This window comes from Bufo gargarizans, chromosome 9, assembly GCF_014858855.1.
Source record: "Bufo gargarizans isolate SCDJY-AF-19 chromosome 9, ASM1485885v1, whole genome shotgun sequence".
Taxonomy (NCBI): Eukaryota; Metazoa; Chordata; class Amphibia; order Anura; family Bufonidae; genus Bufo; species Bufo gargarizans.
Window position 1 is genome coordinate 7,591,471 of NC_058088.1, and position 70,899 is coordinate 7,662,369.

Consider the following 70,899-nt stretch of genomic DNA (forward strand, 5'->3'; position numbering starts at 1 on the left):
TTTTGCGGACCGCAAAACATTGAATGGTCATGTAAATGCGCCCTAACTCTAACAACAATTCTGAAAGGCATTTCCCCACAGAATTTACAGGAATTGGAGGGGGAGCAGAGACACAAGTATACAGACTAGAGCAATGGAGGAAGACAAAAAACACCCGTTGAGATCTGAACGCTGAAATTAAAACCGCAAAGGAAAAAACACATTAGGGCTGTTTCACACGAGCGGATGCCGTGCGTGACATCCGCTGCGTGAATGACAGCCAAGGCCCGATGCGGACAGCAGAAGCACGGAGCATTAACATGATTGATAATGCTTCGCGCCTCTCTGTGATCTCTTTACTACAAAATCACGGTGACAACTTTATCTCACTTTGATTTTGTAGTAAAGAGATCATAGAGAGGCGCGGAGCGTTATCAATCATGCTAATGCTCCGTGCTTCTTCTGTCCGCAGCGGGTCTTGGCTCTCATTCACGCAGCGGATGTCACGCACGGCATCCACTCGTGTGAAACAGCCCTTACAGTTTAGATGTGGTTGCAATTTTTTACAGGTGAAATCTATTAAATGTGCTCAACGGCACAGAAAACCACCACAGCTACCGGTGAACACACCCTGCGGCTGTGAACACACAAGATGCAGCTGTGATGCTGTATTTGCCGCTGGTTTTCTACAATTGCACCAAAACCACAGCAATGATTATGCTTTTTAGGCCTGGATTCCTGCCGACAGCAGAAGCGCACGGCGTCATTGGTTGCTATGACGCCGTGCGCTTCATGCCGCCGCTGCACTACAGTAATACACTCGTATGATCTATACGAGTGTATTACTGTAGTGCAGCGGCGGCATGAAGCGCACAACGTCATAGCAACCAATGACGCTGTGCGCTCCTGCTGTCAGCAGGAATCCAGGCCGGCATACCAAGGACCGCTCACGGCCTTCAGCGCACATCGTGTAAACCCAGCCTATGGCAATGGCACTTGGGAAGATGATTTTTAGGCTTGGGATACTGGGCTGTCAATGATACACAGGGGCAGATGATGATCACCATTTATTTATAGCACACAATACAAGGAAACGTCAAAGAAAAATAGGAATGTAACGATTTGCAGAAAAACAACCAAAAAAACGTCCCCTTTCATTTTACCCGGGATGATTTACAGAAAAGAAAAGAACGATAATTAAACTAAACCAAAGTCCAGCTCATGATCAGTGAAGCTCCCACTGAAATCGAACCCAAGAGTCTCCGTCCGGCCCCTGCACTGTTGAGGCTCTGAATCTATCCACACAGAGCTTCCGGGGCCACACGCCATGACCGTATGTGTTCAGCTGAGAATACAGCAGAGTCTTGGCACGTTGGTACTGGTCTGAGGAAACCTGGCACCCGGGGAGAGAATCTACAGGTTATTCTATAGATCACTGCACAAATAAAAACTATTTCTAACTTTTGTGAATAACTCTTAAAGGGGTTGTCTAGCTGTTTAATACGGATGACCTATCCCTAGAATCGTGGGGGCCTGACACCCGCCGATCAGCTGTTTGAAGAGACCTTGGCGCTCTAGTGAGAGGTCCTGCCTCCTTGCAGTTTACTAAGCGCAGTGCCAATCTTGGATAGCCCCATTCACTTGTGACCGATGAAAGCGACATCACTGGCCGCTGAAGAGATAGGAGCACTGCAATCTCTTCAAACAGCTGATCGGCCGGGGTGCCAGAGGTCAGACCCCTTCCGATCTGACACTGATAACCTATCCTGAGGATAGATCATCAGTATTAAACTCCGAGAAAACCCCTTCTGTGCAATTCAATAACTGGCCACTAGATGGCAGCATCACACTGGAATCTTCAAGTAGTGTGGAAGAATATCCGCCACTGTATTCCCCGAAAACTTCTAGGATGGAAAGTAAGAGACACTGCAGCAGCACAATTCTATGATCTCTGTGCAGAGCCCGAACAAGCAGGGGTTGTACAGGATATAGAAACCTTTTATCACTTAACTGCACCTTTATTCCACCCTCCTCTTCTAAATTTCACAGTGCATGAAGCAGATTGCAAGGAGGTCCCATTGAAAATGACAGCCAGCAAGTGCAATGCACCAAAAAGGCTCCTTGGCTATAGGCCTACCTACCTTAGCGTGGTAATAGGAGTCTTGAATCTGCTGTTTCCCTAGGGAGTTCTGCACATCCATGTAGTACATCAGCATGGCGGCTTTGCAAAGTCGACTGGCGGTAGAAGGAGGCAGACTGAACGGTCTGGGAATGTAAAGGTAAAAAATAATTGTGGCGGCTGTATACTGGTCAACATTGGGTCAAAATGTCTATTTCCAGTGATGACCGTGGCTGCGTCTCCAGCTAGAAGCTTAACCGGTTCAGGCTCAGGACCAGACACAGGCCGTGAATTTAACAGCTAGCGATGTGATTTTTAATACGTTTATTTTCCTTTGAATGTAGGTATGTGTGTGTTTTATTTTCACCCTCTGTCCCTCAAAGGTCAGAGAATATCGCAGGGGGCATTCACACGACGAAGTATTTTGTAGTCCACAAAACGCGGATCCGCAAAATACAGGTGACGTCTGTGTTGCATCCGTTTTCTTTGCGGACCAATTGACTTGGGTTTTCTAAGATTTTCTTTCCTGATGACCTATCCTCCCCACCAATCTGCTTTTTTGAGCAGACAGCAGCACTCCTGTGAGCGCCGCTGCCTTCTCTCAACTCACTAAGCGCAGCGCACACTCTACAGCGGCCGTGCTTGGTGTTGCAGCTCAGCCCCATTCACTTGAATGAGACTGAGCTGCTCCTAGGTCATGTGACCGCTGAACGTGTCACTCGGCCTAGGAAAAGCAGAGAGAAGGCCAAAGTTCTCACAGGAACGGCAGGGGTCCCGGGTGTCAGACCCCCACCGATCTGATACTGTTGACCCATCCAGAGGACAGGTCGACAGTTAACAAATCTCAGAAAACCCCATTAATGGGTCAGTAGTCCGCATTTTGCAGAACAAACATACGGTAACGCACGGTGTGCTGTCCGCATTTTTTGCAGCCCCTGTTGAAATTAATGGGTCCGCATCCGTAATGTGGACAAAAAAAATACGGTTGTGTGAATAGGGCCTTACACTACATTTTCCACTGCTACTATGGCTGAAATGGCCAAAACCTATAAATAACAGAGTCTCCATATATTGTCTTTATTTATATAAATAATTAAAAATATCACAAATAATTTAAGACCAAGATCTGGGCGAAGGTACACCGAAACGCACGTCGGGGTGGGCGCCAGCAAACTGCAGCCATGGGTAATGCCTTTTACTTTATTAGGGGTAGGAGCACATGTGGAGGGAGGGGGGCATTTATCCCTTTAGGCTACTTTCACATCAGCGCTTTCCTTCCTGGTATTGAGATCCGTCAAAACCGGAGGAAAACGCTGCAGTTTTGTCCCCATTCATTGTCAATGCGGGCTATAACCTTTTACATTTCCTTTGTCAGTGTATTAGCTCTGTCAGAATCCTATTAGGCCCTGGGATGACAGAGCAAACCACTTAGATGAGCGAGGTAATGGGAGTATAATACGGCTCCTGAGCCCGTGCCAGCCCTCCGATGTACTATCATGCTAACGCTACGGCCCAGGATGGAGTTAAGTTGACCAATGTAAGTGTATGAGGCCACAAAGCTAGCGGCATGAGGACAACCCACGTCCACCCCTCTCAGCCTGGCCTGGCTGCGTGCCATCGGGTCGCATCCTTAGATTAACCAAATTTACACACATGCCTCTGGGGTCCATAATCTAACACATACTGTGGTCCGGCCACAATACATTCCCCCTGTGTTTAAAAAGTTAAGACTGCGCCATTTTCTCCTGATAATACCCAGGCACCGTATCCCTTTAGCACTTGTGGTTTATAGAACATTTTTTTCCCATTTCAGATCATTTATGCATCTTTGCATACACGGTGTTTTATTGGAATGCCAGAGGTCAGCACTTTTCTTTTCTTTTTGGTGATATTGGGAAACAAGCGCATAAGGGTACGGCTATGTGGAGGCATCGAAAGAAAGTCACGTGATATGTCATGTAATGATTGTCAAGGCGAAATGCCGCCATCAAAAGTTGCAATTAATCTTGACATGCTTTTAATGGAAGTTAATTGCGCTCGCCTGCGATTTGCAGACAAGCTGCACATATTTTTATACTGTGCACCTTGGAGTCATGCGACATAGCCGTACCCTAAATGTCTTCCCATTCGTCTCTTGCATTTATTTAGTTTAGACAATGTGCCCCCCCAATAAGGTGGTGAGAGACCTCTGTGGAGCACTGTAACGGGAGGTTTTCCCCCCTATCTAACATATAAGCCCCAGCTACAGGAGGAATACTGTGCGGCTAATCTGAGTTTACTAAGACCCAGCAGCTCCATACACGGTGCATGACATTGAAGGGGATACTCCCACCATACAGGCTTGTAATACATCAGTGACGCATACCACGAGTTATCTATGAAAATCTGACTGATGGGACCCAAAATTTAGGCAAATTGGTTCCTGTTCCTGAAAGAAAATAGCTGCACCTGTGTGGTCTCTACCCATTCAAGTGAATGAAAGATAGGGCACGCTCGCTTGATGGTTTTTATATATCCTACTTTCCGTGATGGACAGTAGCTGCTCATGCAGTCCTGCCTCCCCATGGGGACTGGGTATCCTGTGGTCAGGATTGTGGGTGTCCCGGGGTGATCTCCCATTACTCATATTAGTAGTAACTGTCATTTTATTTTTCTGTAATGTGTAGGGGAAGTGTCAAGTAAAGATTTTCTAATATACTTTATTAAAGGGGTTTTCTAATATTGAGGATAGACCATTAATATCAGATCAGTGTGTGTGTGGGCCGTTTGAAGAGAACGCAGCGCTCGTGTGAGTGCGGTGTTCTCTTCTCTGTTGACCTGCTCGCTGTCGACATTGCAGCGACGAGCAGTGAAACTGCAACTCCGCCGCCCCATTCACTTCAATGTGACAGATCCCTTCTATTCCTGCAATGTTCATGGCGAGCAGGTCAGCGGAGAAGAGAAGGCAGCGCTTGCTTCTCTTCAACCAGCTGACAGGCGGTGGGGCCCCGTCGATATGATACTGATGAGCTATCCTGAGGATAGGCCATCAATATTACAACAGTGAACCACCACTGGCTCTGAAGTCGCCCCTTAGCAGTGCTCTGTAAATGAGGTTAGCAGCACTGAACTGCTGCTGGACTCACTGCTCCCTCTTATCAGGCATCTCAAACTGCGGCCCTCCAGCTGTTGCAAAACTACAACTCCCACAATGCCCTGCTGTAGGCTGATACCTGTAGGCTGTCCGGGCATGCTGGCAGTTGTAGTTTTGCAACAGCTGGAGGGCTGCAGTTTGAGATCCCTGCTCTTATATATCCACAGAACCCTCTCTATATATGCCTATATATACTGTCAGTTCTACTGATATATAAGCGAGTTCAGCAGCAGTGAGCCCAGCGTCTTAGCAGTTCAGTGCTGCGCTGTTTAGACACAGCGGTTAAGGGGCAACCTCAGAGACAGTTTTTAGGTTTTTTTTCATGCAAATGTAAAAAGTGACTTAAAAAACTTTCCTTGTCACTTCCCGTACACATTACAAAAAAAAAAAAAAAAAAAACAGCTACGCTTTAAGGGATATCTAGCTGATATCTGAAGAAAGTGTCGGGTCGCCCCCCCATTGTTTTGGTGTTGCTGCTGAGCTCAAGAGAACCTCTTCTCAGGACGGCCTAGCTCCAGGGATGTCTTTACACCAAAAAATTATCTACACAGCCATAATAACCTGAGGAATTAATAAACAGTATACAAAATAAAATAAACCTTAATTAAAAAATAAGTTATGGCAAAAAAGCTGCTCAATAAAAGGGTGTGTCCCTGCAGGACATATACTGCGTTTACACAGGATGTGCCCTAAATGTTCAATAGGTGCAAGTCCCACCGGTAGAACCCGACCCTGTCTGAAGAACGAGGCCCCATCTGAATGAAGCGGAGACACACTGCATTATTTTTGGAAGTCCTATAGCAGTGAATGGAGAGAGCTGCGCATGCCGGGGCCCCGTTGTTGATATAGCAGCCGGTCCCAGAGGTGGGTGACACCTATCAAACATTTGTTACATATCCTGTGGATATGCAGTAAATGTCCAGAACAGACCAGGTTAAGACAAAAGCCAATGGCCCATGAACACCAGTTGCCTCTAGTTTGCGTCGCACTCACTTTTCCACTGTTTGGCCGGTCGTGGCATCTATATTTTCCACATTCTTGTCTCCCTTTGTCCAGTTGAGGCTGTGAGAGGGGTGAATGGGTGAAGAATGATTGCTATTGATTTCTGGTACAATCAGCAAGTATGGGGAGCACACAGAATAGGGTCGAAACAATGTCATGTCCAAGGGAGGATGCAGCCGATCCAGGGCCTGGCTTAAAGCTTCCATCTGATGCCTTTTGCTCCCTGCATTCAGAGTGAAACACAGACATAATCACCCCACAGTCGTCTCCGGCAGACGCTTGCTTGTGTACATCACATACTTTACCTGTGATGATGCTAGTTATGTACAGAGGGTCCACAAATTGACTTAGCAAAGCTCCCTGGACCCCAAGTGCACTCCACTTAAGCAGCTTGTCTGTAACGGACATACAGCACACGTGGGTGTTTAATATACTGGGAGGACACTCAGACACTCGGCGCGTAGAGCCCTTAGCGTGGATACTCAGGTGCACACCCGTCTGCTCTCGCCAAGAACTACGAGACAGAATATCACAAGAGGGTTTATCAGTATGTGCATATATGCAGCGCATCAACTTCAATTCCTCTAAGTGCACTTTCCTGCCCACACGTGTCTACTTACTGTACATTTATAGATCTCCTTTAGATCAATGCATTAACGCTTATTTGGCTCGAGATTAATAAGCCCCTCAGCACCAAGTGCTAGAAATGCAATTAGAAGCAGAGCACTAACCGCACCTGGTGCCCATAACAAACCGCATGCACATCCCTTCTGGTTTAAAGTTTTTACCTATCTGGGTGCTATAACGTGACACTCACAGCACGCTCGGTGTGGCTTCCTCTGGGACTCGACTCAAGTAGAGATGAAAAAAAGTGTTCGGTTTCAGTACCAGGGACTGTGTCTGCTGGGAGGGACAGAAAATGCTTTTCTCAGTGGCCCCAGGAACCTTACTGTAGTACAGGGCGACTTCTTTATACAAATATCTAGGAAGAGAAATGAAATGGTTAAATAAAGGGATGAATCATAGGCATGCTGTGAAGGAAACACCTATTGGGATCTCTGGGTAATAAGTGCTGATAACTTATCCCTGGGACAGGTCATCAATGCTTGATCTGTGGGGGTCAGGCATCCGGTACCCCCAATGATCAGCTGTTTGAAGAGGCAACCAAGCTCCGGTGAGTGCTGCGGCCTCCTTTCAGCTTAAAGGGGTATCCCGGTAGGTATCCACTATCCTGTGAATGGTGGGACCCCCACGGATTAGGAGAACAGGGGCACCGTACCCACTGCGGGCCCTTTGCTGCTCTGCTGCTGAAATGACAGGAGCGGTCAGTCGCACAACTTTTACCTACTGGAAAAAGGAGATTTTTGTGAAACTCACCTGTAAAATCTTTTTCTCGTCTTTTCCATTGGGGGACACAGACCATGGGTATAGCTTAGAGGTATTAGTAGGAGGGACACTATGCAAATGAAAGAGCTCCTCCTCCTCGGGCTATACCCCCAGACTCCACCAGGAGGAACTCAGGCGTTGCACAAGCAGTAGGAGAAGGAGCAAGAAAAAATCATGGAAACCATCGGACCAAGCCATAAGGTCCAACCAGAAACAGAAAAAACTGAACTAAAGACCCCTCCTGCAACAGGAATAATGGGTGGGAGCTGTGTCCCCCAATGGAAAAGACGAGAAAAAGATTTTACAGGTGAGTTTCACAAAAATCTCCTTTTCTCGTGCTTTTTTCCATTGGGGGACACAGACCATGGGATGTCCAAAAGCAGTCCATGGGGTGGGAAAAAATATCAGCACCGCCAGGAGGAACGCCCCAACGGTCAAACAGGAACCACAGCCTGCAAAACCCTGCGGCCAAAGCCGCATCAGCCGAAGCCAGTGAATGCAACTGACAAAAATTTGCAAAGGTATGCAAGGACGACCAGGTGGCCGCCGTACACAGCTGAGACGCAGAGGCACGACTGCGTCTTGCCCAGGAAGCCCCCTCCGCCCCAATGGAGTGAGCGGCAATTCTAGCCGGGGGAACTCCACCACAAGCGTGACAAGCCGCGGAAATAGCCAAGCAGATCCAGAGCGCCAAGAACGGCGGACGGAAGCAGTAGCCGCGAGACACACCTTCAGGACCCGTACAACATCCAGGGAATGCAGAGTGCGTTCCTTGGGGTTAGCCGGAGAAGGACAAAAGGAAGGCAGGACAAGATCCTCATCAAGGCGGAAGGGAGAGACCACCCTGGGCAAAAAGAAGGGGACTGGACGGAGCACAACTTAATCCTGGAGGAAAACCATTAAGGCTCCTGACAGGAAAGAGCGGCCAGCTTCGACACCAGTCTGACCTAAAAGCTCGTGATGGGACGTGAACTCACAGCCACTGCATAATAGCCCAGAACTTTAATCACTACGCTATGTAGCTGTATCAGAAGCTATGGTCACAAGGAAGTCCAGATGAGAACAGTCAGAGAGACCCTCCTCAAAGGCTCGAAGGGAGCCGACTGCAGAGCGCGCAGAACCAAATTGAGATCCCAAGGAGGCAAAGGGGGAACATACGGGGAACCGAATGCGCCACCCCCGAAGAAAGGTCACCACCGGACCCTTAAGAGCAAGGGACCTCTGACGGCCCGCGCCGAAACCTGACCTTACAGGGAACTAAGCGACAGTCCCTGCACAAGCCCAGACTGAAGAAAAGACAGTACCATCAAGATGGAAAACCGAAGGGGAGGGAACCCCGAACCCTCAAAAAAGGATAGGAAGGCCATCCAGGTACGATAGTAAATCCGGGAGGAAGAAGACTTCCCCGGACTGATCATGGTCCTAACCACTGAATCCGAGAACCCCATCTTTATCAGGATGGCGGTTTCAACAGTCACGCCGGTAAACGAAGAGACCGCAAATTCCCGTGGAAGAACGGGCCCTGAGACAGCAAGTCCTGTCCGTCGGGAAGAGGCCATGGGGCGTCCGCCAGCAACCGAGCCACGTCCGAAAAACCACGCGCGGCGAGGCCACTCTGGGGTGATGAGAACGGTCGGAGTCCCTTCCGCCTCGAACTGGCGTAGACCCTTCGGTAGGAGAGGAAAACAGAGGAGGCTGAAGTCCTGCCACGGAGACACCTGCGCATCCATCCGTACGCCTCCGGATCTCGGGCGCGAGCCAGGACCACTGGGATCTTGTTGTTGAACCCGGACGCCATTAAGTCCACATCCGGACGGTCCCATCTGTGGCAGATTTCTTCGAACCCTTCTGGATGCAGAGACCACTCGCTTGGATCCACCGTGTTGTGGCTTAGAAAGTCCGCTGTCCAGTTGCCCATTCCTGGAATGCAAACTGCTGACAACACCGGAACGTGAGTCTCCGCCCACGTCAGAATTCACTTCACCTCCTGCATCACCATCCGGCTGCGGGTCCCGTCCTGATGGTCGATATAGGCCACGGCCGCGGCATTGCCCGTTTCAACCCGCACTGGGAGGCCCGCAAGGAGAGAGGTCCAATAGGAGAGAGAGAGCGGAAAAAATCGCCCTCAATTCCAGAAAGTTGATTGGAAGGCGAGACTCTGCCGCCGGCCAAATTCCTTGAACCGTGCGAGACTGGAAAACGCCCCCCCAACCCAGGATGCTGGCATCGGTGGCGGCGATCGTCCAGGAGAATGCGAGAAAGGAACTCCCCGACCTCAGGTTCTTTGGGAACAGCCACCAAGGGAGAACTGCCCGAACCCGCTGAAAGGTAAAGGATCTCCTGTTGCGCCAGGCGAGTGTGAAACTGGGCATATGGAAAGGCCTCGAAAGAGGCTACCATAAGACCCAGGACCTGCAAGTATTCCCGAATGGAGAGGCACGGGGAGCGCAGCAGATGCGACACTGCCCCCTGGACCTGGGAGGACTTGAAGGCTGGTAGAATACTTTGGCAGCCGAGGTGTCCAAAATCACCCTCCGGAAGGAGAGCCTCTGGGACGGGAAGAGGCAGGAGTTTGGGAAAGTTACCAGGCAGCCGAACCGTTCCAGGGTCTGAACAGTGATCCGGACGCTGTCCGTGGTCTGCGGTAGAGAGGGGGGCCTCTATCCGGATATCGTCCCGACAGGGCAGCAAAGGAATGCCCCTGGTACGAAGAAGCGCCATGAGCGGTCCAGGACCGTGGCAAGGACCCGCGGGGTGGTCGCCAACCCGAAGGAAGGGCGACAAACTGACAGTGTCGACCCATAATGGCGAAGCGCAGGAATCGATGGTGGGATTCCGCAATCGGGACATGTGATAGGCCTAGGAGCAGCAGGGCGGGCTGACTGGGCCCTCTAGTGCCGGGAAGGCTGGTGCAAAGGAAGGCCTCTTTGCGGGCGACCTGAGACCCCCGGCGGAGGAAGCAGGCGACGGCCTACCAGATGAGAAACGGCAAAAGGCATGCAGAGACGAACTCGTCCAGCTGATCCCCACAAGGCCTGGAAACCCCAAAGGGGAGATTAGCAAGGGAACGCTTGGTGGAGGCGTCAGCGTCCCACACCTTCAATCAGATCTCTTCGCGCTGAGTGACAGAGATGGCCAACCTGCGGGCAAAGAGGGAAACAATGTCCCTAGAAGCTTCGCAAAGAATGTTAGAAGCCTGAGACATCTGGAGAACCAACTCCAGTGTGTTAGTAGCCGCATCTCGTACCGCCAGTTCCTGGTGGTGGTGTTGTAACCACACCGAGAGAGCACTGGCTACCCCTGCTGAGTGAAAGGTAGGTCACAGGGACGCGCTGCCAGCGAAAAAAGGACCTGGAAGAGAGTCTATGCGTCTGTCTACAGCATCCTGGAAAGAGGAACTGACTAAGACAGGAAGGGCCACATAATTGGCTAATCCGGCCACCGGAGGATCCACCTTAGGGGGAGGAGACACCTCTCCTCGCCGTCAGCAGGGAAAGGAAAGTATATTCATGCGCTGGGTGGTCGAGAACCTTATTAAGACCACCCCAGGCCCTGGACATGACCGCGGAAAAATCCCTCATGGACCGGGAACATGGTAGTCTCCGACTGCCTGGACGGAAAAAGGGGGAACTCCTGACCAGTGGAAGGAGGAGAATCCCCTTGGAGAATAAAGGTGTCTCGGACAGTCACCACTAAGTCAGCCACCCTGGTGGAGAGCTTAGGCGAGGGGTCCCGCTCCATGACCTAATCAGAGCCGGAAATTCTCCTTCAGACTTGCGCTCCCTAAGGGAGGGGAGAGTCGCCCGAACGCGCCTCTAGACGGGGGGGGGGGGGGGGGGGGAGAGCCAGAGCCATCCGAGGAGGGATGCTGCTGCTCACGCTCCCTGTTAGTATTCGGGCGTCTTCTGTGGAAAACCACTTAGAGAGGTGGTTGGCGTCACAGGATTTGAAAATGCCCTATAGTCCAAAAGGACGTGGCTCGTCCGAGCCGGATAATTCTCCTTCGGAGTACTCTCCCTAGGGAGGGGGAAGAGCAGTCCGCAAGCGCCACCGGCGAGGTGAGGGGGGTGGAGAGACAGAGACATCCGAGGTGGGATGCTGCCGCTCACGCTGCCTCTTCGTAGTCAGTCACCCACTGTGGGGACCACTGAGAGAGATGGAGTCGTTAGCGCCACAGGATTAAAGGACATGGTTGCCTTGGTGACTAAGACCAATTTAGCGGCCGCGCTGGACATGGCAGATGCCCAAGCGGGGACCGCAGGCCCCCAGGGACGTGGAGGAGGGGTGGAGGAGGGGGGTAAGGCAGGGATGCAGGTAATACTTATCTGCTCCTGCAGAACTTCTCCCTCGACTCCAGGACCAGCAGGGATGCACCTCATCAGGCTTCTGACTCCTTGTCCAGGAGTGCAGTGTTCTGGTGGAGGGTGGCAGCAGGAGACCCAGTAGCTGGTGGGATACCGGAGCTGCAGGTCGAGCCCGGATCCACTTGTCTTCTTTGGGGGGCAATGGAGGCAGCCAGGCAGCGTCCAAGGACGGCAGCGGGCATTCCACGGGGGACCAGGAAGGCGCCATGCCGACCTGTGTCCCCATCTAGAATAATATAAACAATTTTTGAAGGCTGAAAGGGGCTTTGAACTCAGAAAGCCTGGACATGGGGCAACAGCAGCAGTACCACTGAGCTACCAGCTTGCCTGACACAAAACGGAGTAGAGTGATGAGGAGCTGCACGGCCATGAGCAAACAGAGTCTCCGGTGTAAGGAGAGTCAGAGCGGCATGCCGAGGCTCCGCCTCCCCTAACGCGTCATTATGGCGCGAAAAAAGCGCGCGAAAATAAGCGCGCGCACGAAAAAGCGCGCGCGAAAATATGCGCGCACGCGAAAATATGGCGCGCGAAAATATGCGCGCGCGCGAAAATATGCGCGAGCGCGAAAATATGCGCGAAAATAAGCGCACCACGTGGAGGAGCGGCCTGCCGGCGGGCGCTGAGGGAGCGCAGCAGCCAAGGCCCGACGAGAGAAGCGCTGAAGCCCACAGTTTAAGGGGAAGAGATGCCAGTACTCCAGTGCCAAAATGAAGAAAGTGCCCCATCAGGATCCTTCTTCAAGCTCACCCAGGCAGCCACAGACAAATAGACACAGAGGGAGGGGGAGGGATTGTGCAACACTTATCTGCTCAGCATGCTCCCTCGATGTCCAGACCAGCAGGGATGCGCCTCTTCAGACTTCTGACTCCAATCCAGGAGAACAGTGCTCTGGAGGAGGGTAGGCAGCAGGCGTCCCAGCAGCTGGTGGGATGCCGGAGCTAACAGGTCGAGCCCGGATCCACTTATCTTCTTGGGGGGAAATGGAGGCAGCCAGGCAACGTCCCAAAGACGGCGGCGGGCACTCCACGGGGGACCAGGAAGGCGCCATGCCGACCTGTGTCCCCATCTAGAATAAAAATAACAAAAAGGAGTAGAATCAGAGAGTGTCAACCTCCTTCACCAGACACTAAGCAAAGACTGAGTTCCTCCTGGTGGAGTCTGGGGGTATAGCCCGAGGAGGAGGAGCTCTTTCATTTGCATAGTGTCCCTCCTACTAATACCTCTAAGCTATACCCATGGTCTGTGTCCCCCAATGGAAAAAAGCACGAGAAACCAATTTTAACAGGCATATTGCCATCCATCGGATAGTGGCCGTGCTTGGTATTGCAGCTCAGCCCCATTCACTTGAATAGGACTGAGCTGTACCTGGGCCATATGACCTATGAACGTGACGTCACATGGCCTAGGAAAAGCTCCACATGCTCTTCAAACAGCTGATTGGTGGGGGTGCCAGAAGTCTGACCCCAACCCATCGGGATTTTATGAGGTATCCTGACCTACCCCTTAGGATACCGACGTTTTTTTTTTCTTTCATTTTTCTTACCTATCTTGCCTGAACCATAACTTTTTTTATTTTTCCAGTCACATAGCTGAGGGCTTATTTTTTGCGGGACATGTTGTACATTCTAATGCCAACAATAATTATGGCGTACAATGTAGTGGGAAGCTGGAAAAAAAATTCCAAATGGGGTGGAAAGATTATTCCTCCACCATTTTACGGGTGGGACAATCTGTAGTTTTTATTGATACCATCTTGGAGTGTGTTTGACTTTTTGATCACATTTCATTAAATTTTATTATTTTTTGGGGGTAAGAGAAGCAATGAAAATATGGCCAATTGGCCATTTCAACCCTTTTTTCTGTTACGCAATTCACCGTATAAAAATATTTTTATATTTTAATAGTACAGACGTTTTTCGGTCACGGTGATACCCATGTTTATATTTTTTGTTATTTAGTTTTTAGTTGTTTTTTATATATGGAAAGGGTGGTGATTTAAACTTTTATATTTTATTTAAATGTTTTATATATTAAAATTTTTTAGTAACTTTTTTGGAATGATTTTGAAGCTCGTATTTGAGCCTACAAAATCCATTTTTTTATTTTTAACAATCTGGTATTTTTTTTAATGAATTTATTACTGTCTATTGCTCATTTCTTATGTTAGGCAAAATAAGAATTGCAGTTTGAATGCTCTCAGACTCTTCTGCGAGGCTGAGCGCATTCAAATCAATTACCGGCAATCTTAAAGGGGTATTCTCATCTTTAAGATCATATCTCATATGATCCAACTGATGCCCTCCGTCATTTTTCTAATTTAATGTCATTAAAAAAAAACTCACCCATGTTCTAATTATTCTGTTTAGGTAGTGCCACAGTTGTATCCTGTATCCAATGGATACGGCCCGCTCCTCTGCCGCATCTCTGGGCCGCGGCTGCGCAGAGAGGACCTTTGTTTCACCCAGGCGGCTGGTCTGTTGCTCGGGAGCGAGCACGCCGGCTGCCACGCATGCACATTAGAACATTCACGCCGCATCAGCTAGGGAGAGGATTGGAGCTGCCGGGACAACAGACGTGATGGCAGAGCGCTGGGCTCGGCGGCGGGGCTTGTTGCAGGGGCGGGGCTTGTTGCGGGCAGGGGTATTGAAGGTGTATTGAAGGCACTGGGGGTGGCTGATGGAGGCATATTGGGGGCTGCTGGAGGCACTGGGGGGGTGATGGAGGCGCTGAGGGGGACTGATAGAAGTGTATTGGAGGCACTGGGGGTGGCTGATGACGCAAGGACTGAGTTCTGAGTGATGTCATAAGGAGGCGTGGCCGGCCTTCACTTGAACTGCCTAAGCCCACCCAGCCTGAGAAGCTTGGAAAGCAGGAAGTGAAATGCAGAGCTGCTGCAGGTGAGGCTCAAATACAGGGGATGCCGCTCACAGTCCAGAAGCGCGAGCTTACGGGTTTTTGACCATTATGAGATGCCGTGATCTCTCATTATTGCCGGTCACGGTAATTAGCAGCAGGTCTCTGCTGTTTGACATATGCAAGCAGGTGCCATGGTTGCCTATTGCTCCAGCGCTGTACATGTACAGTGCTCGTAGCGGAAGGGTTGAACACCCACAACACCCCTTTAAAGTGAACCTGAGGGATGATGATGTCTGCTGCCCTCTCTGAGAGCAGGATATAACCCCTCTAAGTATCTCTCTCAGCATGCATATGTTCTAAATGAGGAGAGGGGAGTAGGTCGCTGCCAAGCGCCTCTGTTGAAATCCAACCACTCAATTACTTTGCTGTTGGGGAAAGCCGAGCGACCCCATAAACATTAAATGGGTTGTCCAGAATTTTACTACTGATAATCTATCGTTAAGCTAGGTCCGACTACTAGCTTAACGATCAGCTATTTCCAGGAGCTGCTGTGTTGGAAGCAGGCACCAGAAGTAGACAGCGGCTCCCAATCACGGAGCTGTGCTGTTCCAGTGCTTGGTTCTGGCACAGTGGCTGCAGGAAAAGCGATCAGTGTGTATGCTGGCAGTTGGACCCTCACCGATCGGATATTGATGACCTTTCCTAATTATAGGTCCCCCCCCCAAAAAAATCCTAAACGTGTATGAGCAGCTGAGTAACTTTCCACACCCCGAGCAGGATACTCCATATTTATACACTATGTGACGTCTCACCTCAGCAACGCCCTCCGTGCTATAACCACTGCATGGCAATCGTGAACCAGAAGCCCATGATAGTCCTGCCATCCCTGATACCAGGTGGCACCAGTTCCCAGCGCCACCACCTCATAGACGTCACCGACCTCCTCTTGACTCACAACATCTGTAGATCAGATAGAGGAACCAATACTCATCAGCGATGGAGTCGTGATCAATCATCAGACTACACGAGGCAATGGCTGCTCACCTCTCTGCAGGATGAATGCCGCCAGGTTACTCCTGTGCTTGTAATATTCAGAGTCACCCACCAAACGGTGATATGTATCATTGGCCACCGCAGCGCATCTATCTTCATGTGCGATCATTTGATCTGTGGGAGATAAAAAAAAACAACAACAACAACAACAACAACAACGATCTATCATCCTGTCAGCTATGAGAACCTTGCAGGGATGTGGAATACAGTATGTGTCTCAGTTATCTCACAGACGAAACAGCATACTGTACCACGGCAGAAAAATCATTGGTGGACACAGAAGGACGCAGGTACAGGCTGCTGCCACTAGGAGGCGACATAAGGCCAAAAGTGTCAGCTCCTTCTGCGCAGGCTATACCCATCCTGCAGGCACAGAAGGTAACAGAAAGCCCAGACACAAAACTCATGATGGGTCAGAACCGTGAACAAGTGAAAATCTGTAGATGCATAAAACCAGAATAATTGGGTGGGAGCTGTGTTCCTCCCTTAAAAGAGACCATCCCTATATGGGGACTTACTGGAAGTGCTCCATGGTATGGGGACTTATTGAGAATGCTCCATGGGTAAACAATATGCAAAGAGGCACCACCCAAGAAAAAGAACCACCCCACCAGCGCCACCTATTGGAAGTAGCCCCCTATGAGTCAAGATCCGACTTTTTTTCCCCAACAAGTTCTCTAGGGATGTCTCAAGTTGTAACTGAGCACCAGCTGGAAGGCCTCAAGCCTGACATGTGGAAACCAAAGGACTTCATGGAGTCTATTCCAGGGCTCCCTGCCGCCACCGCTGAGGCTGAGACTGCTGAGGCTAACCCATGGACACAAAAATGGATGGACATTCATGCATGCCCGTGGACTATGCAACACCAGGTGCTGTTTTCGCAGACTGTATAACCAGGAGCAGCCTGGAGCACACTGCCGCACTTTACTGCCTCTTCCATGGGGCCCACAATGTCCAGGCTATCCCGGAGGCCTGGCACCTTATGAACTGATTTAAGGATGCTCAGTGACTGGTCTGGAAACACCTGTTCATGAACTGGGAGAATATGTCCGTCCAGGCTGGTTTGAAGCCTGCTCAGAGACTACTCCATCATGGACGGTCCAGACGCCAATAAATAGGGGATTAAAGGGGTTGTTCGGATTCAGAGCTGAACCTGGACATACCCTTATTGTCACCCAGGCAGCCCCCCATGAGATGCTCCGATTGGCTCCCTTTCTCTGCGCTAAATCGCGCATGGCACAGGCTCTTTTATTTACAATAACACACTGCGGGGCGGAAACTTCTGCCTGGCAGTGTGTTCAGTAACATCATTGGCTCTGATGGGCGGGCTTAACGCTGCCCTAGCCGTTTTACTGGCTAGGGCAGCGATAAGTCCCACCCATCAGTGCCGGTGACATCACCGAGGTTCCTAGCAGCCCTATGGAGAGCCCCGGTACGTCACCGGATCTCCAAAAATGCCTTTGTCCTGCGCGATTTAGGGCAAAGGAGAGCATCGGAGAATGAACTGCTCCAATGCTCCTGTCAGGGGGGCTGCCGGGGTGAAAATTGATGTCAGCTCTGAACCAGATAACCCCTTTAAAGGGGTTGTCTCATCTCAGACAATGGGGGCATATCGCAAGAATATGCCCCCATAGTCTTATAGGTGCTGGTCCCACCGCTATATTGAGAACGGAGCCCCGCAAAGTGGTGGCTGGAGGACTCATAGAAGTGAATAGGAGCGCAATGCGCTTCTATGCGTCCGATGAAAATAGCTCGCAGCATGCGCAGTGTGCCCACCACCGCTTTCAGGGCTCCGCTCCAGATATAGGCGCGGGTCCTATGTGTAACCTCTGTGCCGCATCTGTTTTTTGTCGAGTACCCATTCTAACAATGCCTATTCGTATAGGACAAGTTCTATCTTTATTTTGCAGGACTGTGAAACGGACATACAGATGCGGACAGTACACAGTGTGCTGCCTGCATTTTGTGTGGCCCCATTGAAATAAATGGGTCCACACCCGTTCTGCAAAAAACGTGGATCAGATGCGGACCATAAATACAGTTGTGTGAATGGGGCCTTAAGGACAGGTTCGGACACCTACGACGTCAGGGACTCACCTGTGACTTCTCCAAGTTGCTTCTGGCCGGCATCTGTGCGATACTGCTTCCGCAGGAGGGACAGGGTCTCCATCACGACGAGCTTACTGGCTGCGTACATACAAATAACACGGAGATGAAATCGGACAGCCTGCTGGATAGGAGGGCGACACATCATTGCTCCAGGCTAGGGCTGAAACGATTACTCGATTGAATAAAGTAATTTGACACAAAAAAATCCTGAATGCAAATTTTCTTTTGTGTCATGTGATCACGGAGCGGGAGTGAAGCGCTTGCTATTACGTACCGCTCCGGGGTCACCCGCCGGCCCGTATCGTGCTGTACTGGATCCTGACACATGGTCAGGTCATAGTGCACGTAAGCGATCAATATGACCCGACGCTGTGTGACGCGGAGAAGAAGAGTAAGGAGCTGTGGAGCGGCGCCCCTACAGGAAAGGTAAGTATTTTATTTCACTGGCACTGGGCACATGGCACTGAAGGGGGACAGCTGTCAATGGATGGCATGGAGGGGCAGATGGGAGTGGGGGACATGGAGGGGCTGATCTGGTGGCACTGGGGGACATGGAGGGGCTGATCTGGTGGCACTGGGGGACATGGAGGGGCTGATCTGGTGGCACTGGGGGACATGGAGGGCCTGATCTGGTGGCACTGGGGGACATGGAGGGCCTGATCTGGTGGCACTGGGGGACATGGAGGGCCTGATCTGGTGGCACTGGGGGACATGGAGGGCCTGATCTGGTGGCACTGGGGGACATGGAGGGCCTGATCTGGTGGCACTGGGGGACATGGAGGGGCTGATCTGGTGGCACTGGGGGACATGGAGGGGCTGATCTGGTGGCACTGGGGGACATGGAGGGGCTGATCTGGTGGCACTGGGGGACATGGAGGGCCTGATCTGGTGGCACTGGGGGACATGGAGGGCCTGATCTGGTGGCACTGGGGGACATGGAGGGGCTGATCTGGTGGCACTGGGGGACATGGAGGGGCTGATCTGGTGGCACTGGGGACATGGAGGGGCTGATCTGGTGGCACTGGGGGACATGGAGGGGCTGACTGATGGCACTGGGGGACATGGAGGGGCTGACTGATGGCACTGGGGGATATGGAGGGGCTGACTGATGGCACTGGGGGACATGGATGGGGGGAACTGATGGCACTGGGGGACATGGAGGGGCTGACTGATGGCACTGGGGGATATGGAGGGGCTGACTGATGGCACTGGGGGACATGGAGGGGCTGACTGATGGCACTGGGGGACATGGAGGGGCTGACTGATGGCACTGGGGGACATGGAGGGGCTGACTGATGGCACTGGGGGACATGGAGGGGCTGACTGATGGCACTGGGGGACATGGAGGGGCTGACTGATGGCACTGGGGGACATGGAGGGGCTGACTGATGGCACTGGGGGACATGGAGGGGCTGACTGATGGCACTGGGGGACATGGAGGGGCTGACTGATGGCACTGGGGGACATGGAGGGGCTGACTGATGGCACTGGGGGACATGGAGGGGCTGACTGATGGCACTGGGGGACATGGAGGGGCTGACTGGTGGCACTGGGGGACATGGAGGGGCTGACTGATGGCACTGGGGGACATGGAGGGGCTGACTGATGGCACTGGGGGACATGGAGGGGCTGACTGATGGCACTGGGGGACATGGAGGGTCTGATCTGATGGCACTGGGGGACATGGAGGGGCTGATCTGATGGCACTGGGGGACATGGAGGGGCTGATCTGATGGCACTGGGGGACATGGGGGGGCTGATCTGATGGCACTGGGAGGGTGGGGGACATGGAGGGGCTTATCTGGTGGCACTAGGGGACATGGGGGGCTGATCTGATGGCACGGGGTAGTAGGGGACATGGAGGGGCTGATCTGGTGGCACTGGGGGACATGGAGGGGCTGATCTGGTGGCACTGGGGGACATGGAGGGGCTGATCTGGTGGCACTGGGAGGGTGGGGGACATGGAGGGGCTGATCTGATGGCACTGGGGGACATGGAGGGGCTGATCTGATGGCACTGGGAGGGTGGGGGACATGGGGGACATGGAGGGGCTGATCTGATGGCAATGGGGGACATGATCTGATGGCACGGGGGAGTAGGGGACATGGAGGGGCTGATCTGATGGCACTGGGGGACATGGAGGGGCTGACTGATGGCACTGGGGGACATGGAGGGGCTGATCTGGTGGCACTGGGGGACATCGAGGGGCTGATCTGGTGGCACTGGGGGAGTAGGGGACATGGAGGGGCTGATCTGATGGCACTGGGGGAGTAGGGGACATGGAGGAGCTGATCTGGTGGCACTGGGGGACATGGAGGGGCTGATCTGGTGGAACTGGGGGAGTAGGGGACATGGAGGGGCTGATCTGATGGCACAGGGGGACATGGGGGGCTGATCTGATGGCACGGGGGAGTAGGGGACATGGAGGGGCTGATCTGATGGCACTGGGAGGGTGGGGGACATGGAGGGGCTGATCCGGTGGCACTGGGGGAGTAGGGGACATGGAGGGGCTTATCTAATGGCACTGGGGGACATGGAGGGGCTGATCTGGTGGCACTGGGGGACATGGATGGGCTGATCTGGTGGCACTGGGGCACATTTATCATTTTACATTAGGGCACATTTGATTCATATTTGTAGATTTTGATAATGATGGCCAATCCTCAGGATAGGTCACCCATAGGAGATCGGAGGGGATATAGGGGAGCACTCTGTGGTGGACGGCAGAGAGTACAGGGGAGCACTCTGTGGTGGACGGCAGAGAGTACGGGGAGCACTCTGTGGTGGACGGCAGAGAGTACGGGGAGCACTCTCTGGTTGGCACTGTTTATGGGGGTACTCTATGGCTGACACTGTTTACCGGAGCACTCTCTGGCCGTCACTGTATAGGGAGGGACTCTCTGTCCGGTACTGTACAGGGGAGCACTCTTTGGACGGCACTGTTTATGGGGGTACTCTCTGGACCGCACTGTTTATGGGGGCACTCTCTGGCCAGCAGTAATTAGGGAGCACTCTCTGCCCGGTACTGTATAGGGGTCACCCTCTGGCAAGCACTGTACAGGGGACACTCTCTGGTTGGCACTGTTTATGGGGGTACTCTATGGCTGACACTGTTTACCAGAGCACTCTCTGGCCGTCACTGTATAGGGAGGGACTCTCTGTCCGGTACTGTACAGGGGACACTCTCTGCACTGTATAGGGGAGCACTCTCTGGACGGCACTGTTTATGGGGGTACTCTCTGGACCGCACTGTTTATGGGGGCACTCTCTGGCCAGCAGTAATTAGGGAGCACTCTCTGCCCGGTACTGTATAGGGGTCACCCTCTGGCAAGCACTGTACAGGGGACACTCTCTGGCCGGCACTGTATAAGGGGGCACACTATGGCTTGTACTGTTTATGGCTACACTCTGGCTCAGATTGTTTAGGGGGCACTCTTTTGCTATCACTGTTTAGGGGGCACTCTGTGGCTAGTACTGTATAGGAGACACCCTATAGCCAGCTCGTACTGTATAGGAGGGGGGCACTCTCAGGCTCGTACTGTATAAGGGGGCACTCTCTGGCTTCTACTGTATAAGGGGGGCACTCTCTGGCTTCTACTGTACGGGGGGCACTCTCAGGCTTGTACTGTATAGGGGGGCCTCTCAGGCTTGTACTGTATAAGGGGGGCACTCTCTGGCTTCTACTGTATAAGGGGGGCACTCTCTGGCTTCTACTGTACGGGGGGCACTCTCAGGCTTGTACTGTATAGGGGGGCACTCTTGCTTTAGACAGATATAGGAGACTGTCTCTGGCACTGTATGGGCAGACTTTGTTGACTGTTGGACCTCTGAACTGTGCGCCACATCTAGTCCTCCCGGAACAATCCTACCCGTCGTGTATACAGTAATCATTAATCATCACATTATGACAGAAAAGTAAAATCTCCGCACACACAACCTCCTCAGCAGCCGCCATATAAGAGAAGCCCGGCGCCGAGACGTGCGGGAGGAAAGCTTACACTGATCTCGATAAGACGCCATCACACCCGCTCCGCGCCACTCCACTCCAAGTCTTTCACAGATCACGGTTCCTCGCGCATGTGACCAGCCGTGCAGCCAATCAGCTTCCACAGCCGCAAAGCCAATCAAAAGCAGAGTTCTGCCTTTCCCCAATCAGAAGTCAGTTACCTTTTACTATCAACCAATCAGGAGCGCTTTCTGCCCAGTGACTAGCAGTTGCTGCGTTGCCCCGGCTGTCGAGTCAATTGATTGGTTAAGGGGCGGAGTTTGTTGAGGCCGCGCGAACACATTATATTCAGGGGGTAGAATGGTAATGCCTAGGATATATGGGCTCCTGGGAGGTTTAGGTCATGTGACTGTGAGGTGAGCGGTGCTGCGCCACTAGTAGTGTCTGACAGTGTGTCCTTCGTTATCTTCAGCCAAAATGTATTCATATTTTGGTATTTTTATATGTGGCATTCACCGTTATGGAAGAAACTTTGCCTCCCAGGGCTGGCGCGTACTTAGGGTTGCCACCTGGCTCCCAATAATATTAATGCCCCCAAAATTACTAATGCCCACATTAGTGCCACCATTAGTGCACCCAAGTAAGAGTAATGCCCCCATTAGTGCCCCCAGGAAGAATAAAAAAAAAAAAAAAAAAAAAAAAAAAGCACTCACCTCCAGCATTTGCTCGCGCTGCGGTGAACGCCCCATGCTTACTGGAAGCTCAGGACCTGCGCTCCAGCGTGATGACATCTCGCAGGTCCTGTCCTCCAGTCAGCAGCGGAGGAGGTGAGTGCTTTTTTTTTTTTTTTTTTTAAATGAACACCGTATGCTGTTTTTTTTGCGGATCCATTGTAACAATGCCTAAAACGGACAAGAATAGGACATGTTCTATTTTTTTTTGCAGGGCTACGGAACGGACATACAGATGCGGATAGCACACGGTGTGCTGTCCACATTTTCTGCGGGCCCATTGCGCATCCTATCCGCAAAAAAAACCGAACGGACACGGAAACAAACGTTCGTGTGCATGAGGCCTTAAACTGAGGACATCCTCAGCATAAGGTTGCATCCACACAACCGTATGTATTATAAAATCCAACTGGCGTCCATGTGACCTCCGTTTGTAACAATACCTATTCTTGTCCGCAAAACAGGACAAGAATAGGACATGTTCTAACTTTTTTTTAAATGAACGGGTCTGCATCTGATCCGTGTCTTTTAAATACGGTCATGTTAATCGGGCCTCAATATCAGATCAGTGGGGGTCTGACTCCTGGTACACCCGCCAATCAACTGTTTGCGGAAGCGACGGCGCTCACAGGAGCTCTGTGGCCTCCTTGCAGCTTACCAAGCACAGCACCGTTTATTGTGTAGTGGCTGTGCTTGGTATTGCAGCTAAGCCTATTCACTTGAATGGGACAGAGCTGTTCCGAGGCCTTGTGACCGATGGACGTGACGTCACTGGCCTAGGAAGAGGCCGCAGCGCTCAAGGACGGGGTGTCGGTAGTCGGACACCTTCTGATCATATAACGACGACGTATCTTTAAACACCTGGAAAACCCCTTAAAACAATAGACCTGGCTCGTATCTGTAGGTGCTATACAGCCTGAGATATTACAGGTTGAAGCAGCCTCCAGCAGGAGGAGAGGGGAGAGCAGTGGAGGACAGGCTGCAGGGAGTGGAGGAGAGGTATAGCTCCTCCTGTCCCTGTGTATCTGTAAATGGCTCCAGGGGAAGGGTCCATTCGCATGCTGTACTTTTTGTCCAGTAAAATTCTGGATTTTTTAATCGAAACCAGATCCCATCATAGTCAGTGGGGTCCGTCAGGTGGCGTTTTTTAATTGTCCCGCTTCTATAATGGCACAGAACACCTCTGAAATCAGGTACCGGCCAAGCCCAGATTGGTTCTGCACCTCCTAAACTGGAACATTGAGCACTATGTGGAATGGTCAAGGGGTTGCATCATCAGACACAACCCCTTTAAGCATGTGGTGGCAGTGCCATCAGCATACCACCATTGGGTTCTGCTCCGGAACCCTGGCCATACAGCGGAGCAGGAGAGATCTTTTGCTCTCTGCTTAGGAGTTTTCCTATCTCAGACAATGGGGGCATATCGCTAGAATATGCCCCCATTGTCTGATAGGTGCGGGTCCCACCGCTGGGACCTGCACCTACAATGAGAACGCAGGGCGCACTGCACAAGCGCAGCCGCCCTCCATTCATTTCTATGGGGTCGCTCGGATATTTCCGTCTGCCCCATAGAAATGAATGGGACCAGGGGCCGCGCGGTGCGCTCCCATTCACTTCTATGGGTGCAGCAGGGAGCAGCGCTTGGTGGTGGACGGACCCTTTGAAATCGGGGGTCCTCCAGCCACAGCTCTCCCCGCTCCGTTCTCGCACCTATCAGGCAATGGGGGCATACCCTAGCGATATGGCCCCCATTGTCTCAGATGGGAATACCCCTTTAAGTCTTGGAGCAGCGCCCGGGGACACGAGCCACATTCCTGGGACGGAGGAGTCACCGTTTCCATCACTGGGATGAAGAACGTGTTCCGTGAGGAAATGTCTCAGAAGCCTGCACTATCTGATATCCTGTTGGGCGAGTTCAGACATGGGGGGCGCTGGCAGGCCTGGCTGTAGGCGGGCAGCTTATACACGGCAGCTGTCTGGGATTCCTTATCAGGGGGCACTGGAAGACAGGACCCCGTGGTCATCCCCTGTCACTGAGCCCAGGGTGGTCCACAAAGAAAGGAGCAGCTGTTATACTGCCATATCGTGCTCCCTACGCCCTGCTCTGCATAGTATCTATGATCAACGTTGGACAGGAAAAGGAAGCCAAGACAGCTCAGGGAGGTGCGTACCCACTGGGTGTCACATATTTAACCCCTTCACCAGCTCAGTGACTTATAATGGGGTCCGTCAGGTTCTCATGTGTCGTCCGTCATTTTACCAGAAAAAAAATATGGCACTTCGTTGTTGCACGTGAAAAGAGTCTCACTTTTTGATGGCCATCAGAGATGCTTTTACCACTTGACCAGCAGGGATATGATTAACCCTTCAGTGCCTGGGATATTGCTATTAATCATATCACTCCCCCCCCCCTTAGATCACCAGAGACATTAGCATTTAGGCCTCTTTCACACGACCGTTTTTTTTTCCTGTTTTGCGGGCCGTTTTTTGCGTTCCGTATATGGAACCATTCGTTTCAATGGTTCCGCAAAAAAAAAAACGGAATGTGCTCCTTATGCATTCAGTTTCAGTTCCGTTGAAAGATAGAACATGTCCTATATTTGGCCGCAAATCACGTTCCGTGGCTCCATTCAAGTCATGGGTCCGCAAAAAAAACCGGAACGCATACGGAAATGCATCTGTATGTCTTCCGTATCCGTTCCGTTTTTTCTGAACCATCTATTGAAAATGTTATGCCCAGCCTAAATTTTTCTATGCAATTACTGTATATTCCATACGGAAAAACGGAACGGAAACACAACGGAAACAAAAAAAACGGAACAAAGGATCTGTGAAAAATGGAACGCAAAACACTGAAATCGACATACTGTAGTGTGAAAGAGGCCTAACCCTGAGAGCACCAGGGTTAAAGCATTTACCCCTTCACTAACCTAGATCCCTAGGGATATTGCCATTAGAGAGGTCGTATGAGAATGGGGCTGAGCTGCAATGCCACACGCGGCCCATAGACAAGTGTGGCGCTGTTACTGAGGCAGATAGCAAATCCGTCAGTAGTTGTCACCCAGCTTTCCAATGAACAGATAAAGCGAATAGACAACTGAAGAAAATTGTAGACTACTAGAAAGAAAAAGACGTCTCATGTCCTTACTGTATATATTGAGTCCTCCCAAGTGCCCAGGGACTCTGGGACTATCATGAAAGGGACAAGGGACCTGCCTATACCGTACCTGCACAAGAACCTTGCTGTAGCTGGTGCCAAGGACACTGTGGCTTACTGGGGCAGTGAGTGGTACTGGGGCACTGTGGCTTACTGGGACAGTGTGAGTGGTACTGGGGGCTCTGTGGCTTACTAGGGCAGTGTGAGTGGTACTGGGGCACTGTGGCTTACTGGGACAGTGTGAGTGGTACTGGGGGCACTGTGGCTTACTGGGGGCTCTGTGGCTTACTAGGGCAGTGTGAGTGGTACTGGGGCACTGTGGCTTACTGGGGCAGTGTGAGTGGTACTGGGGCACTGTGGCTTACTGGGGCAGTGTAGGTGGTACTGGGGCACTGTGGCTTACTGGGGCAGTGTGAGTGGTACTGGGGCAGTGTGAGTGGTACTGGGGCACTGTGGCTTACTGGGGCAGTGTAGGTGGTACTGGGGCACTGTGGCTTACTGGGGCAGTGTGAGTGGTACTGGGGCAGTGTGAGTGGTACTGGGGGCATTGTGGCTTACTAGGGCAGTGTGAGTGGTACTGGGGGCACTGTGGCTTACTAGGGCAGTGTGAGTGGTACTCGGGGGACATTTCCTTCACCTGGGCATTATCGCAGTAAGTCGCCTTTTTTATGTGTCAAGGATCGGGACAATTATTGGTGACAGACATATGGTGCTCATTTCCAATAATGACCCCATGTAAATGTGTCGCCGATCACCCGACGAATGGGCATGCGCTTGCTTGTCAGACAATGACATCTTTTATGCGGCACCAAAAATCATTGTTTGTTAGCAGCACATTGCTCTGGTAAACAGGGACGCGCTGCCGACAAACAATGAATCAGTATAGAGATGAATGATCACAGAGAGGATGGCTGCTGAATGAACAGTTCTTTCATGATCATCGCCTTGAGCATTGCCCCACGGAAATGGCTCCTAGCCGGAGGTCCCAGCTCGACTGTGGATCTAATAACCTGATCTAAAAGCATCAGAGATTCCTACGATACCGCTAGCTCTGCCCATTAGATCTGTGAGCGCTGGAATCCAGCAGCCGTCTGACTGATCGTGGGTGGCACAACTGGCGCCATTGTGACTGAGGTTAGGATGGCCGTATGCATTTCATAACATGCCGAGCACAACAGAGCTGTACTATGCTACAATATATTGGACCATGTGCCCCCTGGGCCATCTGATGGTGCATTTCAGACCCTGCATAAAAAATACCGCCACATACAGCCCTGTAAAAATGCAGGGGTATACACATGATCCAATAAATACGCCAATGTGCGTATCATGACTGGCACTCTTATAGGGGTATTGTGGCTGGCACTCTTATGGGGGCCTTATGGCTGACACTCTTATGGGGGCATTGTGGCTGACACTCTTATGGGGCATCATGCACTACTATGGAGGCCTCATGGCTGACACTCATATGGGGGCAATGTGGCTGGCATTCTTATTGGGGCATTGTAGCTGGCACTCTTATGGGGGCCTCATGGCTGACAGTCTTATGGGGACCTCATGGCTGACACTCTTATGAGGACCTCATGGCTGACACTCTTATAGGGCATCATGCACTCTTATGGGGGCCTTATGGCTGACACTGTTATGGGGGCATTGTGGCTGGCACTCCTATGGGGGCATTGTGGCTGGCACTCTTATGCGGGCATTGTGGCTGGCACTCTTATGGGGGCCTCGTGGCTGACACTGTTATGGGGGCATCGTGGCTGGCACTCTTATGGGGGCATTGTGGCTGGCACTCTTATGGGGCATCATGCACTACTATGGAGGCCTCATGGCTGACACTCATATGGGGGCAATGTGGCTGGCATTCTTATTGGGGCATTGTAGCTGGCACTCTTATGGGGGCCTCATGGCTGACAGTCTTATGGGGACCTCATGGCTGACACTCTTATGAGGACCTCATGGCTGACACTCTTATAGGGCATCATGCACTCTTATGGGGGCCTTATGGCTGACACTGTTATGGGGGCATTGTGGCTGGCACTCCTATGGGGGCATTGTGGCTGGCACTCTTATGCGGGCATTGTGGCTGGCACTCTTATGGGGGCCTCGTGGCTGACACTGTTATGGGGGCATCGTGGCTGGCACTGTTATGGGGGCCTCGTGGCTGACACTCTTATGGGGGCATTGTGGCTGGCACTCTTATGGGGGCCTCGTGGCTGACACTCTTATGGGGGCATTGTGGCTGGCACACTTATGGGGGCCTCATGGCTGGCACTCTTATGGGGGCACTTTCTGCCTTTCAGCATCCTGGACAACCACACATCCCCCTTTCAGTAAACTACCAGTGCTGGTGGTGACGCAGGCGCTGAGGATATAGTCATTTTAGGTCAATGTCCCGTAATGATAAAGCGAGAGCCCTGCTATCCAGGTCACATATCAGACAGCAGCAGCAGCTCTGGGTGTGTGCACAGCAGCTGTCATCCCTCTCCCCGCACTAGCAGTACTGCAGCTGACAAGTGACGACCATAGATACGCCCCTCGGAGTCCTCATGCCGCGGCCATGCTGGGGGAGCTTTTCTATATAGTTAAGGTAGTTTGGTCTCCACAAAGATGGCGGCTGCGAGCAGTCCTGGAGCAGACCTGCTGAGAAGGGCGGGGATCGGCTCCCATACTAGGTAGTGGGCGTGTTCATGCTGTGGGCGTGTTCACTGCTGTCAGGACTGTGATTCACCCGTCCATCAGCCGCACCCTGTCCGGATCCGGAACCGAGAGAGGAACGGGGACCACGGAACCTGCGGCGAGAGGGTGAGTGCCCGGAGCCGAGCTCATCTGTATATCAAGTACTGGCGTGTACAGAGGGCAGTTCTGTCATATGTGTCGTGTATGTCGCTGTATGTATGTGTCATGTAAGTAGTTGTATATTTGTATGTTACATGCAGGTTCAGGGGCGGACTATGCCATTTTGTATGTATAGCAAAATACAGTATTATTATTGTACTATACTGCACCGCATGGAAGGCTTGGATACAGCAGCTATTATCACACATGATGGGCTTAGATACAGCAACTCAGCAGGCAGTATCACATATGACAGGATTAGATACAGTGTCATCAGACTGTATCACATATTATAGGATTAGATACAGTGTCATCAGACTGTATCACATATGACAGGATTAGATACAGTGCCTCGTCAGACTGTATCACATATGACAGGATTAGATACAGTGCCTCGTCAGACTGTATCACATATGACAGGATTAGATACAGTGCCTCGTCAGACTGTATCACATACATCCCAAATTAAGAACCCCCTGTAGTGTAATAACTTAGTACCTCTCACCCGCTTATTCCCTGGAGAATGGAGCTCAGTATACCCTCCACCATTCCCGGCCTCTCGCTGAGCCCTGATGATGTCACCGCGTTGCACCTGCTGCTGGGGAGTGCACCGGCCGGGTGAGCGGTGGAGCCGGGATCTCAACCATCTCTGTATCCTCAAGATACAGAGACAGGTGAAAGCGGGACTGTGCCGCCAGATCCCGGACGGTTGGGAGGCGTCACATCACACATGATAGGATTAGATACAGCAGCTCAACCGATGTACCAAACCGTCTGATGAGTCCCTGTATCTAATCCTATGTATGCACATGACTCTGGTATCTGTATACATGGTATATGTGTATGTACATAGATGAGACGTGACCTGTGTACACAGGATGTGTAGTTACATGCATAGTGTTATGTACACGCTGTATCTGTGTAGTGGTTTGTGTGTATATGAGCAGGGCTATGTTTAAAGTTTCATGGTGTGTGTGTGTGTGTGTGTGTGTGTGTGTGTAGGCGTGCTTGTATGTTTACTGTGTGGTGTGTGTGTGTATAGTGTGTGTGTGTGTGTATACTGTATGTGTCTAGTTGTATGTATGCATACTGTGTATAATGTATATGTACATTGTGTAGTTGTCTGTATACTGTGTGTATACCGTATATGTGCAGTGGTGTGTATACATTGGGTCACGCTCGCATTGTTACCGGCGGGCTATTCCTTGGCACCGGGCGCAGCGCCCACCCTCCCCTGCTCCCTCCTGCTGTAGCTCCGTGCACACCAGAGTCCTCCTGCCCCTGATTTGGGCGCTAGCAGCACGGTCTTCCGAGACTTATATACTGATGGCCTGTCCTCCGGATAGGTCATGAGTATCTGATCGGGACTCCCGCCGATCAGCGGTTTGAGAAGGAACCGGTGCACCTGTGAGCGCCGCGGCCTTCTCCCTGCTCACTGAGCACAGCGCCGTACATTGTATAGTGGCCGTGCTTGGTATCGCAGCTCAACCCCATTCACTTCTATGGAGCTCCATGTGACCGATGAACGTGACGTCACACAGCCTAGGAGGAGCTCCTGCGCCTTCTCAAACAGCTGATCGGCGGGGGTCCCGGGTGTCAGATGCCCCTTATCATCCTTCTTCTATGACTGCACAATCCAGCGGTACCCGGTCATAGTATGCATATGGCCGGCATTAGTCTGCAGTCGCCACACCCTGCGGGTCGTTGGCACCCTGCCCCCACGCTAGGAGTCACTCCGGACCCGTCCAGGAGATGCTGGAAATAAGCCGCCATCTACTGTCCTCCCCGGCTCAGCCATATCTCATAGTAATAGCTAGCTGTTCTCTACCCCCGGGGCAGGAGGTGTGTGTGACAGGATTGCAGGGGGGCCTCTGTAGTTTAGGAGGGAGCGGTTGCAGCTCCGCATTCTTCATAAACCGGCCTGACCGGTAGTACATGTGTCATACATCTGCCGCCTGTGTGCGTAGGGAACAATGCCGCCTGCGGAGCAGCCCCAGCCCTGACTAAACGATCTGCTAATCGCTGCAGGGCAGACTTTCCCTCTATCACCTGCACGACCGGTTCCTCCAAAAAGGAGGATACTGTATTTACTGTACGGAGCAAAGGGTGCGGTCATTGTCAGCAGAGCGTGCGCCAGTTATTTAGCAGGAACGCACTGAAGGGCCAGGTGATGATCTGTAGTCCTCCGACCTTTTGTAGAAGCGATTGCCCGTGAGCGATTGCCGACTAGCAGGGTTATGCTGTGTAGGATCAGTAGGGATGCTGCACCCACGTGGGTGGTCCTACACGTGTGCATCTAGGGACAGTCCATTTTAAGGGGTTTTCCTGTAGATGGCAATGTTATAGTTGGGAGGGGAAAATAATAAAATCTACAGAACACCGAACCCAAACCCGAACTTCAGTGAAGAAGTCCAGGTCCGGGTCTGGGTACCACAGTCCAGTTTTATTTTTTTTATCACGCGGATACAAAACGCATTGCTCCCGCGTGATAAAAACTGAACATCGGAACGCAATCGCAGTCAAAACTGACTACAATTGCGTACCTACTCGCACAATTTTCACTGATCGCAGACGCAACGCATCCGGACCTAATCCGGACACGCTCGTCTGCAAGGGGCCTTAGGCGCACCCGGCAGTAGATGTCAGTAATGTGAGCGCTCATGTTTGATGTGCATTATTTTTTTTTTTTCTTTTCAGTTCTAGATAGACTGCAGCAATGTTCCTGATCAATCGAGGTGGTGGAGGCGGTGGCGGCAGTTTCTTTGGTGGCGGCGGTGGTGGAGGCGGCGGCGGGAGAATGTTCGGAGGAATTTTCAACATGCTCAGGTAGGTAGCAGTGCAGGTTTTTCATAATTGTAGGCGACCACAGTCTAAATGCGGAAAACAGCGCCTCTCTCAGTCTTGGGCTGCATCTGGTATTGCAGGCAGCTTCACTGACTTGAATGGGATGGAGCTGCAATATGAGATACAGTCCATGAGCGGCGCTGCGCAGGGTATGGAGGAGTTTGCCGCAGGGTGTCCGCCTCCCAGTGTTTTCAGTGGGAAGCTGCTCTGCTGTTTGCACGCCTGGCGATTTAAAGCTGTGACGACGCTAAGAAAGGACTGACGCCGGTGGAGGCCATGGCAGGTGTCTGCTGCCGGTTTAGCTCCATTTAATAGGGCTAAACCATGGCATTACAGGGCATCTGTCAGCAGTTTTTTCACCTATGACACTGACTGACCTGTTACATGTGCGCTTGGCAGCTGAAGGCATCTGTGTTGGTCCCATGTTCATATGTGCCCGAATTGCTGAGAAAAATGAGGTTTTACTATATGCAAATGAGCTTCTAGGAGCAACGGGGGCGTTACCATTACACCTAGAGGCTCTGCGCTCTCTGCACTGTGACAGGACTAGGCAGGAGTGATGACGTTTACACTGCCTGGTCCTTACCTAGAAAAATTATTACAATACTCAATACCACACAAAAAATACCCACACATTAACCCCATGTTGTCCATTATATGAGGAGGTAGTTGACGGGGCTAATATTAATATGAGGCACATGGCATTATTATTATGGACCTCCATGTGCCTCGCATTAAGGGCTTATTCAGGTGACCATAGTGTTTTTCAGTCTGCAAATTGCGGATCTGCAAAACACGGATACCGGCCCGTGTGCATTCCGCAATTTGCTGTTGTCTGCCTCTTTTGCGGCCCCTTTGAAATGAATGGGTCCACACCCGTTCCGCAAAATTGTGGAACGGCTGTGGACCCATTTATACGGTCGTCTGAATGAGCCCCAGTAGTAAATGACACCATCAGTAACCCCACGTTGCCCATTATATGAGGTACATGATGGCCACTGTTCCTATTAATGTGAGGCACATGGAGGCACTTATGTAATAAGACCAGGTGCCTCACATTAAGGCTCCATTCACACATCCGCAATTCCTTTCCGCATTTTGCAGAACGGAATTGCGGACCCATTCACTTCACTTCCCATTCAATTCCGGGTTCGCATTTCCGTTCCCGGACAAGAATAGGCATATTCTATTAGTGCCGGCGATGTGCAGTCTGCAAAATGCGGAGCGCACATCGCCGGTGTCTGTAATTTGTGGATCCGCAAAACGCACACGGATGTGTGAATGGACCCTAATACAGACACAGACCTGTAAAAACAGCAGGAAACGTCTCCTGCAACAAGATCCTCCTGGATATTGAAGGTTGAAGAACCTTTGACAGTGCCATTGCCATGTGACCAGTAACAACTGGATGTTACTGGTCACGTGGCGATGACATCATCAAAAGTCCTTTAACCCCTTAGTGACCAGCCTGTTTTGGGCCTTACTGACCAAGAGTTTTAATTCCTTTTTTCATTGTCACCTTCCAAGAGCTATAACTTTTTTTTTTTTTTCCCCCCGTCTATATAACTTTATGAGGGCTTTTTTTTTTTGCGGGAAAAGTTGGCGTTTTTAATGGCGGCATTTTGGGGTACACAGAACTTTCTGATTAACTTTTATTAACGCTTTCTGGAAGGTGGAAGGGAGATGAGGAAAAACAGCAATACCGCCACTGCGTTTTTACGTTATAAATTTTACAGCGTTTATTTTTCGGTATAAATAACATAATATCTTTATACTCTGGGTCAGTACGATTACAGTGCTACCAAATACATATAGATTTTTTTAACGTTCTACAATTTTTTTGCAATAAAACCCCCCTTTTTTTTTTTTTGTTAAAGAATTTTTTTTTTGCATTGCCGCTTCCCAAGACGCATAACTTTCTTATTTTTCTTTCTATGGAACTGTGTGAGCGCTTGATTTTTTTTTCAGGACGTATTTTTCTTTGGTATCATTTTGGAGTAAATGGCGCTGTTTGATCGCTTGTTATTAAGTTTTTTTTGGTGGCAACTAAGAATAAATGAGCAATTCTGCGTTCACCTTAGGGTATAATTTACGTGATATTTATGTAGTCCGGGTCATTATGGACTCGGCAATACCAAATACATGGGGTATTTTTATTTTATTTTTGCAGTTTTTTCATTGAAGAAAAGCGTATATATATATATTTTTTTTATTGAATAAATGTGTGGTGTTTTTTTTACTACTTAAAGGGGTTGTCTCATCATGGACAATGGGGGAATATTGCTAGGATGTCTTATAGGTGCAGGTCCCACCGCTGGGACCCGCACCTATATCGAGAACGGAGCCCCCCATTTATTTTCTATGGGGCCGGCGAAAATAGCTGAGTGCTGGCCCGGCTATTTCCTTCGGCCCCATAGAAATGAATAGGAGCGGGGGCCACACATGCACAGTACGATCCCATTCACTTCTATGGGGAGCCGGCTTGGTGGTGGCCGGACCAGAGTCCTCCAGCCACCACCTTGAGGGGCTCCTTTCTCGATTATAGGTGCGGGTCCCAGGGGTAGGACCTGCACCTATAAGACAATGCGATATGCCCCCATTGTCCATGATGAGACAACCCCTTTAATAGTCCCACAAGTGGACTATAACAAACAGCTTTTTGATTGATTTTAGGATGCAATGCACTATCCCTATAGTGCATTGCATTTTAATGTCAATGCTATACTGACATTGACCATAGAGGCGCAGCCTGCTGGAAATTACTAAAGGCTGGTCTGGGGTCTACATCAGACCCCAGCCTGCCTTTACACACATCGGCACTCCGCGATCATATTTGCGGGGTACCGATGTGAGACAGAGGGAGTCCGCTCCCTCTGACAGCACTTTACGTGCAACGGGCGCCATTTAAATTGTTAAACAGCCCAGATCGGCACTGCTGCGGGTCCGGGCTGTTAGAGGAGGACCGCGGCACTCATGCACTTAGACAGCCTAGCCTAAGGCCCCTTAGTGATCACCGTAAAAGGGCATAAGGGTGGTCACTAAGGGTTTAACATAGAGTGCCGTGGTATTGTAGCTCAGTCTCATTAACTTCTATGGGGCTGAGCTGCGCTTTGCTGTCTTTCGTCCTGAATCGAGGGACCACTGCGGGCACCCTACATCTGGGTGACAAAAAGAGTGCTGCCAGATTTTCTTTATGGAGATATATATTATTAATGAGATGTTTGATGTGATTTTAATCTGTAATCTCCCGGTTTCTGTTCTTTCCAGTGATGCAGCTGCAAACTACAACCCGACTCCTCCGGTGAGAGAATGTCCTGTCATTTATAAAACTGGGCTTTAATAAGGGCTCCTTACTAGTCGTAGGTTGTTGGGAATAATCATGTGGGTCTGGGATTACTCAGTAATGTCCGTTGCATCTATGGAGCCAATAGGTTACCCGCAGGTCTGCCTTAGATATAGGACTATGCCAGGACAATCTAGCGCAGCAGGTTAGTAGTTCGGCTACAATAGGTTTGGAGACCCTTTAGAACAGTGATGGCAAACCTTTTACAGGCTGAGTGCCCAAACTGTAACCCAAAACCCACTTATTTATCGCACAGTGCCAACACGGCAATTTACCCTGAATACTACAGTCCAATATAGAATATCTTCCATGTACTTTATCATGTAGCTATCATAGCCTGCCTACATTCAGTGCACTGCCGGTGCTATTCATAGTGAACCCGGCGCTGATGAATGGCAGGAAAAGTCTAAGGCATATTGGTACACCATAGACTTTTCCCAGGGTGTGGGTGCCCACAGAAAGGGCTCTAAGTGCCGCCTCTGGCACCCGTGCCATAGGTTCGCCACCACTGCTTTAGAACTTAGACTTCTCCTTTCCTTCTTTGAGTCCATCATTGCCTAATTATTCCCCCCTTTTCCCCAGCCCCCTCGGAGCCATATTTCCGTCATTCAGTCAAACGAGAGCGAGGAGGAGCGAAACTTCCGTCGGCTTTTCAGCCAGCTGGCCGGAGATGTGAGTACTGGGAACATGTTGGCCTGTGTTCCAGGCTTGGCGCTGTCGGTGTTGTCGTAGGGAAGGGCGTTCAATGATTCACAACGGTTAATGTTGACTCGTGTTTCTCTAGGACATGGAGGTCAGCCCGACCGAGCTGATGGGAATTCTCAACAAAGTCGTTTCACGACGTGAGTTTTGTATCACTTCTTTATGTTAATTAAAGGGGAAGTTCAGAAAACGGGAACACCCCGTTCCGTACCTTCTATTTACAAAGGGGAGAAATTATTTGTGGTTGAACAGAGATTACTGAGTAACAAGCTAAGGGCTCATTCAGACGACTGTATCCGTTTTTGCGTCCACATGTTGTGGATGTGCAAAACACGAACACCAGCTGTGTGCGTTCCGCGGCCAGCCCTATGATAGAAATGCTTATTCTTGTCTGCAATTGTGGACAATAATAGGACATGTTCTATCTTTTTTGCAGGGTCGCGGAACGGAAGTACGGATGCAGACGGCACACGTCGTGCCGTCCGCGTCTTTTGTGGCCCCATTGAAATGAATGGGTCTGCAGCCATTACGCAAAATAGCGGAACAGATGCGGACACGTATATACGGTATTCTGAATGAGCCCTAAATAACAGTTCAGAGAAGAGGAGTGAGGACCTGCTCATAAGAGGTTACAATCTATGAGTCAATAGTGTGAGAGGTTCAGATTATGGAGATGGTTAATCTTAGATTATCAGACTAAGATAAGGTGGGGCTATAGGGCTGTACAGCGCTGGGGAGAGCTTTGTGGATGCGGGTGATAAGTATGAATAGTTTTTTAGAGTGGATAGACAACCAGGGCAGTGACTGGGACAGGATTGCGTCATTGGTGCAGCGACTGTTACAGGATAGCACTATTAGCTCAGTGACTGGCACAGGTCAAAGGCATTGGTGCAGCGACTGGCACAGGGTAGAGGTATCAGTGGAGCAGAAATCGGTGCAGCGGATGGCATAGGTCGGAGGCATCAGTGCAGCAACTTTTACAGGTCGGAGGCATTAGTGCAGGAACTGGCACAGGGTGGACTCGGTGTAGTGGGATGGACCGATAGTTCAGCCTGGCTGCTGGATTCAGTATAGATTGCAGAGGGGAGAGTTTAGTGGGGGGGGGACAAACGATTAGTAATTGTACAATAGTCAACATGAGAATGAATCAAAGCAACTAAAGGAGATTGTGCTGTTCGGAGATGTTTTCTGAGGTGCAGGAAGCAAAAGCGAGAAAGTAATTGTCTATAAGGAATTGAACATTATGACAAGGGTGTAGTCGTGCTGCCCAGGAATTATGGTAGTGCCACTGTCTGAAATGGAGACATCAGGTTTAGGCAGGTTAGTAGGTAGTGGATGTACAAGAGTCCTCACAGATCTTGGCTGTCCATCCTGCTGCTGGCGATAGTATAGGCACAGCTCCTAGTCCTGTGCCTGTGCTGTACCTTTATGGTGCAGGAAGGGGTTAATGACAGTTGCTGTTCCAGGTTGTATATTTGCAGCCTGATTTGCATTCCCTTGAAGTTCCCCTTTGTCCGGCTGTAGATATTTGTGTATAGACCCGGCCTGTGCTGCGGTTGCCTGTGTTCTGCTCGGCCTGTGCTGCGGTTGCCTGTGTTCTGCTCGGCCTGTGCTGCGGTTGCCTGTGTTCTGCTCGGCCTCTGCTGCGGTTGCCTGTGTTGTGCTCGGCCTCTGCTGCGGTTGCCTGTGTTGTGCTCGGCCTCTGCTGCGGTTGCCTGTGTTGTGCTCGGCCTCTGCTGCGGTTGCCTGTGTTGTGCTCGGCCTCTGCTGCGGTTGCCTGTGTTGTGCTCGGCCTCTGCTGCGGTTGCCTGTGTTGTGCTCGGCCTCTGCTGCGGTTGCCTGTGTTGTGCTCGGCCTCTGCTGCGGTTGCCTGTGTTGTGCTCGGCCTCTGCTGCGGTTGCCTGTGTTGTGCTCGGCCTCTGCTGCGGTTGCCTGTGTTGTGCTCGGCCTCTGCTGCGGTTGCCTGTGTTGTGCTCGGCCTCTGCTGCGGTTGCCTGTGTTGTGCTCGGCCTCTGCTGCGGTTGCCTGTGTTGTGCTCGGCCTCTGCTGCGGTTGCCTGTGTTCTGCTCGGCCTCTGCTGCGGTTGCCTGTGTTCTGCTCGGCCTCTGCTGCGGTTGCCTGTGTTCTACTGGGGGTTCACGCTGTAATCCTTATTTCTTTTAGATTCAGACCTGAAGACGGACGGGTTCAGCATCGATTCATGCCGCAGCATGGTGGCAGTCATGGATGTATCCTTTTACTAATCATTTTAGATTCCTTAAATCCCGCATTATATAATTCAGGAAGTCTGACAATCCGGCTCAGGATCCCCTTTCCATACAACCGTCCGACAATTCAAGATATTTTTAATCCACCAGGTCAGTTCAATTCTGGATTAAAGAGACCCTGATCATGCTGGCGTGTCAGTGTCCGCTGGGTAACGCCCTGAGGTTTCTTCCTGTCTGATTTGTACCTATGACACCGGCTGACCTGTTACATGTGCGCTTGGCAGCTGAAGGCATCTGTGTTGGTCCCATGTACATATGTGCCCGCATTGCTGAGGCAAATGATGTTTTAATATATGCAAGTGAGCCTCTGTTACGATTACGTTACCATTACGCCTAGAGACTCTGCTCTCTCTGCAACTTCTGCACCCTCGCACTTTGATTGAAAAGTCCAGGTGTGATGACTTTTTCACTGACTGGCCTTGTCAAAGTGGAGAGGGTACGGCAACTGCAGGGAATGCAGAGCCTCTCGGTGTAATGGCAACGCCCCCGTTGCTCCTAGAAGCTCATTTGCATATGGTAAAACATCATTTTTCTCAGCATTGCGGGCACATATGGACATGGGGCCAACACAGATGTGTTTAGAAAAAAGACGACTGAGGGGAGATCTAAATACTATGTATAAATATATCGGGTCAGTACAGAGATCTCTCCCATCATCTATTTATCCCCAGGACTGTGACGAGGGGACATCCTCTGCGTCTGGAGGAAAGAAGGTTTGTACACAAACGTAGAAGAGGATTCTTTACGGTAAGGGTACTTTCACACTAGCGTTTTTCTTTTCCGGCGCTGAGTTCCGTCCTAGGGGCTCAAATCCGGAAAAGAACTGATCAGTTTTATCCCCATGCATTCTGAAGGGAGAGGATTCTGTTCAGGATGCATCCAGTTCAGTCTTTTTTTTTTTTACTGATCAGGCTTTTCAGAAAACCTCCGGCCAAAAAAACTGAACACTTTGACTGGACGCCGGATCCGGCACTTTTCCCATTGACTTGCATTAATGCCGGATCCAGCGCCGTGTGTTCTGTCCAACCGGATCCGGCTTTTGCATGTTAAACCCGAAAAATGTGGGAAAAAAAGTTAAAGTTCATAAATGGCGGATCTGTTTTTTTGTAATCCATTTTCAAACATTTTTCCGGATCCGGCGGGCAGTTCCGACAACTGAATTGCCCGCCGGATTCAAACATCGCTAGTGTGAAAGTACCCTAAGAGCAGTGAGACTATGGAACTCTCTGCCTGAGGAGGTGGTGATGGTGAGTACAATAACGGAATTCAAGAGGGGCCTGGACGTACCTGAGCAGCAGAGCGAGATCTTCCATGATCACTTTGTTATTGCAGGTAGGTAGATCCCCTGTGTTGTCTGGTTTCCTCCTGAAGCCAGGCAACCCCTTGCCGCCGTGGGTTCCAGAGGTGCCCGTGCAGTAACCACGCCAGGAATGGACATGTCCATACTTATTGCTGTCTAGAAAGCTGCACGTGAAAAATGCTGACCTGTGCACATGAACTGTGGTGCAGTTTTAGTGCAGATGCCGCATGGTTTTTGGCACAGAATCCACACTGAAACCCGCACCATGAAAGGGGTTGTCTCATCTGAGTCATTGGTGGAATCTCACCCACAGACGTGAATGGAGCGGTGGCCGTGCGTGTGCTCTTCGTTCATTTCTGTACGACTTTCGAAAACAGCTGAGCGCACTCAGAACGCAGCGCATTCGCAGTTCACTCTCCTTCACTTTCAGGGCCAGTTTTGGAACTAGTTGTAGGTCCCACCTCTGGGACCTGCAGCTATCTGAATCCGTGGCCTATCCTAGCGATATGCCTCTAATGTCTAAGATGAGACAACCCCTTTAACTTCATTGGAACTGAGCTGCAGTACCTCACACAACCTTTGGACAAGTGTGGCACTGTTTCTGGAAGGAGGCAGGCATGCTTTTGTAACCCTGTGCAGCTCTTTTATATGTTTTATTAGGGCCATCACGTAATCCAGAATATCCGATAGTCAAGTGCCAGGGGTTTCCAGTACTTTCGGGAAAGGCTATCAGTATTAAAGGAATGGACAACCCCTTTAAAGGGAATGTAATTGGATACCAAAATAGTTCAACCCGGTGCATGAAATCCTACAAAAATTTTACTCTGGACGCCCATGTAATGATTTTCTATCTATTATATATACAGGGCCGGTGCAAGGATTTTTGCCAACACAAGCGAAGCTACATTTTGCCCTCCTCTGTGTGGTCCTGGTATCTTCTGTCTGCTTCAGGCAATCGCTGGTTTGAGGACCGTATTTTTCGCCCTCTAAGACGCACCGGCCCATCAGACGCACCTAGGTTTTAGAGGAGGATAATAAGAAAAAAATATTTTCCATTACACCTCAGCTCACAGCCCCAATCAGACTCCCAATGTTAATCAGACCCCCATGTCCGCCATCAGACGCCATCCATCATGTCTTCCATGTCCGCCATTATGCCCCCATGCCAGCCATCATGCCCCCATGTCACATCGGCCCTCCATGTTACATTTCTCCCCCGCCATGGCACATCACTGTGTCCTTTTTACATCACCCCCTGACCCCTATTGTCACATTTGTCCCCCCCCACCATGGCACACCATTTCCCAATGGCACATTTCTCCCCTCCATGGCACTGCCACTGGCGCTCACCTCTACCACTCCAGTCGGCAGTCTGGCTGTGTGTGTGACTCACAGCATAAGTCACCACCAGCTCCCTCCAGTCCCTGCTGCTGCCCGCTGCCACGAGCCACGCCAGTCACACCCAGTGACCGGCCGTGCTCACTCACGTGCTGCTCTGTGAATGGGCTGCCGCTGGGGCCACATGCTGCGCAGCTGCGCCGGCTTGGGGGGGGGGGGGGGGGGAAGGTCGGCGCTGCGGTGCAAGAACTACTCAGACTCAGAGTACTTGCACCGTCGCACGCAAGTGAATTGCTTCTTTTAAAAAAAACTAAAACAAAAAAAGGGGTTTATATTTCCGCCCACCCCTTCTCTGCCTGGGTGCGCCCTAAGCCGCTTGGTCTGCCTTGTGGTAGCGCCGGGCCTGTATATATATTCAGACCTAGATACGTCCCCTGGTTGATCCATATGTGCTCTTGCAACCTTTTTTTTATTTGAGACCTATAAAAATGAAGCAACTTTGAAATCTACAGTTTTTTGTGTTTGTGGATCCCATGCAGGCCTATGGGTTTCCATGGTTACAGACTCCAGGCCGACCAGGTGTAACTCCGCTCCATTTGCTTCGCCTCCCTTTTAGCCTACAGATATGACACCTAGATCTGCATAGGAGCTGTGTACTAAAAACGGCAGGATGTTTTTCATCAAAACTATTTGCAAAGTTGCTTAATTTTTAAAATTTTAGAATGGCTGAATGGGCAAAAACTATTCTTGCGGTATTATGCCTTAATACTACATGCAGAGCGACAGCACTGGGAAACTGGGCTTCGAGGAATTCAAATACTTGTGGAACAACATAAAGAAATGGCAGGTAAGGAAAACGGGGCACAGTGCGCTGTGACTGCCTGACACTTCTGTGCCGTCTGCTAGCTGTAGGGGGCAGTAATGGGCCATTAGGGGAGGTTTACAACGTGTGGATAGGACTAATACAATTATGCACTTTTGGCAAAGCGAGGGTTATAGGGGCCACTATTCATCAGCAGGGTCAGTCCGACGTCCGTTGTGATTGTGATGTAGAAGATAATGTCCCCCCCTCCCCCACTGTAAATTATCTGAATATTCTAAGTTTCCATCATTCAGTGACCACATAATAGCACGAGGCTGAACACCTGGGGGGGGGGGGGGGGATTCTCATGCTCTTATAATTTACATCAAGGGGACAGTATGGATGTTTAAATTATTATACATGGCTCAGCTGCTGCTGAACCTCTTTTTGCAGAGTAAGGGGAAATTCTTGCGCAACATTAATTGATACAAAACTGCATTCAGTTGAAATTTATATTATGAAGTTCTGCAGCATCTGAGGTGTGTATTATGAGGTTCTACAGCAGCTGAGGTGTGTATTATGAGGTTCTGCAGCAGCTGAGGTGTGTATTATGAGGTTCTGCAGCAGCTGAGGTGTGTGTTGTGAGGTTCTGCAGCAGCTGAGGTGTGTGTTGTGAGGTTCTGCAGCAGCTGAGGGGTGTGTTGTGAGGTTCTGCAGCAGCTGAGGGGTGTGTTGTGAGGTTCTGCAGCAGCTGAGGGGTGTGTTGTGAGGTTCTGCAGCAGCTGAGGGGTGTGTTGTGAGGTTCTGCAGCAGCTGAGGGGTGTGTTGTGAGGTTCTGCAGCAGCTGAGGGGTGTGTTGTGAGGTTCTGCAGCAGCTGAGGGGTGTGTTGTGAGGTTCTGCAGCAGCTGAGGGGTGTGTTGTGAGGTTCTGCAGCAGCTGAGGGGTGTGTTGTGAGGTTCTGCAGCAGCTGAGGGGTGTGTTGTGAGGTTCTGCAGCAGCTGAGGGGTGTGTTGTGAGGTTCTGCAGCAGCTGAGGGGTGTGTTGTGAGGTTCTGCAGCAGCTGAGGGGTGTATTATGAGGTTCTGCAGCAGCTGAGGGGTGTGTTGTGAGGTTCTGCAGCAGCTGAGGGGTGTACGATTAATTTTTTTTGTTACTTTTATGCTTTTTTTAGGCTGTCTACAAGAGATATGACACTGACCGATCAGGAACTATTGGCAGCAGCGAGCTGCCCTTGGCATTCCAAGCTGCAGGTGGGTAGTAGCTCAAGGGGAGGAAATTGTCAGGAGCAATGGGATCCCACTGGTGCACACAGGGGATGTGATTGGTACATCTACCCCACTCACCAGCCCTGTGTGTGCTTCCAATATCCTTGGTTATTCCTCCTGGAAATGCTTGGTTAATGCCTGATGTGTCCTTACACACTCGCTGTCCAGTCATTGCCGGCAGTGTCTAAAGCCCCTATTAGACTGCACAATAAGAACAAATCCATGAAAAGTATAAGGGATTCCTACTCTGCACACTGGATAAGTCAGGCAGATCTGATAAAAGCCAAGCGCAGAGCGCTCCGAGAGGAGCTGCTTCACCTTCAGATAAGGTTTACGTCCCCTTTAAAGGTTTTTCCCCTCTGTCTCCTGCAGCCTGCACGTATTCTCTTTCATTGCAGGCTGCTCAGTGAGAAATCTGTCAGACGGCTGAGTCTATAGCCTCTATATCTGCTCTTCTGAAATCTAAGCTCACATCTTACAGCCGCATAAAAAAAAAGCATTTAAAGGGTTATTCCCATCTCGGCCATTTTTGTGGCAGTCGGATGTGAATTCTGTTCAGTTCTAAAGATGCGAGACCAGAGCGAGGGGATGCAGGCTGAGCCGTCAGAGAGCTTGACTTACAGGTTTAAAGCTGAACAGGTCTGAGTTGCCACCAATGTCAGATAGGTGTCGGTCCCACCTATCCCCAGAACTGGACCCCCATTTCTGTAGGACTGCCGTAAATAGCTGAGCCCTGGGTCGACCATCTCTGGCAGTCCCATAGAAGTAAATGGAGCAGTGCTAGTTCTGAAAATACCCGCCCCTGTGCTCGGCTATTTACTGCAGTCCCACGGAAATGAATGGAGGGCGGCCGCATATGCACATCTGCTCTCCGCTCATTTAAGGGGTCCAGAAGTGGGACCCGCACCTGTGTGATATTAGAGGCATATCCTAGTGATATGCCACCAATGTCTCAGATAAGACATCCCCTTTAAGTGTACCTATCTTGCTCATTGATTTTTTTATTTATTTGTTTATTTTTTTTTTTTTTTAGGATTCCAGCTGAACGGTGAATTGTATCAGATGATCATTCGCCGTTATTCCGATGAGAAGGGAGAAATGGACTTTGACAACTTCCTCTGCTGTCTGGTGCGGCTGGACGCCATGTTCCGTAAGTAACGCTAAAGGGATATTCCCTGGGAAGCTCTCCAGCCAATGTGTACAGTGGTAGACAAGGATCCTCTGTTGTCACTGTCTGGGGAGCCCAGCGGTCCAACCTCTCGGATCCATGATTGTCAGTATCTAGAGAACGGGCAACCCCTTTAAAGGAGTATTCCAACATCTCTAGATCCTGACGATCTGTTTTTAGGGTCTTGTTACACTGTCGGATGTTCAGAAAGGAGACCGCCGATCGCCCATAAAGTGGTCAGGTCATCAGTATAGCCCGGCACCCCACTGATCAGCTGTTCTCAGCAGCCACTGGTGCTGCAAATAACACAGTGGACGGAACCAGAAGCAGACCTGGCATGACCACTACATATGGATGGAGCTGCCTGCTTACGGCTGTATCTGCTGTGTTACTTCCTGTGCCAGTGGTCATTGGTAGGGGTGCTGGGTGTCAGACTCCCACCCGTCTTACATTCATATCCTATTCTGAGGATCTACCTGATATCCTTAAAGGGAACCTGTCACCTCCAAAACACATTTTAAACCACGCGCGCACGATGTAAAGGCCCAGCGCATGCGCAGAGATAGGAAAGCGGCCGGCTGAGTGCGGGAGCCGGGATCGCGCAGTGACAAGGAGTGCACCGCGCATGTGCGAGCCTTCCACGAATCCTGCATCACAGCAGGATGTCAATCACAGTGAAGGGAGACGGGTAAGGGACGGGCTTAGCTTGACTTGAAGCAAGGAGGCCGCTGCCCCATTGACTTCAAGATGACTCTGAGGATAGCGAAAACACAGGTTAAAACAGCGTTTTTATAAAGTACACAACAACCAGTGGAGGAATGAAAAACATGATTAGGAACACACTGGGGGCTACTGTAAGGTAATGATGTCGGTGTAAAATGTGTTTACGAGGTGACAGGTTCCCTTTAATATCGACAGCCCCTTTAAAAAGGACCTGCGGCTCTGCTGAGTTGTCAGATCTTTTCTGACCCATTCTCTGTATTGTCCCATTCCTCTGTTGTTCTTCCTGGAAATGTATAAATAAACTGACAATTGGCTGTTACCATTGCCCTCATCAGTAGGGCGTGTCCCTCTTTATTCTTACACTATCAGCACTGATTGGGCAATGCCAGGCTATGTAGGGGCACACTGTATTGACAAGGGAGATGGAAACAATAGTTGAGTAGTTCCAGTAACCACCATGTAATACCCATTCTGGGGCATCTATTCCTCTAGTAATCCTTCTAGAAGTTTATGAATGAATTGCTAGCACTTTTAGATGAAGTTCCACATGAGTGTTACCAGTTGGGGGGTGTCCCTGCACCGTTTGACACTGGCAGCACTGATTGGATAGTGTCTGAATGTGCAGAGAAACACCCCCAACTGGTAATGCCCATCTGGACCTTCATTGCAAAGTGGTCCTCTTAAAGTGAATGTGGCTGAGCTGCAATACCCAATACGCCACTAGACTAGGGTGGCACTTTTACTTGGGGGGGGGGGGAGGGAGAGTCCTTTTTTCCGACTCTTGTTCTTGTCCTGAAACATCGTCCACCGGTCACAGACTGATGGCCCTGAGAGCAGTGATATCAGGAGCCTCATAAGCAGGAGGAGAGTTATGTCCGGATATGTTTTATTCTTTACTTTCTTGCTTTCCAGGTGCTTTTAAATCGTTGGATAAAGATGGAGATGGGAAGATTAGGGTGACGATGCAGGAGGTGAGCGCTCTGATGCTTTGGTTATTAATGAGGCAATGGAAGTAGGTTTAGATGAAGTGAGGACTTGCTATTCTGCTGGTGCAGTCACTGTGTACATACATTACTTATCCTGTATGGATCCTGAGTTACATCCTGTATTATACTCCAGAGCTGCACTCACTATTCTGCTGGTGGAGTCACTGTGTACATACATTACATTACTTATCCTACATTATACTCCAGAGCTGCACTCACTATTCTGCTGGTGGAGTCACTATGTACATACATTACATTACTTATCCTGTACTGATCCTGAGTTACATCCTGTATTATACTCCAGAGCTTCACTCACTATTCTGCTGGTGGAGTCACTGTGTACATACATTACATTACTTATCCTGTACTGATCCTGAGTTACATCCTGTATTATACTCCAGAGCCGCACTCACTATTCTGCTGGTGGAGTCACTGTGTACATACATTACATTACTTATCCTACATTATACTCCAGAGCTGCACTCACTATTCTGCTGGTGGAGTCACTATGTACATACATTACATTACTTATCCTGTACTGATCCTGAGTTACATCCTGTATTATACTCCAGAGCTTCACTCACTATTATGCTGGTGGAGTCACTGTGTACATATATTACATTACTTATCCTGTACTGATCCTGAGTTACATCCTGTATTATACTCCAGAGCCGCACTCACTATTCTGCTGGTGGAGTCACTGTGTACATACATTACTTATCCTACATTATACTCCAGAGCTGCACTCACTATTCTGCTGGTGGAGTCACTGTGTACATACATTACATTACTTATCCTGTATGGATCCTGAATTATATCCTGTATTATACTCCAGAGCTGCACTCACTATTCTGCTAGTGGAGTCACTGTGTACATATATTACATTACTTATCCTGTATGGATCCTGAGTTACATCCTGTATTATACTCCAGAGCTGCACTCGCTGTTCTGCTGGTGGAGTTGCTGTGTACATACATTACCTATCCTGTATCATACTCCAGAGCTGCACTCACTATTCTGCTGGTGCAGTCAATGTGTACATACATTACATTACTTATCCTGTATGGATCCTGAGTTACATCCTGTATTATACTCCAGAGCTGCACTCACTATTCTGCTGGTGGAGTCGCTGTGTACATACATTACTTATCCTGAATTATATCCTGTATTATACTCCAGAGCTGCACTCACTATTCTGCTGGTGGAGTCACTTTATACATACATTACATATCCTGTACTGATCCTGAGTTACACCCTGTATTATACTCCAGAGCTGCACTCACTATTCTGCTGGTTAAATACAGTATATGTAGAAAACAATTTTACATATGTTATTTATTTGTATGAAATGTAATATCTGTAATGAATCTACCTTCCATAGAATACAGTGGGCAGGATAATTTTTGGGTTATTCTTATTAATAGTGAACCAAAAACGTGCCAGACTAATACCCAGTGTATTAACTTATGGGGTTGCCCAAAAGTAGGAAAAAACGGAAACGGCGCCACAGCTGTCTATGGGTTGTGTCTGGTATTGCAGCAAAACTCCAGAGAAGTTAATAAAGCTGAGCTGCAGTACCACATACTACCTGTGGAGAGGTGAGGTGCTGTTTTTGGAAGAAAGCAGCCACGTGTGAGACGACGTCGGCTTCACATTTCTTTTTCTTTATTTTTTCCTGCAGTGGCTTCAGCTGACCATGTATTCATGAAGCAGGAGGAGGCGCCGTGGAGCTGTGAAGACCTCCCCCCGCTGCCCCAGCTGTATACATGCCTGATTTTTTTACACTCCTTATCTTTGTAAACTGCAATAAACAATATATTTTACACTGTAATATTGGGATATATGAGCCGCGTCCCCAGTGCTGGTTGGCGCATGTCTCTGTGTGATGCTTCGGATCTGCCCTGTGATGCCAGGTGAATGACAATCAATCCAGCCCGTTCATCTGCCCAGTGACTACAGTCCACAGGCAGTCGTAAGTCAACCAACCGGTCCTGTGATTAGCGCATCGGCCCTGCATGGGAAATAGGGCTCAGGACTGAATGGGGCCACAGTGCAGTACTCATAGTCTTTGGGGCCATGATATAAAATATTTCAGGGGGGCTGGGAGGAGTTGGGAATGTTTCTGTATTTTCTTGAAAACCTCAATAAAACTGGTTTGATCACAAAAAGAAAAATCGGGCTATGTTCATCAGATTCATATATCGGAGGTAAAAAAACAGTACTGTAATACGGGGCCACCAGACAGGGGCCCACTACGTGTCCAGCCATATGGACCCTCTGTACTGCCGTGCAGTCTCTGCTGTATGCATGAGCGAAGCTAGAACCTGCAGCTCATCGGTAGCCAGATGGTTCATGTTGGTAAAAGCATGGCACATGTATATAGCACCAGATCCAAACACAGTAAATATATACAGCACCAGAACCAAGCTCTGTACACATATAAAGAACTAGAACCAGTCATGGTATACATACACAGCATCAGAACCAAGTACAATACATATATACAGCCCCAGAACCAAGCACAGTACTCATATTTAGCACTAGAGCCAAGCACGGTAAATATATACAGAACCAAGCCCAGTACACATATTAAGAAAAGGAACCAAGTTCGGTACATATATACAACACCAGAACCAAGCACAATACACATATACACTACTGGAACCAAGCATGGTAAATATATGCAGCACCAGAACCAAGCACAGTACATATATACAGCACTAGAACCAAGCTCAGTACATATATACAGCACTAGAACCAAGCTCAGTACATATATACAGCACTAGAACCAAGCTCAGTACATATATAAAGAACTGAAACCAAGTACGGTACATATATACAGCACTGAAACCAAGTACGGTACATATATACAGCACTGAAACCAAGTACGGTACATATATCCAGCAGTGGAATAAAGCACGGTACACATACAAAGAATTGCAACAAAACACCATCAATATATACAGCACTGAAACCAAGCTTATTACACACATACAGTACTGGAACGAAGCCAGGTATACAGATACAGCACTGAAACCAAGCTTATTACACACATACAGTACTGGAACGAAGCCAGGTATACAGATACAGCACCTGAACCAAGGACGGTACACAGATACAGCACCTGAACCAAGGACGGTACACAGATACAGCACCTGAACCAAGGACGGTACACAGATACGGCATCGGGAACCAAGTACGGAACACAGATACGGCATCGGGAACCAAGCACGGAACACGGATACGGCATCGGGAACCAAGCACGGAACACAGATACAGCACCGGAACCAAGGACGGTACACAGATACAGCACCTGAACCAAGGACGGTACACAGATACAGCACCTGAACCAAGGACGGTACACAGATACAGCACCTGAACCAAGCCCGGTACACAGATACAGCACCGGAACCAAGGACGGTACACAGATACAGCACCTGAACCAAGCCCGGTACACAGATACAGCACCAGAACCAAGGACGGTACACAGATACAGCACCTGAACCAAGGACGGTACACAGATACAGCACCTGAACCAAGGACGGTACACAGATACGGCATCGGGAACCAAGCACGGAACACAGATACGGCATCGGGAACCAAGCACGGAACACAGATACGGCATCGGGAACCAAGCACGGAACACGGATACGGCATCGGGAACCAAGCACGGAACACAGATACGGCATCGGGAACCAAGCGCGGAACACAGATACTGCACTGGAAACTAAGCACGGTACACAGATGCAGTACCGGAACCTAGCACAGTACATAGATAAAGCACCAGGAAGCTGTTCAGTACAGATTCCATTTGCATAGTTGGGCTAGTCCACTTTCAGCACCCTGCATGGCCTGAGCAGGTGTAACGGTATGCTGGGAGTTGTTTTACAAGTGAATACTATCACCCTCATTATGCTGTAGACCATACGATTGACTACAGCACTGATCAGACTGAGTTGGTAGTAGAGTAAACATTTACATTTAGTGACTTACAGGTGAGGTCTCCAGAGTTCTCCTCTTACCCTTTTCTTTCCATCTGGTTCAGACCACCATGATGACTTCTCCCGGCCACGACTCATCTCTGCAGATTTTGTCGCCCAGACGTCCTCAGCTTTCGCTTTACCAACACATAGCAGCCTATGTGCTATCACAAACTCCTCTCAGTGCCACACACTGTGCCCTAAAATATAATAGCACCGTACACTGTCCGTGAATACAATCATGTGCCATATTATGTCTCCTGAAAATAAGGCTCCGTGCCCACGAACGTTAGGGCTCCGTGCCCGTGCTGCGGACCTCAAATTGCCGTCCGCAATGCACGGCCAAAGACCGTGGGTCAGGCGCATGCACGGTCGTGTGCATGTAGCCTAAAGCACCAACCGTAGTGCCACACACTCTGTGCCCCTGTATACGGTGCCAAAGCTGAGGCAGGTCCTTAATTATATCTGCGTCCTGGGGAAGCAGATACAGTCGAGTGCAGGGGGGTCCCGGATTATATGGGGATGTCCCGGAGAGGGGTCCCAAAACCTGGATGACTGCTGGGGAACTGGGAGAGTTGATGGGTTTGCTAATATATTTGGCTCTCATCCATTTCTTTGGCCTAATTTGTGCTCAATCCTGGAACATTTTATGCAATTTGAGCGAGCGGGGGGGAGAAGTAATATTTTTGAGTATAATATGAGGAGGAGGGTCTGGACCAAGGTTTGTTCTGGGGCCTGCATGGACTCTAGTTGCACCCTTGCACCCATACACTGGCGTTGTATGACTGTGTCCAGGCAGTGTACGCTATGGCGCTATATATCCCCTCTAGACTACTATCGACAATAAATCACAAATGCTTGGAGATGAAACATATTTCGTTGCTGATTTGTGAGGGTTACAAGAAGCAGGACAGATCGGATGTCCTCGGGGAAGACAATGTTAGAAAGTCTTGGGTCCTCAACACCAGGCATTTTCCAGCTCATTGATCTCCTTGGGTTTGGGGCTTGTATTGGGATTAAGCTCAAATATAGATTAAAGTGGAAATGGCTGGAGGTTTTCTATAGCAGCAATCTCCATCATGAGGCTCTCTAACTGTTGTAAAAACTACAACTCTCAGCATGTCCCCACTGCCACAGTGAAATACAGTATATTCCAGTACGCGGAGTCTGTAAGGACAGGCATTCAGGGCCTCTCAGCTCCTGTATTCATACCCTGTGATGTCATCAGCAGCTATGATGTCATGCAGTACTGAGGTATTATGATGTCATCACAGGATAATAGTTGTAAAACATAACCCAGAGCTCTGGATGTCATCTATCATACAGCGGGTCTATGTGGTTACTCTACCCGATGAATAAGTGGGTCCTATGTATACAGCATACACAAAACATGTATGCAACATACACGAGAGTTTAAAAAAAGGCAGATCTTGTAATGTGAATTCTTCTAAGTAAAATGATTCTGCACATTATGTGTCTATGGATTATATTGAGCTGTATTGTATTGTAGTATTATGTTGTCACCACTAGAGGGCTCCAATAGACCAGATGATATAGGAAGAGCAGGGGGGGGTAAAAAAAAAAGTTCCACTTCAGAGCATTGCCCTCATTGTACAACCTTCACATTAGTTATATCCAGATATGTGCCTCCTAATCAAATCCATATTGTGTCCCCTTAAAGTATTTATCCCTTCATTGTGCCTCTAGTAATGTCCTACCAGTGCCTCCTTCACAGTTGAACTACCCTCTTTGTGCCCCCTCACAGTAGTAATGCCCATAGTGCCCCCTTCACAGTATTAATTGCCACTCTGTGCCCCCATTATAGTTCTACCCCCTCACAGTAGTTATGCCCTCTCTGGGCCCCCTTTAAAGTAGTAATGCCCATTGTGCCCTCTTCATAGTAGTAATGACCACTGTGCCCCTTCACAGTAGTAATGCCCACTCTGTGCCCCATAACAGTTATGCCCCTTTACAGTAGTAATCTCCATTGTGCACCCTACACAGTAGTAATGCCCATTGTGCACCCTTCACAGTAGTAATGCCCATTGTGCACCCTTCACAGTAGTAATGCCAATTGTGCCCCCTTCATAGTAGTAATGCCCATTGTGCCCCCTCCATAGTAGTAATGCCCACTGTGCCCCTTCACAGTAGTAAAGCTCTATGCCCCCTTTATAGTAGTAATTCCCTCTGTGCGCCTTTATAGTAGCAGTGCCCTCTGTGCGCCTTTATAGTAGAAATACCCTCTCCTCTGTGCCCCCTTTGTAGTAGTAATGCCCTCTCCTCTGTGCCCCCTTTGTAGTAGTAATACCATCTCCTCTGTGCCCCCTTTGTAGTAGTAATACCATCTCCTCTGTGCCCCCTTTGTAGCAGTAATGCCCTCTCCTCTGTGCCCCCTTTGTACTAGTAATACCATCTCCTCTGTGCCCCCTTTGTAGTAGTAATACCATCTCCTCTGTGCCCCCTTTGTAGCAGTAATGCCCTCTCCTCTGTGCCCCCTTTGTAGTAGTAATACCATCTCCTCTGTGCCCCCTTTGTAGCAGTAATACCCTCTCCTCTATGCCCCCTTTGTAGTAGTAATACCATCTCCTCTGTGCCCCCTTTGTAGCAGTAATGCCCTCTCCTCTGTGCCCCCTTTGTAGTAGTAATGCTCTCTCCTCTGTGCCCCCTTTGTAGTAGTAATGCCATCTCCTCTGTGCCCCCTTTGTAGTAGTAATGCCCTCTCCTCTGTGCCCCCTTTGTAGTAGTAATGCCATCTCCTCTGTGCCCCCTTTGTAGTAGTAATGCCATCTCCTCTGTGCCTCCTGCAGGGTCAAGGATTTCCAGTCAGAGCTCAGTCCTGGAGGAGGCTATAGCTATAGCTGTGTTTGGTCAGGGCTGTGATACCAGGCCAGGTTTGTGGGAATTATTGAGGAACTGTAGTGGAGGCCTGGTAACCTGGAGGTCTGAGGTGTCACCTATTCAGTTGAGAGTGGTCTGTCACTCAGATGGCTGATTTTCAACCTGGATTTTGGGTCCTATTCAGCATCTAAATCCATGTAAAAACCGGGTGTATGCACCTTCCATTGTTTTCAGTGCGCTCTATGAACTTTGCATCACGGAAAAAGAATTGATGTAATTCTTGAGACAGTTTTGGAGCAGCAGTAGCATTATATGGGGATAAAATACAGATCCTCCGGCTTGGATTACTGCCACAAATTTACTTTTTAATCAGCACCTGATTTTTCAGCTTCCTGACCTGCCATCAAAAGGAGCAGTGTGAATGAGGCCCGAGAGCAAGGTCTGAGCAAAAGGAACAGCGGTCAGCAGCCTCCAGAGCTGCAGCTGTCGTGAAACTGCAAATTCCAGCATGCTCCATTCATTTCTGTGGGAGTTTTGAGAACAGTTGAGCAATTGTGCATGCTGGGAGTTGTAGTCTCACAAAAAGGTGGAGTGCTGGAGGTTGCTAACTGATCTACAAAGTGGGGCCAGAGTCAGAACTGACAGGGCTCTAGTGGATAGGGTCCTTCCTTCTTTCCTTTCCTTTTTCTCTCTTCCTTCCTCTCTATCTCTCTCCTTCCTCTCTATCTCTCCTTTTTCTCTCTCTCCTTCACCTGTCTCTCCTTCCCCCCCTCTCTCTCTCCTTCACCTCTCTCTTTCCTCCCCTCTTCCTTCCTCTCTCTTCTTCCTCTCTCTCTCTCCTCCTCCTCTCTCCCCTTCTCCCCCTCTCTCTTCCCTCTCTCTCTTTCTCTCCTTCCTCTCTCTCTCCTTCCTCTCCATCTCTCCTCCTCTCTCTCCCCTTCCTCTCTCTCTCCTTCACCTCTCTCTCTCCCTCTCTCCTTCCTCTATCTCCTTCCTCTCTCTCTCCTTTCCCCCTCTCTCTCCTTCCTCTGTCTCTCCTTTCTCTCTCTCCTTCCCCTGCTCTCTCTCTCCTTCACCTCTCTCTCCCCCTCTCTCCTTCCTCTATCTCCTTCCCCCCTCTCTCTCTCCTTCTCTCTCCCCTTCCTCTCTCTCTCTCCTTCATCTCTCTCTATTTCCTCTCTCTCTCTCCTTCACCTCTTTCTCCCCCTCTCTCTCCCCCTGTCTCTCTCCTTTCCCTCTCTCCTTCACCTCTCTCTCCTTCCCCCTCTCTCTCCTTCCTCTCTCTCTCTTTCTCTCTCCTTTACCTCCCTCTTTCCTCCCCCCCTCTCTCTCCTCCCTCTCTCCCCCTCTCCTTTCTCTCTCTCCTTCCCCCTCTCTCTCCTTTCTCCCCCTCTCTTTCCTCTCTCTTTTTTTCTCCTTCCCCTCTCTCTCCTTCATCTCTCTCTACTTCCTCTCTCTCCTTCATCTCTCTCCCCCTCTCTCTCTTTCTCTCCTTCCCCTCTCTCTGCTCTCTCTCTCTCCTTCCCCCTTCTTGCTCTCTCTCTCCTTCACCTCTCTCTCTCCCCCTCTCTCTCCTTCACCTCTCTCCCCCCTCTCTCCTTCCTTCCTCTCTCCTTCACCTCTCTCTCTCTCCCCCTCTCTCTCCTTCCTCTCTATCTCATTCACCTCTCTCTCCCTCCCCCTCTCTCTCTGCTTCCCTCTCTCTCTCCTTTCTCTCTCCTTTCTCTCTCTCTCCTTCCTCTCTCTCTCTCTCTCTTCTTTCTGTCTCTCTCTCTCCTTCCTCTCTCTCTCTTCTTTCTGTCTCTCTCTCTCTCCTTCCTCTCTCTCTTTACTTCCCCTCTCTCTCCTTCCTCTCTCTCTTTACTTCTCTCTCTCTCTCTCTCTCTCTCTCTCTCTCTCTCTCTCTCTCTCTCTCTCTCCTTCCTCTCTCTCTCTCTTCCTCCCTGATCTGCTAAAACCCAGTAACTCCAGCAGTCACCCCCCCATAAGTGATCCTGTGATTGGTTGGATGGGAATCATCATGATCTCTGTGTACACAGTAACTGGGAATATAGTGGCACTGATAGACTTTCTGTGCCTTCTCTATGGGGAGCCTGACTGTCACTGACACCTGGCCATACTATCTGTGTGCAGGAAGGACATTAGAAAAGTCCATGCAGAGCTACACGCAGACCCACAGAATGTTCCATGTCTTCCAGCAGTCTGCAAGTAGTTAAATCCAAAACCAGGCTTCGTTACTGATATTTGGTAGTGGTAAGGGATTAAAACTGATGTCACACTACTGACATCTAGTGGCGGCTGTGGGATAGACACAGTAACTCATTAATAAGAACGTAACCCTGGGAAGTATCCACTATTATTCACACAGTCAGTGATTAGCCAAAACAGGAGCGTTTGCTATTTATCAGTATTATTACATATGGGTAAATATTTACATATCCACACCAAACATTGCAAAAAGTTTTTATATTTGTAATATATAGTTAAAATATTTATATATATTATATAATATTTGTTATGCATATTTTTTTAAACTTGGGGGATGTGTCCCAACATGGATTGGTTGTGTTTGTGTCACCATTCTTATTCACCTCGTGGGTTTTCTGAGTGGGTTTCCACATGTATTCCACTCCATAATTCACATGGAATCGGCTCAAAATCCACCTCCCATTGTTGTCAGTGGAAAGCGTGGCCATAGTTCACATGGCATGGATTTTCCACTGCATCGATTAGAAACTGTGGAAAATAAACACCCGACATTCATATTCATGCTGCCATGAAAAGGGCAGGCTATAAGGTTTCCATTCAATGACAGCTAGCAGATATATTGAAAATGGAGAGCTATTAAAGCACTAAGTATATCAAACAGTTGCAAATAACATTTACATAAAAGCAGGGCTTTGTAGACGAGAGATGGGTACATGCGGCCCTTTTGCCCCATGGCATGTCCTCCACCGCCATGCCTACTGCCTCCTCTTGTGTTAGTGCGCCGGTCCGTAATAGAATATTAATAGATATTAGAATAGAATAATGTCCCCAATTTTTATGCCAAAACATAAGTGGAAAAATGGTAAAGGACATCTGTCAGCAGATTTGTTCCTATGAAACTGTCTGACCTGTCAATCAAAGTGCAGAGCCTCTAGGTGTAATGGTAACGCCCCCGTTGCGCCAAAAGAGTCTTATTTGCATACAGTACAGACCAAAAGTTTGGACACCTTCTCATTCAAAGAGTTTTCATTATTTTCACAACTATCTCTGACACTCTTGGCATTCTCTTGATGAGCTTCAAGAGGTAGTCACCTGAAATGGTCTTCCAACAGTCTTGAAGGAGTTCCCAGAGATGCTTAGCACTTGTTGGCCCGTTTGCCTTCACTCTGCGGTCCAGCTCACCCCAAACCATCTCGATTGGGTTCAGGTCCGGTGACTGTGGAGGCCAGGTCATCTGGCGCAGCACCCCATCACTCTCCTTCATGGTCAAATAGCCCTTACACAGCCTGGAGGTGTGTTTGGGGTCATTGTCCTGTTGAAAAATAAATGATGGTCCAACTAAACGCAAACCGGATGGAATAGCATGCCGCTGCAAGATGCTGTGGTAGCCATGCTGGTTCAGTATGCCTTCAATTTTGAATAAATCCCCAACAGTGTCACCAGCAAAGCACCCCCACACCATCACACCTCCTCCTCCATGCTTCACGGTGGGAACCAGGCATGTAGAGTCCATCCGTTCACCTTTTCTGCGTCGCACAAAGACACGGTGGTTGGAACCAAAGATCTCAAATTTGGACTCATCAGACCAAAGCACAGATTTCCACTGGTCTAATGTCCATTCCTTGTGTTCTTTAGCCCAAACAAGTCTCTTCTGCTTGTTGCCTGTCCTTAGCAGTGGTTTCCTAGCAGATATTCTACCATGAAGGCCTGATTCACACAGTCTCCTCTTAACAGTTGTTCTAGAGATGTGTCTGCTGCTAGAACTCTGTGTGGCATTGACCTGGTCTCCAATCTGAGCTGCTGTTAACCTGCGATTTCTGAGGCTGGTGACTCGGATGAACTTATACTCTGCAGCAGAGGTGACTCTTGGTCTTGCTTTCCTGGGGCGGTCCGCACGTGAGCCAGTTTCTTTGTAGCGCTTGATGGTTTTTGTGACTGCACTTGGGGACACTTTCAAAGTTTTCCCAAATTTTCGGACTGACTGACCTTCATTTCTTAAAGTAATGATGGCCACTCGTTTTTCTTTACTTAGCTGCTTTTTTCTTGCCATAATACAAATTCTAACAGTCTATTCAGTAGGACTATCAGCTGTGTATCCACCTGACTTCTCCACAACGCAACTGATGGTCCCAACCCCATTTATAAGGCAAGAAATCCCACTTATTAAACCTGACAGGGCACACCTGTGAAGTGAAAACCATTTCAGGTGACTACCTCTTGAAGCTCATCAAGAGAATGCCAAGAGTGTGCAAAGCAGTAATCAAAGCAAAAGGTGGCTACTTTGAAGAACCTAGAATATGACACATTTTCAGTTGTTTCACACTTTTTTGATAAGTATATAATTCCACATGTGTTAATTCATAGTTTTGATGCCTTCAGTGTGAATCTACAATTTTCATAGTCATGAAAATAAAGAAAACTCTTTGAATGAGAAGGTTAGGTCTTACAAATAAATGGCAAGAGTCTCAGCTGGCTCCGCTATTGACAAGCACGGTGGAGACCCCGTATTACTAGTCGCAGTCTGCACGTCCTCTCTATAGAAACTTACTGGCAGGAGGATAAGAAGAAACCATACATTTTTGTGGGATGACATCTGCGGGGGACATCGCTCCCGAAGATGATCTCTTCTAAATATAAATCCCCTTCAGCCCACCCCCCGGCATATGAGCAGATAACTAGCCACCGCGCTCCCCTGTCATTGTCCATTCCCGCCCTTTCTCGTTTCCATGGCGATGTTACTAAGACGTCGCTATGGCAGCCAGCTGCGTTCTATAGGAACTATTGGCTGGCGACTTTCCCGTGGTTGCCAATCACAACGTATCCGAGCTGAAGACACAATCACCCGGGAAACTACTTGGGAGCTCGCAACGGAGCGTCTGCGCTGCCGATACAGGTGAGGTGTCTGTTGTCTCCGTCACGATATTACAAAAAAATAAATAAATCTGTTGTGATATGGAAATGTCCACAGTGGCTGTAAGTTATTTCATCGTGCTCACAGTAATGCGATGTCGTCCGATATGTCATCCCTGTGCCATAATGTCACGATGTGATGTCACGACGTACCGTGTCTTATCCTTACATTCCTGCCCCAACTTTATACCCCCCATTTACTTCTTGGCCTCCCATTTACCCCTTTAGTTCCCACCTCCATTGCAGATCTATGCCCCTATCCATCCACAATCCCCATTCCTAAAATTCTGCCCACCCACCTATCAGCCCATTTCGGGGCCTCTTGACCCCCCGACCATATATTATTGCCTATTTTATATGATACAGCTCCATTTTCTTTCCATGCTAGAGCTACTGTTTCTCCATTTGCTTCCCTTCAGCCCCATTGCCCTGGCACCGCAGCAGAAAGTAGGGGATGGGCGATACTTTACTAAGGCATCCGGGGGCCGCACTGTGGCCCCCAGGTCACCCATGGACCTTTTACCCTGACACAATAAAGCTATTCCAAAGCATCACATAAGTGATGAAAGGATCGAAGCTTCTAGCCCCCCTCCAAGGGCAAAAAAAAAGTTCCATTTAGTTATAGTTTAGTTTATAGTTTTTTTCATTAAAAACGTTATTTAGAAAAAAAATATATATCTATATATTTGGTGCCACTTATCAAACTGGTGTAAAGTAGAAATGACTTAGTTGCCCATAGCAACCAATCAGATTCCAACTTTCATTTTGAACAGCTCCTTTGGAAAATGAAAGGTGGAATCTGATTGGTTGCTATGGGCAACTAAGCCGGATCTACTTCACACCAGTTTGATAAATGGCCCCAATTATTTATACATTTCTCATGACGTGAGCTAAAAAGGCATAGAACCTAAAAAAATTGTAAAAAAAATGAAACAATTCCTTATATGTAGACCAAAATGGCGAGAAAAAAATTAGCGTCCATGGCTATGGGTCTCAAAAAGTGGCACCCCAAACATGTTTTTTGTTTTTCCTTGGAAATCAAGTTTTTATTATGCAAAAGTACTATGAAATAAAAAGGCTACTATCTACGTAATTATCTCAGAATAAAGCTGGCCAAAAAACAGTGCAAAATAGATTTAGATAGTTTTTTTTTACCTCCCTAAATACCCCCAAAATTGTCAATGAATTATATAAGGCAGGAAGTCGTTTTTTGTGCAGATAGTGAGCTCCAAATCCACTGCTGTACATTATACAGTTGTGAAATTCCGTCTGCCTGTGGCCACCACTAGGGGGAGCTCACGCTGCAGGAATTTATACATATCCCATTCGTCTGTACTTGTATAGTAAATATAATGAGCTCCCCCTAGTGGCAAACAATTAAAAGTTAGCATTTAACTTAGAAGGAGGGTTTCTAAACATTACAAAACCCCTTTAAGTGAATTTCTAAAGCAGGGATTCCCTCACAAGGCTTCATAAAGACCCACACCCTTATCCTTGAATGTTGACAAAAAGGGGTGCCCTGGTCATGATGTCACTTATACTAAGGATGGATGAATGTAATACTATCTGTTCTTCTCTGTAGTGATCCAGAAACACGAGACTGTGTGGCCCCAAGATGGAGAATAAGGGCCAGTATGGCAATCATTTACAGCTGAAGAAGCGCGTGGACCAGGTCACTGATGAGGTAAGAGGGATCAGAGATTATATTTAAAGAGCACACACACCTAACTTGCAACACCCAGTTGCATAATAATAGATTTCCTGAAGGAATAATAGAGGAACAGAACAATGCATGTATAATAAAAAAAAAGCTCCAGGCATGTCGTGAGGACAGGGGTGTCCTAATCAAGCACCTATGTTTGTTTCTCCCACCAGTGCTAGTGCATATGCAATGAGCTGGAGCGGGGTATGCACTCTGACGCCAAAATATGCAATGGCTGGGTCAGATGTAGGTGATAGTTTATAGTTTTGTTTGTGACGCCAATTGCAGCGTGCACAGGGTACTAACGCAGGGCCCTTTAAGGTGTTGTAACTCACGTACCAGGTTAGGAATGCCAGAGTGGTGTAATGTCTCTGTATGGTAATAGGTATAGTGTCAACGGTGTCTCCTACCTGGATACGGCTGGACTCCTGGATCCTGGCTCACTTGCAATAAATTATGTGTGGTGCTAGTAGGAGTAATAGAGGGATTTGCAGCAGTAATTGAGATCCAGACCTTGGGTAAAGTTCAAACTTGTCTTTACTAGTTGCATCTTTCATCCAAGCCAGATACAGCAACAGTCTTTGGTCCCAGCAGGTATTGGCAATGTGTGGCAGGAATATGTCTTCTGCTCTATCATGTACCTGGAGCTTTTGCAGGAAAGGGAAGTCTGCTTAGTAGCTCTGTAATGTGGCAGGAATTTATCTTCTGCACTATCTATCTTCTGCTGTCTTGGGGACTGACTAGCTGAGGAGGAATATGGCTTTTTCTGGGTCTCTGGACGGTACTCACAGTTATTGTCTCAGGGTATGCTTCTTCCTGTAACTGGAGGTGGCTGCTTGCTTCTACCAGCTGAGGCTGCAAGGCTCAGGCTGGGGATGGCGATCAATTGTCTCAGCTGAGACAAGATCCTGGCTTTAGATCCCTATATCTGGGAGCTCCTACACGCACAGCCTTTCCCTAGCAGGGGTGGCTGGCACACTAACCTAACTTCCTTCCCCACCCATGAGGCAGGATATGGGCGCAGCTCATTTCTGCTCATGAAGGGGGAGCTGAACTGGAATGTACTATTCCAGTTCAGAAACACTAAACTGGCTTAAAGTGAACCTGTCACCTGGATTTTGGGTATAGAGCTGAGGACATGGGTTGCTAGATGGCCGCTAGCACATCCACAATACCCAGTCCCCATAGCTCTGTGTGCTTTTATTGTGTATAAAAAACGATTTGATACATATGAAAATTAACCTGAGATGTGTCAGAGCTTGAAAATATGACTCTTCTCTGGTCACACAAGTAAGATATGACTCGTTTATGTTAATTTGCATATGTATCAAATCGTTTTTTTACACAATAAAAGCACAGAGAGCTATGGGGACTGGGTATTGCGAATGTGCTAGCGGCCATCTAGCAACCCATGTCCTCAGCTCTATACCCAAAATCCCGGTGACAGGTTCCCTTTAAGTCCCTGTTAACACATTGCTGCCACCTGCTGGTGAACATGGAAATTACAGCAATATACAATTAACAAGGCTTTTAATGCACATTTGTGAGGATATTAAGTAAAATGACATTAGATGACAATGTAAATGCTCTTAACAGGTTGTAGAAGTTTAGACAGGGGGTGGAGTGAGACTACTTCCTGTCTGGCTAGGACAGAGAGTTGGCTATGTATGTGGAGTCACTCTCCATAGAAATTAATGGGACCTTCATGACAAGTGACAATAAATGCATGACCATTGCTGGTTGGGACTTGGAGTCGAATGGTGTTTTATCAAATGTATTTTTAAGTCTTTATGCGGTTATCAGCGTTATAACCATTCTAGTCTATTCTTTCTCATAGTCTCTGGACATTACACGTCGTATGGTGCAACTGGTGGAAGAGGTAAGGGATGGAAAGATAAAGGCTGTTTGTGTAAATGTTCTAGGTACAGATATTACTTCCTCCCTGTCTCTCCCTCTAAATTATGTAGGTATAGATAGTACTGCCTCTCTGTCTCTCCCTGTAAATTATGTAGGTAGAGATAGTGCTGCCTCCCTGTCGCTCTCTGTAAATTATGTAGGTACAGATAGTGCTGCCTCCCTGTCTCTCCCTCTAAATTATGTAGGTACAGATAGTGCTGCCTCCCTGTCTCTCCCTCTAAATTATGTAGGTACAGATAGTGCTGCCTCCCTGTCTCTCCCTGTAAATTATGTAGGTACAGATAGTACTGCTTCCCTGTATCTTCTAATGTAGGTACAGATAGTGCTGCCTCCCTGTCTCTCCCTCTAAATTATGTAGGGTCAGATAGTACTGCCTCCCTGTCTCTCCCTGTAAATTATGTAGGGTCAGATAGTACTGCCTCCCTGTCTCTTCCTGTAAATTATGTAGGTATAGATAGTGCTGCCTCTCTGTCTCTTCCTGTAAATTATGTAGGTACAGATAGTACTGCCTCCCTGTCTCTCCCGGTAAATTATGTAGGTACAGATAGTACTGCTTCCCTGTATCTTCTAATGTAGGTACAGATAGTGCTGCCTCCCTGTAAATGATGTAGATACAGATAGTGCTGCCTCCCTGTAAATGATGTAGGTACAGATAGTACTGCCTCCCTGTCTCTTCCTGTAAATGATGTAGGTACAGATAGTACTGCCTCCCTGTCTCTCCCTGTAAATGATGTAGGTACAGATATTACTTCCTCCCTGTCTCTCCCTGTAAATGATGTAGGTACAGATAGTACTGCCTCCCTGTCTCTTCCTGTAAATGATGTAGGTACAGATAGTACTGCCTCCCTGTCTCTTCCTGTAAATGATGTAGGTACAGATAGTACTGCATCCCTGTCTCTTCCTGTAAATGATGTAGGTACAGATAGTGCTGCCTCCCTGTCTCTTCCTGTAAATGATGTAGGTACAGATAGTACTGCCTCCCTGTCTCTTCCTGTAAATGATGTAGGTACAGATAGTGCTGCCTCCCTGTCTCTTCCTGTAAATGATGTAGGTACAGATAGTACTGCCTCCCTGTATCTTCTCATGTAGTTACAGATAGTTCGGCCTCCCTGTCTCTCCCTCTAAATTATGTAGGCATACTGCCTCCCTGTAAATGATGTAGTCACAGACAGTACTGCCTCCCTGTCTCTCCCTGTAAGTGATATAGGTACAGATAAAACTACCCCATTCAAGTGAGTTTTGCTGCAGTTACCCAACATGGCCACTTGTCTCCTTCCACTCCGTTCTATGTTAGTTCTTGAGTTGGTGGCTATCTCATACAGCTGATCATTAGGGGTTGCCGGGTGTCAGACCCCACCGATCTCACATCGATGACCTGTTCTAAGGATAGGTCATTCATATCTGTAACCTGCAAACCCCCTTTAAGAATAAGGTACTACGGCTCATGGCTCCGCTATCTGTACATTATCAACTTTTATGCGTTGGTATTCATATTTTTCCAATAATTCTGTTTCGGGACAGAGTAAGGATGCTGGAATAAAGACCCTAGTGATGCTGGATGAGCAGGGAGGTAAGACTGACAACGCTTGTCCGTGTCCCATAACTGCCTACATTGAATGCAATATAACATGGCTCATCTGTAATGCTGCTTACTAAGCTACAATATACGTTACCTTACAGTGACATCTAGTGGTGAAAATTTAAATTACATCTACTGTAAAAATACAGATGTAGCAGAGCTGAATTGGTCATGATACTTTTATTTTTGTGGGTTAAGTAGGTAAACATACAAAATTATCTTATCTCATCTGAGTTATGAGACGGTACCGGTCAGACATGGAATAGAACCAATCCCATAGAAAAGATTAAACTGGTCTCAAATAGTTTTAGGTATGCAATGCAGTTGCTATGAATAGTAGGTTATCGTCATCCAGTGTCAAAGTCAATGGGGCTAACCATTGACACAGTAACCTCTGGGATGCACAACACCATATTCGGCTCTGCTACATTGGTAAGAGCCATGACCGTGTTTGAAAACTTGGCAGCCAATTTTTTGGCTACCCCAGTCCTAAACCCTGAGATAAAACTGACTGTCTGAACAAACTCTTAATATTCTTCAGAGCAGTTGGAGCGGATTGACAAGGGTCTGAACCAAATTAATCAGGATATGAGAGAAGCGGAAAAGAACCTAACAGACATGGGTAAATGCTGTGGACTCTGCTCCTGTGACAGGTAAGTGTCCATGTTAAATAGGATGAACAGAACACTTATCTAGTGTGACTTACCAATTTAAAGGTGTTTTAAACAGTAGAGACCCAAGGCTAATGTCTGCGATCGTAGATAACTCTGATGACAGAAATGTAACCCCTCAAATGTGACCAAGGCACCTGAACACTGAAAACCTGGAAGATCAGGGGAGCCGTTCTTTCGCTCTGCTGCTCTCTGAAGAAACCCAGCGTATCAGAGCTGTAGTTCCTTAGGTGGCCTGCAGGTGGCAAGACTCCTTAGGATAACAGCCAATAGGGTTGCAATGTAAGCTAAAAGTGATCTGAAGATTGCATATTCTATCCCCCTACAGGGGCTGAAAAATAGTTTACTAAGGCTTTAAAAAATATTTAAAAAATGTATATATATAAAAATTCAAATCACCCCCTTTTCTCCAGAATTATAAAAATAAATCAACAATATAAACATAGGCACTGCCACATCTCAAAATGTCCAAACTAAGAAAATAAAAATGTATTTATACCGTACGATAAATGCCATAACCGGAAAATGAAATTGAATAAAAAGTGATAAAAAATTCACCAAAATGGTATCAATAAAAACTACAGATTGTCTCGCAAAAAAATGAGCCCTCACACAGCTCAGTAGATCTAACTATAAAAATGTTATGTGATATTACATTTTTGCCAACGTTTTGATTTTTTTCACTATTCAAACACACAAAAAAACTATACATATGGTATCTTCGTAATTGTACTGATTGTACTGACCGGTTAATTTCACTGCATAGTGAACGCTGTAAAGAGAAAACCCATATTGTGTCGGAATTGCGTTTTTTTTCTCCCAATTCCACTTTATTTGGAATTTTTTTTCCAGCTTCGTATACGTTCCTAAATTGTATGCAATATTAAATGGTGCCATTAGAAAGTACAACTTGTCAAAAACAAGTCCTCATATGGCTATGTGAAAGGAAAAATAAAAAAGTTATGGCTTAGGGAAGTCACAGAGTAAAAAACAGAAACAGGAAATCCCCAGGTCCTGAACGGGTTAAACATATTGAGTTCTGCTGCATATCCAGCTATACCTTATTATTAGAGTCTCTGCAGCACCACCCAATGGTCATTCTCAGTAGTGTACTAGAGTACTAATTATTTTAGTATGCTAGGCAGGGGGTATGTTATGTCCTGTGGTGAACATACCAGCTGGATATGAAGAGATGGGAAAGCCCACTTTGACTTTCTTGCTCACCAGATGCTGTCAGCTGTGTTTCCTGGAGACGCTTTAGTTATGGTGAAGATGCTTTTTGTGCAGAGGACAGCTGTAGTATGCAGTGTGCATCCACAATCAATGATGTTGCATCCGAAAGGTTGCTTATCGAGCTCCCTGTCTGTTCTTTACTTTTCTAATCCCTCAGGTTGATGAACAGTGCAACATACAGAGCTGCATGGGGTAAATCTAACGAAGACGTTGTCTCGGCTCAGCCTTCTCACGTTGCTGATGAAAGGGAAAGGATGATGATGAGCGGAAGTTATATCCGCAGGTAAAACATTGTAGATTCACCATGTCCTCCATAGCTGAGGCTGTTCCCATGCTACGGTCCACATCTACCATGTGGTTTACTCAATACATTGGGCCCATCATGATTCTGAGGACCCAGGTCATAACCTCCAGCTCCAACTATTATCTACACATTGGGCTTTTCCCTCGATAAACCTAATTGGCTTTCGTAAGTCTTATTAGTTGTCATAACCCAGGTCACCTAGATGATCCTCGGGAGGACTAAACCACCAGAGTATTCAGAGGAACACCCCAATAATTAAAAAACAAATTAGTTGGACCCATTTTATGAGGTTAATGAGTATAGGTTCCAGTTTAGCCTCTTGCTCTTGATCAAAATTCGCTGATCCCACCTTTTGGGTTTAGACATTGGACACTCTTTTCTTACGATGTGAAGAGGTTACATATGTTAACCTACAGATATTCTTTTGTTGTAGGATAACGAGGGATTCACGAGAAAATGAAATGGAGGAGAACCTCAACCAAGTTGGCAGCATCCTGAACAATCTCCGCAGCATGGCGCTGGATGTTGGGAATGAAATCGATATCCAGAACAAACAAGTGGAGAAAATTATAGAGAAGGTGTGATGGAGACACTTGGGATACACCATACATTTAGAACGGGCTAAGGACCTTCTGTTTACAGTGCCTTAAAAAAATATTTATTTGTGTTCCAGGTTGCAGTAAATCAGGATCGAATACAGGATGCAAATACTAAGGCCAAAAAGATTCTCAAGAGTGTTTGATTTCTTCCTCCAGTATGTGGCATCTAATCGGGAGAGTCGGCTAGAAAATTCATGAGAGTCCCATGAGAGTCATCATATCCAAACCCTATAAAAACATATCTATGGCTCAGGCTCTATATGTAGAAGGCCACGGATACACCATAGGAGAATCATACCCTTAAAACAGCTACTCTTGTGTATGCCAGCCTCACAATCAAGCCTAATGTGGACTATATGTTCAGTAGCTAAAGATCAGGCATGGAGTCTTCTGTATTTAGGAAGAGCTCTACCCAAACTTAAAAGAGTAACTAATACAATGGGTTCTTTACTTCCCCTGATTCATAAATCCAAGTGGTAATCTACATTTTATAACTTTTTGGAAGGTCCTTGCACATATTTCTATTTTCTCAAGCAAAAAAAATACGATTTTAGATTACAGGTTCCTCAAGTGGGAGGTTAGTCATTGAGGGTCCCACTGTAGTAACTGGTGGGTGGTTTGTAGGATGCTCAGATGAATGGAAATCTTCAGTCCTCCAGAGGCATAGCCACATCTAATCTGTTAGTGTGCTTTTTTGTTAACCTGGTTAGGGGGTTGTCTTCTCCTGAGTGACCCTCGTTTTCTTTTAGGAAGGGAGATAGAGGAACCATACCACAGATTGTGTCTCATGGCCTGGACGTCCTTTAATCTATCCTGAGGTTGTTCTAGAGATCTCTACTTTTTGAAGTGTCTTCATCTCCCCTGCCTTCACCCTGAGCTCATTCCTGATGCTGAGGCCCACCACAATGGTTCTACGTGAACTGTATACCTTATTGCTTGTGCCTTGTGTGTGCATGTGATTCAGTTAGGTGTGGGCAGAGGGTGCCTATACTTTTATGGCATCACAGTTGTCACTGTACCAACTTTGTAAAGACTGTGTGGTATTTTTTCTATTGAAAAGTAAAGTGGTGATGCCCTAAACGGTAGCCATGGTATTCATTTCACAATATACAGTATAGGCTCCAGACAAAAAAAAAATCAAGGGAAACTTTAGGAGCCAAATTAAATTTTAAGTCGCCAAATTTAAAATACATATAATAACGGTATAATAATAATAATTAAAAAAAAGGACATGTCTTACCTAGGGTTGTCACTCACGATACCAAAATTTAGATTAGATTTCGATGACATTAAAAAGTATTGCGATACTCGATACCACGCGAAAAAAAATAAAACACCCAAAAAGCTGTGTGCATTTTATTGAACGTCTGGACCATAATAGAACAGTCCGATCCTAATTTTTTTCGGGACAAGGTGACAAAAAATGGCAAATTGCGCATTTTTATTATTTTTTTCTGTTACGGCGTTCACCGCATAGGTAATATTTTTAAATATTTTAATAGTTCGCACTTTTTCGGTAGTGGCGAGATGTAATATGTTTATTTTTTTATTGTTTATATATTTTATATGTAAATTTGGGAAAGGGGGCGATTTAAACTTTTAGGCCCGTTGCAGACGAGGGTTCCTCCCGCAGCGAGTCCGCAACGCAGCTCCTGGCCTGAACTCGCAGCGCTGCCGGGGGTCACATAGCATTATATTGATTTATGATGCTATGTAACCCTTACAGTTCTGGAATGTATTGGATAGCACTGGCCTAATGCTGCCAGTGTTATCCAATACATTCCAGAACTGTAAGGGTTACATAGCATCATAAATCAATACAATGCTATGTGAATCCCGTCAGTGCTGGGAGGTCAGGCCGGGAGCTGCGATGCGGACTCGCTGCGGGAGGAATGCTCGTCTGCTAGGAGCTTTAGTATTTTGGTGTTTAGTCCCCTTAGGGTCTAGAACCTGGGATCTTTTCATTCCTTGTACTATTCACCCTGATAGAGCTCTATTAGGGTGAATAGGACTTCACACTGTCCCTGCTGCTCTGTGCATAGTGCACACAGCATCAGGGATGTTACCATGGCAGCCAGGGCTTCAGTAGCATCCTGGCTGCCATGGTAACCGATCAGAGCCCCAGGATTACACAGCTGGGGCTCCGATCAGAAACTGCCACTGCCACCAATGAGGAGTAGGGAAGAAGGGACCCTGAGGCCACTGCCACCAATGATTATAATAGTTATAATACTGGGTGGGGGGCTGGGTTGGGGGCGCACTGTGCGACCAATGAATATAGTTTATAATACTGGGGTTGGGGGGGCGCACTGTGCCATCAATGAATATAGTTTATGCCTGAATACAAACCCAGGCTGCTGGTGCCGGCCATATCGCATACCCGGCCTCTATGACTGCGCGCTGTGATCCACCGCAATTAACCCCGCAGGTGCCGCACCTGAGGGGTTAATTGCGGCGGATCGCAGTGCGCAGTCATAGAGGCTGGGTGTCGGGTATGGGATATGGCCAGGACCTGCAGCCTGCGTTTGTATTCAGGCATAAACTATATTCATTGGTGGCACAGTGGCCACAGCCCCTCCCCTCCTCCTCCCTGCTATCAGTCCATTGGTGGCAGAGGCAGCAGCGGCACACGGCGGAGGGACTGCCTCCTTCTCCCCTGTGCTGCTGAGGAGAACATGGCACGTGCTGACAGCAGCGCGTCCCATGTCAGTTCAACTCGTGCGTGAAAGAGGCAGGCGCAAATGGTGACAAGACTACAAAGTCTTGTCGCCATCTTGCAATTCTAAGTCGCATTGGCTACCATTTTGGTCGCCATCTGGAGCCCTGATAGGGGTACTCATAGACATCCATTTTGCCTGTGACAGATGGGTTCCTTGAACAAGAACCCTTCCCTTTTTAGCGGTACAATCCCCTTAAATGGAACTTATCAACTCCCTAATTTAAAGTATAGTTATGAAGGTGGAACTTCAGAGATCCTTTTATTTTATGATAGTTGGTAAAGAACCTTTAGAAACTGTGGTAAAAAATGGAGTCAGGATACAATATTTACGTAGATGAGTCCATCATGTATAATACAGATTTTTCCATTTCGTAGACTAGACAAGGAATTTCCCTAGATAGACAACAGAGACAAATGGCAAGCACAAGAAGGCTTTTAATGGAACATCATTCTTTATCAAGCTGATGTTGCTGAGGTTCTTGTCACTTCTTATGGGGTAAGGATGCCATGACAATATTGGAGAAGGCCAGGAGGCTCCCTGTAAAAAGAACGACATTAATGTCTTCCTCCAACCATCACATGATATATTATAGACAGAGTATTTTCAGGTTACCACCCATGTCATGGTTAATCTATGGCTACATGGTGGCAATCATACCCATCGGCAAGTGGGGATGATGCTAGAGAAACAAGATAACCAAAGGGGCAGGGCCTACTACAAAGTTAGTAAATATGCTCTTCTGAGAAGCCTTTCTACAAGATTTTGGAGGGAATTTGTCTTCATTTAGCCATGAGAACATTTGTGAGGTAAGACACTGATGTTGGATGAGAGAACCTGGCTAAAAACGGTGTGCCGGTTCTTCTCAAAGGTGATGGATGGGGCTAAGGTCAGGGCTCTGTGCAGCCTAATGGGAAAGAATAAATTAAGCTTCCCAAACAGTAATAGGGTTCTGGTTTGTTACAGCAGCTGCTTTGCTCACCAGCTACAGCCCTCCGATTCCGGCAGCACTGACTCTCCTCTCTTTCTTCCATGTTTTCTGGCAAGTCCGGCCACCAAAGTAGCTCTGTCCCTTCACACAGGCTGCTACTTGCCTTCCAGGCCTCTCTTCCCCTGCCCAAAGGTCGTGCCAACCCCACTTGCTCTTGATGGTCTAGCACTCACCCAGCCTAATCTTCACCAGCCTATGGCTGGCTACCTCGGGGTGCTTAAGGGGCTTTCTCATCTTAGACATAGGTGACATATCGCTAGGCTATTCCACCAATGTCAGTTAGGTGTGGAGCCCACCACAGGGATCCGAACCTAACTGCAGAACGGGACCCCTAAAGTGAGTGGAGAGCAGCTGTGCATGAGCGACTGCCCTCCATTAATTTCTACGGACTGCTGAAAATAGCTGAGCACTGGCTTGGTTATCTCCGCCAGTCCCATAGAAGTGAATGGATTGGAGGCCGTGCTTGTGCTCTGCACCCTCCATTAATTTGTATAAAATAGCTGGGCGCACTCGTTCAGCTATATTCAGGACTTCCATAGAAATTAATGAAGAGCATGCTGCATATGTAAGGTGCACTCTCCTTCACTTTAGGGAGCCCATTCTTGAGATAGGTACGGGTCTCCCCTTTGTCTGACTTTGATTCTAGTGATATGCCATTACATTTGAATTTAGAGAGGTTCCTGAGAAATAGGTTCTAGTCTGCTAATGTGTTTGTCTGACTGTGTACCAACTTTTGCCCATTTCCCTTTTTTGCCTGACCTGACCTCTGCCTGATCTCCCTACTGACCCTGAGCTGCCCACCGACTGTTTATTGGATTGCAAGTACTTTGCCTGACCTCAATCTGTCCCGGACTATGGTTTTGCCTGATCCCTTAGTGCTGTGCACCAGTGTCTTTTAACCCCCGTGGGTCAGAAGTCACTTGAACAGAGACTACTCCAAGAGGTAGTGGCCTGGTGGTCCCCCTGCAACAAAGTTGTATTTTATGGCTGTTGTCTACCTCCAATCGTGATGCCCATTGTAATTCGGTAGAGAATGAGATCTCCTGAACCTCCTTTCAGATGAACTGGTAAGCCATTGTCAGCCTAGAAAACATAAAGCAGCCAGTCATTATACATGGTGAAATGGAAATATACAGAACAGATCAATCAAAAAACAACTTGGTGGCATGATCTCTATCTAGTTTGTGAAACCTTCTAACTATTTGGTGGCATAGGCTCTGCCTACTTGTTGATGCAATTTGTCTCTACTTTGTGGCATTATGTCTGTCTACTTGGGGGTCATCTTGTCTGTCAACTTGGTGACATCAACTCTGTCTACATGGTGGTACTGTCTCTGTCTACATGGTGGCATCATCTCTGTCTACATGGTGACATCAACTCTATTTACATGGTGTTATTGTCTCTGTCTATGGTGCCATAATTCCTGTCTACATGGGGGCATTGTCTCTATTTACATGGTGGCATCATCTCTGTCTACATGATGGAATCATCTCTGTCTACATGGTGGAATCATCTCTGTCTATATGGTGGAATCATCTCTGTCTACATGGTGGCATTATGTCTGTCTACTTGGTGTCATCTTCTCTATAAACTTGGTGACGCCAACTCTGTTTACATCATGGTATTGCCTCTGTCTCCTTGGTGGCATAATTTCTGTCTACTTGGCAACATCATCTCTGTCTTGTCTTTATGGCATTATCTCTGTTTATATGGTCACATCTTCTCTGTCTGTTCTGGGAAAAGTAGCACATACAAACTACTCTGCGTGTGTAGTGCCTTGGAGCAGGTAGTACTTTGACATTTGGACATTTGCCTCTTTCCCCTATGTAAAATTA

General features: G+C 48.4%; 4 protein-coding genes across 6 annotated transcripts in view; 2 read left to right on the forward strand and 2 right to left on the reverse strand.

Annotated features, from left to right (window-relative positions):
- Positions 1 to 1,048: 1,048 nt before the first annotated feature.
- LOC122919428 (adenosine deaminase domain-containing protein 2-like) lies at positions 1,049 to 22,071 on the reverse strand. Of its 2 annotated transcripts, none has more exons than XM_044268457.1 (9): positions 22,000 to 22,071; positions 17,990 to 18,079; positions 15,884 to 16,006; positions 15,652 to 15,799; positions 7,051 to 7,215; positions 6,539 to 6,747; positions 6,225 to 6,456; positions 2,121 to 2,244; positions 1,049 to 1,372 (listed from the first exon to the last, which is right to left on the reverse strand). In XM_044268457.1, the coding sequence occupies exons 1-9, from the start codon at positions 22,019 to 22,021 to the stop codon at positions 1,205 to 1,207; spliced, it is 1,281 nt and encodes a 426-aa protein (XP_044124392.1). In that variant the 5' UTR covers positions 22,022 to 22,071; the 3' UTR covers positions 1,049 to 1,204. The 2 variants fall into 2 exon arrangements, with proteins under 2 accessions (XP_044124392.1, XP_044124393.1); XM_044268458.1 differs by having other exon boundaries at positions 21,939 to 22,067.
- Positions 22,072 to 24,632: 2,561 nt separating this feature from the next.
- CAPNS1 (calpain small subunit 1) lies at positions 24,633 to 47,589 on the forward strand. Of its 2 annotated transcripts, none has more exons than XM_044268518.1 (11): positions 24,633 to 24,841; positions 31,374 to 31,502; positions 34,788 to 34,821; positions 35,446 to 35,535; positions 35,648 to 35,705; positions 37,729 to 37,793; positions 41,249 to 41,317; positions 42,445 to 42,523; positions 43,572 to 43,688; positions 45,342 to 45,400; positions 47,097 to 47,589. In XM_044268518.1, exons 2-11 carry the CDS (start codon positions 31,393 to 31,395, stop codon positions 47,121 to 47,123), a joined length of 708 nt encoding a protein of 235 aa, XP_044124453.1. In that variant the 5' UTR covers positions 24,633 to 24,841; positions 31,374 to 31,392; the 3' UTR covers positions 47,124 to 47,589. The 2 variants fall into 2 exon arrangements, with proteins under 2 accessions (XP_044124453.1, XP_044124452.1); XM_044268517.1 differs by lacking the exon at positions 24,633 to 24,841 and adding an exon at positions 28,510 to 28,643.
- Positions 47,590 to 58,966: 11,377 nt separating this feature from the next.
- On the forward strand, positions 58,967 to 66,436 carry LOC122946586 (synaptosomal-associated protein 25-like). The gene is made up of 7 exons (XM_044306309.1): positions 58,967 to 59,035; positions 60,891 to 60,932; positions 62,492 to 62,540; positions 63,091 to 63,202; positions 64,611 to 64,736; positions 65,191 to 65,335; positions 65,431 to 66,436. The coding sequence occupies exons 1-7, from the start codon at positions 58,967 to 58,969 to the stop codon at positions 65,497 to 65,499; spliced, it is 612 nt and encodes a 203-aa protein (XP_044162244.1). The 3' UTR covers positions 65,500 to 66,436.
- Positions 66,437 to 68,492: 2,056 nt separating this feature from the next.
- Positions 68,493 to 70,899, reverse strand: part of LOC122919312 (cytochrome c oxidase subunit 7A1, mitochondrial-like) — a 6,227-nt gene continuing 3,820 nt past the window's right edge. Inside the window, exons 3-4 of the mRNA XM_044268256.1 lie at positions 70,063 to 70,147; positions 68,493 to 68,613 (exon numbers count right to left, since the gene is read on the reverse strand). Of these exons, the coding sequence (XP_044124191.1) occupies positions 68,558 to 68,613; positions 70,063 to 70,147 (141 nt within the window). The 3' untranslated portion in view covers positions 68,493 to 68,557. The remainder of the gene's footprint in view (positions 68,614 to 70,062; positions 70,148 to 70,899) is intronic.

Bases quoted from the DNA above. Each gene is read 5' to 3' on its own strand.
- LOC122946586 (XM_044306309.1), top strand. From the start codon at position 58,967: ATGGAGAATAAGGGCCAGTATGGCAATCATTTACAGCTGAAGAAGCGC. The intron at 63,203-64,610 runs GTAAGTGTCCAT...CTAATCCCTCAG, and splicing joins GGACTCTGCTCCTGTGACAG to GTTGATGAACAGTGCAACAT. The intron at 65,336-65,430 runs GTGTGATGGAGA...TTTGTGTTCCAG, and splicing joins TGGAGAAAATTATAGAGAAG to GTTGCAGTAAATCAGGATCG.
- CAPNS1 (XM_044268518.1), top strand. From the start codon at position 31,393: ATGTTCCTGATCAATCGAGGTGGTGGAGGCGGTGGCGGCAGTTTCTTT. The intron at 35,536-35,647 runs GTGAGTACTGGG...GTGTTTCTCTAG, and splicing joins TCAGCCAGCTGGCCGGAGAT to GACATGGAGGTCAGCCCGAC. The intron at 42,524-43,571 runs GTGGGTAGTAGC...TTTTTTTTTTAG, and splicing joins CTTGGCATTCCAAGCTGCAG to GATTCCAGCTGAACGGTGAA.
- LOC122919428 (XM_044268457.1), bottom strand. From the start codon at position 22,021: ATGGCGTCTTATCGAGATCAGT. The intron at 16,007-17,989 runs GTGAGTCCCTGA...TATCTCCCACAG, and splicing joins GCAACTTGGAGAAGTCACAG to ATCAAATGATCGCACATGAA. The intron at 15,800-15,883 runs GTGAGCAGCCAT...TCTGATCTACAG, and splicing joins GGCATTCATCCTGCAGAGAG to ATGTTGTGAGTCAAGAGGAG.